Genomic DNA, 72,089 nt, shown 5'->3' with positions numbered 1-72,089 from the left:
TAAATTAACTGCTACTGATAGTCAATGTCATTAAATGGGATGCATTTGGCAATGCAAATATTCAGCACTAATATTGCTGAAGAAATGCTTAGTCAAGAATCAAATTATAATAGAATAAAACGCAAACAAATTAATATTTAAACCCATTAAGTTCAATTTTATGAATTGAAATGATTACCTTAACTTGAAATTGGAGGAAATGTAAGTATAGTTCTATTTTTAACCTAATTCTTTAAAGGGTAGTGTCTGTGCAGGTTGCTCTTCTAAAAGTGATTTTCATACTCGAAAAAACTAGTGATTTAATTTGAAATGGGACTCATTACTGCACTAAATTCATGATTTACTTGTTCTAAATAGTTTAGCTCTGATTTTACTACATTTAAAATGTATTAAAGATGTGTTTAAAAAGTGGTATGTAATTTTTTACCTTAAAAATTGTCCTTTAGTTCAAAGACATACATTGGTATACTAGAGAATATTCAAGATTTATCGCAATAACAAATAGCATAAATTTAACACATTTTAATAGCCCAAATGATATATTTAAGTTTCATATTTTACCCGTTAGACATGTCAAACTGCAATGATATTAGTTTCGGCAAATTTCTAGTTTCAACCTTAAGCGGAAATTCGATTACTCGTGGGTGTCGATCTGACTATAAAGTAAAATTATTCAAAATAAAATTTCCCTCCAAGTTTTAACATTGAATTTTATCGTCGGGATAATCTGCAATCCTCTACAGCTCATTTGCCTTCGAAATAACTTCTGCAGCTTTTGGTTTCTAGAAAGGTACGAAAAGAAAAACTACAGAAGACAACTGCGCAAATGTTAGTTATTGCAATAGTTGCATACAGAAAGGTTCGAGTAATAGTTTTGAAAAGTGCTAATATACTGTTTAAAGTAGTTTTCCCAATATGGGGCATACGCCATATCAGCAGCATTTCGACTTTTTCAGGTGGAAAATCAGTGAGACTGTATTCCGGTTTTACAGAATTTAAATTTTTATTCTCTTATTTGAAAGCTTTTTAAATCTAGTCGATGATTTTGATCTATGCCACACGAGATGTTGAAGTGGGGAGCATTTTCTATTAAAATTGTCAGTGCTTCATAAATTCTGTACTTGATCTGCTCATCATTATTTCGACCTCGAGTACATTCAACTTTCAATAAGTTTGCCTGCAGGGCAGGTCAATCATTTAGGGGGTAAATTAGTCTGCTGGTCTTTGAAAAATTTATGTTCTTACATATAAGTGGGCGTAGTTTGTGGTCCGACAAATTTGCATGCAGTATGCACCCACCTCCCCAGGAAAAAATAAAAATGAAACAGGCTAAAACCTTTGATTTAGTTCATGTTGTAGGAAGCTCCCACAGCAGTCTGCACAGTTTGGAACACAATTAGAACTTAAAGCTTACAAAATGTACAAAAAGTTTAAGTAAAGTTTCTGTCAAAGTATGACATTTTGGGCTAGGAAATTGTTTACCCTGTGGTGTATAAAAGGTTTTATTGAAATTAGTCGTTCACTATCAAGGTCAATTCCTGCATGTTTCAAGATTCAGTTTTTTAAAAGCTCACAATAGTTTTGAATCAACTGATCTTATTGAACTTATGCATGTTTTACTTCCTCTTAAAATATCTCTCTCATGCCCCTTTTAGCTTGAACTAAACCTTAAACTGAGAAATTATAATAAATCGTTATCTCTAATTTCTATCGAGAAATTAGATTCCCATAATACGAAACAGGTCTATTGCGCAATCATAACGTTAAAAACTCTCTAAAGAATAAATCTTGTCTTTTCTTACTCCTGACCAATGCAACTTATTTTTCAGATTCTATGTGCCAATGGTGTTGCTCTTCTGCTTTATCCTTCCAACAATGATCCCTGTTTGGTTTTGGGGTGAAAATTTATGGACCTCATTCTTCGTAGCTGGCATGGCGAGATACTGTATTAGCCTCAACTTCACGTGGTTGGTGAATAGTGCAGCTCACTATTTTGGTGATCAACCGTATGATAAATACATCGAAGCCAGAGAGAACGTGGCAGTGGCCTTCTTGGCCAACGGAGAGGGGTGGCACAATTACCATCACGTATTCCCTTGGGATTACGCCACCAGTGAATTGGGTTACACACTGAATCTAACCAAAATATTCATAGACTTCATGGCCATGATTGGTCAAGCTTATGACTTGAAGACAGCCCATCCTGAACTAGTGAAAAATCGCAAACTGAAAACTGGAGATGGCACTCGACTAAAAGAAGTCGAAGATTCCGATGGAGACGTGTGCAAAACGTCATAATTCTCGTTTGTTCGTGGTAGTTCACTGGTTTGGACTAAAGTTCCTAAGCATACCAGACGTGAACCGATTTGCCTTACAATGTTCTGCATCCGAACTTTCCGGTGTAGCGAACTGAAGAATCAAGAATGACCGGATCCATTTTGGTACCCTCAATGCTTGAAGAAACATTTCGGATCAAGTCTAGCTTCTACGTGAAGCTGGAACATTTAATTTTAATCGTGTATGTATTGTGTCTGTGACATGAATGTAATGTTTTGATTTTAATCTATCGTGTGATATCATTTCAATTTTTCTCAATAAAACGTTTAAATTTATAACTTTTCCAGTATTCTATTTGTACTTTATAGTAACTTATTTGTGCAAAGTCTCGCAAAGCATGCTAGTACTCTGTACTTCATTGAAAGCAAGGTGTACTTCTCTACAAGGTACATTCTACTTGTAGAGAAGTATCTTATCTAAAACAATGTTAAAAAATCTATATTTGACTCGATATGTTCTGATGTATTTTTCAAATTTAACCGTAATTAGACAGTTTTGGTATGTGATCATATAAATTTACTTAGTTCTTAGTTACAGAACGGAGGAAATTATCCAAGCTGCTGGCTGTATAAAATTTCAGTATTCGCGTTTGGCACAAACACATGAGATATAAATGTTGATAAAAGCCCGTTTAAGTATTACACTGTTTATTTTTGAGAAGTGAAAGTAGTTTAAATTTAAAGTTTCCAAATATCTAACTTTCAGATGCCAAGTGTCAAAATTAGTGCGAACTGAACTTGCATTTTAATTCTGTGTTTCAAAAGTTAAGGAACCGATTGTTAATTTTCTAGGTGTGATAAAAATAACTTCAATTTCCTTACTTCGACTTTCACGAGCCAAAGGTAATCTTCTAGCCTCGAGCTTTCAAGCAGTTAAGTGCTATGGCTTAACTGTTGCTCCGCAAATCCCCATTTCAGTTCTTGGCAATCGCGGACTTCATTGGCTGAAGCCAAAACTCTTTGAGAATATTCAATCATAGAATGTTTGCTTCGTCCTCTAAACTAATCCAGTGCGGCTGGAAATTAATTGAATATTGTGTGGAATCTCAGTTTGATTTTTGCAGTTCTCATTTTAAGTTGGGAATTAAGTTCCTAAATTTTCTTTTGAATGCTCTCGGCTTGAAGGGGGAAATTGTTCGTATGAAGTTTCAATGAATTATATTTTGGAAAGGCTCGGTACAGTTGTGAGATCAGTGGTTAGCTTTCAATTTTTTAGTAGGTGAACCACCAAGCGAAGCCAGAGCAATCGCGTAGGGCTTCTGGTAGGATTAACCTCAAACCCTGCAGGGCTCATTTGACCAAGTTTTTCAATTTGATCTTTGTTTAATAGATAAAAAAATATAATTTAACGAAGAAAAATTGTACTCTCTGTGTCACAACATTAAACAAGTCATATCAATAGATATAATTTTAATTTGTTCTAAAAGTGTCGAAATTATTTTCTGCAACTATAAGAAAAGTTGAATATATTAGAAGTTTAATGAATGTTTCAGATTCTTGGTTGATCCTGGAATGTTAAAAATGCTCCACTTATTTTAATCCTACCGTTCACTACGAAACTGCTGACTCGACACTCTTGCACAACCCTAAAGTAGCATTTTTTTTGGTACATCAAACTTGATTACTAGACTCTTCATTCCAGGGTCCCTCGCACCTACCGCTGTTCGTGGTTGAGGGTTCCATCCAACTGGTTACTCCTTTTATATTGATCAGGATCAGAGCAATCCCTGGTCCATCTCTCGCAGAGGTATAGTTTCACTAGGACTTTGTGAACACTAGTATATTTAACGTCCCCAGTCACCATTGAAGACGGTGGATCTTCGATTGGCTGGGTCGATCGAACCAGGGACTCTCCGATCACACATGCCTTACGAATCAGGCCACCACTGCCGATCACTAGACTGGCGTACAATATTGGCCGATGATTAAAAGTAGTAAAATTTACAATTTTCGTCCAAATTATTTATTTAATGTTAAGCGAACATTGGCAATTTTTCTTTCGGTAAAAGAGACTTCTTGAAGTCGGAAAGATGTCTTTAAATTTTTTGCTTTTACTGTCCAGTTTTAAAAATTGTAACACATGCTCTTCTAAGACACTTTATTTTGAAGTGTTGTCTTATAATGCGATGGTCAAATAGCTTTTATCAATTGCCGATAATACTCTAAATCAGGTGAACAGTACCTTAAATACCACACCAATCCCAAACATCCTCCAAAGACGGTACTTTGCTTGTTAAAATTTTGAAAGTATTTATCAGAAGAAATTATTACATTATGAATGCAGAGATTTTTGGATATACTACATCCAATGCAGTGACAAGGAATAGTAAATTATGTATTCAATATACATCTGGAAATAATTTTCTTCGAGAATTCATTCGTCATTAAAGCCAAATTTACGTTTTTGCTGAAATATGTCTTGGTGAATTGTGAAGGCTTTTAAAGATCCATTCGACGTGACGTGAGTAATTTTGAGCCATGATATTATGCTACTCAGAATGTTTTCCAATATTAATAAGTCCAGCGTCACTATAATTTTACTTAACAAAATTGAACAATAACTATAGCAAAGCAAACACTGTTTAGAAGAATCTTTGCGAATCATAATTCCATATAAATTCTGATTTGAACTGACAAATCTAATCCTCATATATAATAGCCAATGATCGAGTAACTCTCCTGACCTCATTAACAATGAAACGCGCGCCACGGCATGATAATTTGATATGTTTTAGTAATGTTTAAAATGCAGGGAAAAGCTTTATTGTGACAAGGCTGAAATGGATTACTAGTAAGACTGACAATTCAGGGGAATGAAGAACCGAAAAAGTGGTCAAAAATGAACGCGGAGTTTAGGGTACATCCACTGGAGTTAGAGTTGAAATTTCATTTATCAAAATATCGCCAAATATGCAATAGCTTCGTTCAAATGTTGAAGCAATTTTCACCCGTCATACACCAACGGGCGATTTTCTAGTAAAATAAGAGTCGTAAACAAGACAAGAATATATGTGAATAATTTCAATAACAAATTCATCGGTCGAGCATAGCTTAAAAACTCTTCCTTAAGAAATTAAATGTCAAGTATAAAATACTAGAATTTTAATTATTTTCACAGAAAATGAGCGGTATGAAATTTCATATATACCATAGACTTTCTGAAATATCAAACAACCGTATGCTGAGATCATCATCGCTTGCAAAGTGGATGGCGGACCCCTCAAATACCACGCAGCATCTCCCCCCCCCCCCCATGTCGACAAAAATCCTTAAACTACCATTCCCTTTAAAAAATTCTATGTACAATTTTACGTTTAAATTGGATCATAAATGAAATTCTTTTTAGGAAGTTTGATTTCTTGAATGAAGTGTTGGAAAAAGTTTTATTTCTCAGTCATCGTTTATGCAAAATCATAAAAATAGCTTTCATCCTCATAAATTGTGTTAAGATTAATCCATTCTGCAGTCAAAGTTTCCTAATAGAACAGTAAACATAACAAAATATTGATTTAGGTTTACAGCCTGAAAACTGTCCACAGATGGCGCCACTGTTTATAAGATGAGCGTAGGGCTGTCAAAGGTTGAGAGGGGGACAAGCCTTTTATGCATTGCAAAGGGCCCGTGAGAGATTGGGAAACATGCAAGGCTAAGGAAAAAAAAAAGAGAACATCAAATTTTCCCTTCAAAAATCGTCACACATATAATAGCGAATGATCGAGTAACTCTGACGTCATTAACAATGTAACTCGTGAACACGGCATGAAAATTTGATATATTTTGGTAATATTTGACATGCAGGGAAATGCTTTGGCAGTAGACAATGCAGGATGCAGGGCTGAACTGGATCCGGTAACTTAACTGTTTTACTGGTACGACTCATTTTAGGAGAATCAAGAAACGAAAAAAAGCTCAACAATCAATGATATCTACTCCAGTTTAGGGTTAATCCACCGGAGTTAGAGTTAAAATTCCAACTATTAAAATAGTATCACCAAACAGGCAATGGCTTCGTTCAAATGTAGACGCAATTTTCACTCGTCATACCGTGATGGGCGATTTTCTATTAGAAACAATAATGTTAAAATAAAAAAATTAAAGAACACTTTCTCCTATACTTCACGAGTTTTCGGTCTTGCAAATTCAACCAAAAATGAATATTATTATATATATATATATTTTTTTTTTTTGCTTGATTTATAAGGGGTAAACAAGAGTAAAAATAATTTGCTTCCCTTTGAAAGGTAAGCAAGACTTTAGTAAAACGGACAAGGGACCAAAAAAAAGAAAAAGTGCTTGTATTTTCAGGGTTCCAAACTCAAAACGTATGCAAACGGCACAGTTCGAAAAGATTTTAAAAATGCATTGATTTGAGCTTCGAACGCAGTGATACATCTGCAATTAATTCTAGTGTTGCTTCTAGGAAAGATTCGCCCAATTGGAACCATCTTGAAAGAAGCACCTATCTGCATAGTGTATATAACCCCTAATATTTCTAAAAGGAACAATGTTATGTCACTCTATTAATTAGAATGTGGCATTTTTCACTCTGATTAGCATGAAAAATGAAACTAATTAAAAGCAAATATTTGCAATAACTAGGAAACGCATCTTTTACTTTCAATTGAATACTATTAAAGGAATTACATTTAAAATGCACAAAGTATCTTTTTTTTATTTCAAGTTGATTTTTTGATTAGAAATTTAGGTCTTGCTTGTTCTTACATTTCAAAGCAAAAACAAACCATTTTGAACAGATTGTTTTGGTGCATATATTTTTTTAGCGGTGTTCCGATACGCTCCGAAAGGAAGGGGTAAATCGGAGCGAATGTTAAAATCTTTATTTCCAACTATTCGACCTCTTCAATAAAGTTAATAAAAAACAAGTACAGTAGATTCGTGCTACAACGCTATTTGTCTTGCGTGAAATAGCTATTACGCGAGTTTGTCTCGAGAAACGAATTTTATAGCTAACACGAATTCCTCACCCGCAATACGAAAATTTTGGGAAGGGAATCGCGAGGTTTTGTTATTTGCTACTAAAGACAGTTGAACTCTCTTAAAATCACGGCTAAAGCGAACATTTTCTTCGTAAAGTTTGCTTTGCTATTTAGTTGCATTAAAAATTTAACGTATAATACGTACATTAAATTTAAAGTTTCGGCTAAGACAAGCAAAAATTTGTGACCATTATTCATCATTTTATTAGGAAAAAGAAGTCCCATTGCGTATCGAGAAAAGAATGATAAGAATTTCGAACAGAAAATAAAGCGAGCAAATTTGTTTAATAGGGTCGTTTCCAAAATTTTAAAAGTATTTTTTTCTGAAAGAGCATGCTTAAAAACAAAGGATCTGACTCTTTTCAAATAATTTGTTTAAGTTTAATATTTTCAAAAAAATACTTAAATCGGCGCGCTTTCAATGTTTATGCTTCTGTCCGATGACATCACAAATGATGAAATGCCATTCTGTGTTGCCATTCCCCGCGACAAAATATTTAATTCGCATCTTTACTCACTTGTATTGGCAACGATCTGGTTGATAGCAAGCGTAGAGCGCAATTTTAATTCGCTTCTTGATTATCATAACTTGGAATCGCTGTAGAAAGATGCGGCAAAGTGCATCATTTGTGACGTCATCAAGACCACGCCTTGTTTCAAAAATCGGACATTTAAAAAATTAACTAAAATATAACTGTTGGGAAAATGAAAGTATTTTCTAGGTCCATGTTTTTTTTTTTTTTTTTTTTTTTTTTTTGCTTATTCTATCAATTTCACTGAAAAAAGTACTACTTTTGACTGAAGGAAACAACCCCATTGTTGACATTTCATTTTACTCGAAGATAAAACTGTTCATCTTCCATTGTGTGGATTACAATGTGTTCCGCGATTGTGGATTATCATCTCCCTTTTTCAATATTTTCCAAAATCATTCAATAAAATAAAAATTAACCAAAAAATAACTTTTTATACGGGCCCTAGGTTCCCTAACTTATACATAGGAGAATAATCTCCATTGAAAAAGAATTCTAACACCAAAAATTTGACATTAAAATGACCAATGTTCACCGAGATTCCGAGATATGAACCGCGGCGTTTTGTGAATAAGACCATTTTACACTCGCCGTTATTAACACCTTTTGGGGGGAAATATAGCAGTTAATAAGGGTTTAAATTTTTATGTGTGCATAGAGTGTGGTTTTTTCAAATTGTTCGAGGTTTGTCGTGCGTTTTTACGTATCATTACGTAATATTTGCATTCATTTTTGAACAGTAATGAAAAATATAAATGCTTTGTGTTTTTACTTCGACAATCTGTTATTCTTCTGTAAGAGTGATAAATTTCAATATCATCTTCTGTATGGTCCCTTACAACCTTGGATTTGAATATCTCTTTGAGTTTTGGTCGCACAACGGGGTCGTTTCCAAAATTTTAAAAGTATTTTTTTCTGAAAGAGCATGCTTAAAAGCATAGAAACTGACCATTTTTTAAATAATTTGTTTAAGTTTAATATTTTTAAAAAATTACTTAAATCGGCGCGCTTTCATTGTTTACAATGAAATCTGATGACATCACAAATGATGAAATGCCATCTTGTTTTGCCATTCAGAGAGCAAAATATTTAATTCGCATCTTTACTCACGTGTATTGGCAACGATATGGTTGATAGCAAGCGTACAGCGCAATTTTAATTCGCTTCTTGATTGTCATGACGAGGAATCGCGGTAGAAAGATGGGGCAAAGTGCATCATTTGCGACGTCATCAAAATGACGCCTTGTTTGAAAAATCGGACATTTAAAAAAGATAATTAAAAAATAACTGTTGGGAAAATGAAAGTACACTGGTGTGAAAAAATTAAGGACGAAGTCGAAAAATTAGCATATCAGCTGAACGAAGAGGCAGAGCGGACAGAAAGACCAATAAGGTGATGTACGGTAGCACATGCGCAGATATGCATTCAGACGTAATGGGGGAGTGTCTGAGTAGTATAAAGCATGTTGTCGGTGTAAGATGAGTATTTCTGGCAAAGAGACTGCACGCCGTATAGCAGTTAAAATCACACCGAGTTGCTGCCTCAGCGAGAAATGGCGAATAATCAAACTGTTAGACGACATCTGGATGCTTTTACCCGAGGTCGAATCATTGGGAAGTTGGAGGAAGGCCGCAGTGTGACAAGTGTGGCTGCAGAGTTCGGAATCGCTCACAGCATCGTTTCACGACTTTGGAGACAATTTCAAAATATAGGAACAGCTATCCGGGGGTTCAGTAGTGGTTGTCCACGAGGAACCACACCCGCAGATGACCGGTATATTGTCTTACAGGCCAGAAGAAACAGGCGGCAGACAGCGGGAGAAATTGCTAGACACACGACACAGGCGACTGGACGACCGATATCGCGTTTTACCGTGGTCAGAAGACTGCACGGTGGTGGTCTGTTTGCACGACGCCCAATACGGTGTGTACCTCTAACGCATGACCATCGGAGAAGGCGTTCTCTGTGGTGCCGGGATCACCGGAATTGGAGAGACAATGAATGGGGACGAGTACTCTTTACAGATGAGAGCAGATTCAGTCTGAGTAGCGATTCTCATCGCATACTCATCTGGAGAGAGCGGGGAAGCCGCAATCATCCCTCGAACATCATTGAAAAGGACAGGTATGGAGGTCGCGGTGTTCTCGTTTGGGGAGGCATCATGCTTGATATTCGTACAGACCTTCACATCTTCCACGCAGATTCAGTCAACGGGACCCGTTATTGTAACGAGATTCTTCTCCCATATGTGCGTCTTTTTAGAGGCGCTATGGGTCCGCAGTTCCTTTTCATGGACGACAATGCACCATGTCATCGCACAGTAGCTGCCGAACAGCTCTTAGAGAGTGAGGATATTGAACGTATGGATTGGCCGGCACGCTCTCCGGATCTCAATCCCATCGAGCATGTATGGGATTTTCTAGGCAGATGCTTGGCAGCTCGTACCTTACCACCAGTAACGATTGGGGAGCTTCGATTGGCGCTGCAAGACGAATAGGCAGCAATGCCTCAACAACTCATTGACACCCTCATTCTCAGCATGGGCGGACGCTGTGAAACCTGCCTAGCAGTCGGGGGAGATCATATCCCCAACTAAAGACCGGATGTTTCTTGCTGGACACCCATCAGAGGGATGTTTCGGCCTTCAGTCGCATTGCGCTCCATGCTACTTTTTCAATAAAGCTTCTTTTTATCCCTCTGATTTCTCTTTTAGTAAGTGTTGCTTACATTACACGTCCTTACGTATTGGGGATCTTACGGTATTAAATGTGTTGATTTGCAAAGCTTTTGTACAAAGTTATATTGAAAAAACCGTCTCGTCCTTAATTTTTGCACACCAGTGTATTTTCTGGGTCCATGTTTTTTCTTTACTTATTCTATCAATTTCAGTGACAAAAAGTACTACTTTTGACTGAAGGAAACAATCCCTTTGTCAAATTTTTTGCATCAGTAATATTTTTCAATGGAGATTATTTCCCTAAATATAAGTTAGGGAACCTAGGGCCGGTATAAAAAGTTAAATTTTATATTTTTGACTCATTTTTATTTTTACTTCAAATTTTCAATATCATAACTCTGCATCTGATTTTGAACACTTTTGTTCTTTTATACGAGTGAATGCAAAAATTCGAGAAAAACTTCCATAAAGATTAAAATTTATCGTTAGAAAAATGTGTTTGAATTACGAAATACAAAGATTTAATACAAGTACAATTCTTTATGTCGTTTATAAAAGTTTATCTCGCATTATATGTCCACTTCTGAGTCAAAATATATACAGTCAACTCTCAATAGCTTGAAGACCCAAGAGACCGGCTGAAACAATCGAGTTATTGGGAGTTTGAGTTATAGGAAGTTTCAACAACAGCTTCAAGAGTTTAGGACCCTATAAAACTCCGAGATAAAGGATTATTCGAGATGTAAGCTTCGAATTATTGAGATCTGATTGTATTCCAAACATTGTTTCTGGAAATTTTCAAAATTTAATTGCCTTACATAGCAGTAGAGTCCATGTTCTTCTTAAAATTCCTGCAACGAAACAAACATCTAATATACAGTCAATTAGCGATAACTCGAATCTAAAGGGACCGACGAAAAACTTCGACTTATCGGAAGTTTGACTTACCATTTTTTTTAATATCATTGACAGAGTACTTGCTTAGACATCTTAAATAGTAAAGAAAACTCAATCTGTCTCTCAGGAACTTATCAGGAAATGATCGAACTGAAGGGGAACGCATCTTAACTTAGGCCAGCCTTTGAATAAAGGTACAATCAGTTTACTTGACTTGACAGCTTCAAAGCAAATTCGCAGTCCAGGAACATATCAACGTGTAAACAGTACAGTAAAACAAAAGAAAACAAGCTAACTCATTTCCGCACATGTAACTCCTTTATGGTAGATTGGCTCAACGGTGCTCTTCTTGCTTTAGAGGTCTATTGTTCAGGAATTGCAAGTGAAGGAGAATTAATTTTTCTCTCATAGTCACTTGTTTCTTCCTTTTTTTTTCGTTCTTCAAAATAAACTGCGAGTCATCATCTTTAAAAAAACTTCGAGTTAAAGGAAGTTAACTTCGAGACATTGAATATAATTAGCATGGGATTAAAGACAAAGGGGTCGAGACTTGATAAAAACTTCGAGTTATAGTAATATTTGAGTTGTCTGACTTCTAGTTATCGCAAATTGGCTGTATTTCGCGTCTTTATAAGATGTTTGGTGCAACAATTGATGCGTTTTTGCGTTTATTCAAATTAAATTGTCCAAAAGAGATATTTTTTTAAACGAATTCTTACAAAACTTTACCAGGTATGAAATAACCGTTACAAGATTTTTAAAATGATTTACTCAGGTGCTAACGTCCCATATATAAGGCAAAAAGATAATTTCTCTGTTTTAATAAATTGATAGTACAAATTTAATTCAAAAAACGAAAAGAAAAAAAAACATTTCAGTGCAAGTTTTTATGTACAGTATTCTCTCTTTTCAAAATAAAAATTCAAAACAAATTTCCAATTTGTTCATTTTGAAAACGCAAATTATCTTTTAACTATTTCATCTACTGTCCCACATTTCCTTTGATTTGTAACAGAAAATGTGTTTGCGATGTTATAATTGGGGCCATCAACAAATGATGTCATGGTTTGAATCGGGGACCCGGAGGGGAGGGACAGTGGGGAACAAGAAGTGTGACAGCACACATTTTTTATTAACTCTATGCTTGAAAAAACAAATGACATTTGACAAGAGCAGGAGAGGAGAAAGGTGAGGTGTGGCATTTCGTGACAAAAGGCAGTGGTGCGCCCGTGCCCCCCCCCCCCCTATGTGCAAGGGCGCACCCCCCCCCTAAATATCGCAAAGACCCCCCAAAAGCAAGAGACCCCTTCCCCCCAAAAAAATGAGAAAAATACCATTCAAAACCACCCCTTCTCCTAAAAATTTCAACGGCTCAGTCTGCGCCATGACCCCTCCTTTTAGGTGGGTACCCTGCAAAACGGGGAGAGGTCAATTTTGATGAAAAATAAGTGTGACAATATTTATTGACAGCCCCTCAGTATTATAGCGGCTCTACTCAGCATCTCTTTATTCGTCATATTTTTGCTTTGCTTCAAAAGTTTCCTGTGTCTAAGGAAGTTTACTTTTGCTCCATTTTCTTCATCAAAATAGCGTTAATTTTCTTAATATGTCTCAAATGCTTTAGAAACTTGGAAGTCTCCGCTAAGGGCGTACCTTGTGTTTTCGTTTAGAAATCACGAGATTCCATTTCCTTCCTTATTTTGGTTATCACATGCAAGAGCATTTGAAAAAGGAAACGCCATTCCAAAAGCGTTACGTACTGAATATGATCATAAGAATATTAAAAACAGTAGGCGCCACTTAATGTGATCACGGTTAATGTTATCTTTCGCTTAATGTTATCAGAATCACGAAGTCCCAGAACACTTGTATGTTAGCACACGTTGAAAAAGTCGGATATTGTAAATAGCGTCTTCGTTTATTGTGTGTGTGTGTGTGTTATCACTCTTTCAGTAACTTTCAATTTTTTCCCGGTTTGTGCTCCTCAATTAACAGAGATACATAGGCAAACCCTGACGAGACTAACTTTCTGAGTAGCATTTTGTGGTTTTCAAAAGTAGTTCAAAATTTTTCTAGGAATGAAACTGCAGAAAGTTCGCCCTCCAGTGACAACAGACTCCCCCTAAGAAAAATTTCTTTTGCACCTAAAAAAAATTCAGTCGCTAGACATGTTGCAGACATTGATGTAGGACCTCCATTGTTGCCATTACTTTGTAATGCAAAGCGAAGTTAAGTTAAAATTTAAACAACAAGCAAAACTATGCTGGAAAAGATAGAAAAGCTGAATGTGCTTTGAAACTGGTTAACGAATGTCAGATAAAACGGTCATATTTTACTTCACCTATTACTATGTGATTAAAAATTGCATAATTTAGCTTTAACTTTTTATAATTCAGATATTTCCATTCTGTTAATTTAATAATTTATGATTTAAAACAGCGTTCAGTTGAGTCATTGTGATTTTAATTTGAGGTTGCCAAAATAAATGCACCTTGGAAAAAAAATCTTTATTTTGTGTCTCTGGATTCTTTTCGGTTATTGTTATCAGTCGGTTATTGTTATCAAAGTATATTTGTTCCAAAGTGATCACATTAAGCGGTGCTTACTGTAATAGCAAACATAAGCCAATTAGCACGTTGTGGATAACCAGGGCAGACGAGAGGCCATGTCAGCCGAATCAGAAAAACTAGGGGCCCCTTGCGAGGGCACGTCACGGGAGCAGAGTACAGTAAACGCCTGACTATACGCGAGCGGATTAAACGCGGGGCGGATTATCCTCGAGTCAATTAACAGTCAGGAACATGTATTTTCGCAGCAAGAAGCAAAAACCAACGCTTGTTTTTTTTCTCTCGAAAAATCGTAAAGTCAAACTTAGAGTTGTTTTTGTGTGTTTTATTTACTTATTTATCTTATATAATTAAAAACTGAGCGTATGTACCTAATGTATCTATGTGTGTACCTATGTATTTGTGTATGTCCAAGCTTCTCCCGAACGACAATGAACTGATCATCGAATCAAGTGTCGATGGATTCGTAATCTTCCTGTCTTCATGTTTGGATATTTAACATAATCCTCCGATAATAATTAGCGGAGATATCAATTAAAAACTATATTCGCTATTCCAGAGCTCGAATACGCTACCTTGCGGTGATTAATAATACTAAAGAAAAAGGTAAAACATTCCATTCCACGTGTTTTCTTTGGGGTAAATTACAGGGTTCAAACAGTTTATGGTGTAATGTAATTTCAGACGAATAGAAAAGAAAGCTTCCCTTAAACATGATGAAAAATTACTGTCATTCACTAAGCGTCAAAGCAAGTTATAAGTTACGGCGTATGTTTTTTTTTTTTTTTTTTTGCCTTTTTCATCCGCCATTAAACAGTGGCTGCAGTGCCCCCTATAGTTTATTGGAGTTGCGAATTCATTATGACACTTAGATTTCGACACAAAATCCCTATTTTTCGAAGGCTTTCCTCCATTCAAATTATTATTCAGTGCTTCATCTCAACTTTCCGCAACAATGCTTTCATTAAAATGTATAGCGGTGAAGAAAATCATTGAGATGAAAGATGTTGCCATTTTTTTTTTTTTTTTTTTTTTCGAACATGAACAGGTAAAATTCTTGTATTTGTTTTGAGGCTTTTCCTGTAATCAGGGGATTTAAAATTTTTACTTTTTGGGGGGGTTTCCGCAATCTGCCGCAAAATCTCACTGACTTTTTTTTGTTTTGTTTTGGTTTAAGCCTGAGTGTTGAACTCGCGTCACTTGACATAACTTTTATTTTCGAGGTGGACCGTGCAAAGCCGGGCGACACAGCTAGTTTTATTTATTTTTTGCTCTTTCTTCATTGTACATGCACTTGTTCTTAATTGATGTTAAGTTCTGTTGTACAAAAAATACAAAACATTTTTATTGTACTGCATATATTTTCACTGCACAAAGTACTACTTCCATGTTTTTGAGAAGGAATACTTTTTACCTTTGCTGTTTCTCATTTTCATTTTAGACTTTTTATGGTTTATCCGCGATTTTTATTATCCGCGGCCCATGTGCCACCCTATTCCGCGGATAATCAGGAGTTTACAGTAGCGTAAATTTTATAAGTTGTATTGAGGGGGTCCGTCTTGGCTCTTGGACGCCTTGTGAGCAACACGAAAATCTTTCATCGGATACCTCTGATCTTATTATAATCTCACCAAGATTACTAATCGCTAAAGTAGCATCAAAACAAAATATTGAAAATCCTTCTTATCGCATTGATTGTGTATCGAAATCAATCACAAATATTTTATTTGTTGAAACGATAGAAATGAGCTGATGTGTGCATCACATGACTTCCTTTTACTCCAATTTAATGTCATTTCCCCATTACTGGCAATTTTAATGTGATTCAATAGTTTACTCTCTAAATATCACCAACAGTGGCCAAAATGAAATCAGATTCAAAAAAAAAAAAAAAAAAAAAAAGAAAGAAAAATTAATTTGAATTTTGACATCTTGAATTCAAATTATGTTTTTCGCAACGAGTGTGTGTATGTAGGCGTGTGTGTTTGTGTGTGGGGGTATGTGTTTGTGTGTACGGGTTATGTGTATGTGGGCATGTGCGTTTGTGTCTGTGTGCTGGCATAAGTGTGTGGGTAGTTGTGTGTATGAATGTGTGTGTGTGTGGGGGGGGGTAAGTGTATGTGTGTGTAGGCATATGTGTTTGTGTCTGTGTGCAGGCATGAATGTGTCGGTAGTTGTGTGTATGTGTGCGTGTATGTTTTTGTGTGTGTATGTGTGGGTGTCTGTATGTATGCGTGTGTGTATGTGTTTGTGTGTGTGTTTGTGTGGGTGTAGGTGTATGTGTGTATGTGTGCGTGTGTAGTTGTGTATGTGTGCGCGTGTGTGTAGGACATGGATGAAAACTCCTTTCGCTATAGGAGCAGCATCGTGAGGAGCCCGTCGACGGTGATGGTGCGGAGGGTGGCGGTGGGAAAAATCAAAAGACGCCAAAAACAGTCAAATAAGAACAATAAGCAAATCGTGATTGCTCAAAAAAAGCGCCAAATTTGTCGCCAAAGTTGGCGACAAAACTTGGTGACCAAAAAACTGGCGATACATCGCCAAGTGACCGCCAAATTATAACACCACTTGAGTTTACATCGAAATTAACAATGATTTCCCCCGAAAAAGGGACAAAAGACCCCTTTAGAAACACCGGAATGCAACCAAAAGGAGAGGTGCACAACTAGACCCCACTAGGAGTCTACGTACTAAATTTCAACTTTCTAGGACATTCCGTTCTTGAGTTATGCGACATACATACGCACATACGCAAATCCGCACATACATACATACAGACGTCGCGAGAAAATTCGTTGTAATTAACTCGGGAATCATCATTATGGATATTTTGCGTGTCTATACGTTCTTAGGCACTTATCCACGTGTGGTCGAGTCGAAACAAAAACTCAGTATTCATTCGGAGGTGAATAAAATGGAAATTAAGGTCGGTTTTTGAGTGATTTTTTTTTTTCGCGAATACAATATTTCCTTTTTTTGTAAAAGGAAGTAAAAATGGGAGTTGTTAAAAATTTGAATCCTTGAGCTTTTTCTGATCTTCTGCAACTAGATTGCAATACCGGTATACCGGTATGCCGAATGCCGGTATTTCGAGCAATTTTGAAATTTCGTAATGCTGGTATTTACAGAGGTAAAATACCAGTATTTTCGGTATTAGCTGAAAATAGTAAATAGTTTCAATTAAAGAATTTTCATCTTAACTTTTTAAATATTTACTTATATTTTAAATGTTTTTTTTTCTTTTTCCATGATACAGAGCCAAAATCAATCTATTGATATAAAAAATTGTCCCTAAAAGCATGAATAGAATATCATTAAACAAAAGTCGTGGGGAGATTGCAAAATGATATTTTCATTACTAGATGCTGAAAAGAATCGCATTTTTGTGAACCATGTTTTTGTTTTTTCTATTTCCCTGATCTCACACTTTCCCTCTTGTGAGGGTTAATTTCGACTGTAATTTCGAATGTACTGTCGACTCGCGCTACAACGCGATTCGACTTACGCGAAATGGCTATAACGAGAGTTTTTCACCTATATCGAATTTTAGACCTAACGCGAATTCCTCGCACGCAACACAAGAATGTTTGGAAGGGAATCACTGTTTGTAAGTTTCGGTTTTGTTATTGGCTACTAAAAATATTTTCTTACGTGAATAGAGTGAATAGACCTTCATTCCTTTAGCATCACTGACAGCGAATGTTCCCACATCGTACTGGGCGGTCATTCCAAGCTCGCCAGCTTTCGAGATCGAGATTCTCGCTCACGTGATCGGTTGTGATGTAGAAATGTCACGAAGTAGTATTCTAATCCACTCGAACTTAGCTTTCGGCTAGGTTCGAGTAGATTAGAATACTATTTTGCGACATTTCTACGTCACAACCGATCACGTGAGCGAAAATCTCGATCTCGCAAGCTGGCGAGCTTGGAATGACCACCCTTGTCTGAAAATAGCTTTATTAATGTAAACAAATAGCTACTCCTCCTTTTTCTTTTCTCATTCGAAATGCAAAAACATTCATGAAATATAAGGACACCTAAGAATGCTTTTTCATCTACAGTTTGTGAAGATAGAAAGAAAAAGAGAAAGTTTCTGACAATTAAAGAAAATATTCTCGATTAGCTTGAACAAGTAAAAAATGCGTCGAAGGTAGCACGACAATTAGGTATAAGTAAATCTCTCAAATATACAATTAAAAGTCAAGAAAAAGTAATCCTTAAAAGTTCGCAGAGTAAGCAAAATACAAAAGATATGAAAATGGAAACTACTCAGCATTTTTTCAAGTTTTAAATATTATTATTGGACCTACTGTACATTATTGTTATAGTGCATTATTTAATTATTACTACATAAGGTACGTACCGAACTGGTTTATTTTATGTCCCTTTTTCCCATTGATCATTCGTGAAGCGTAACAGTATTTTGTATTCACTAAAACAGCTTTTAAAAAAAGTTTAAACTCATTGCTTTATGTAAGAAGTGTATAGTTAAGGAATGGTTTAAAACAGTTTGAGGTGGTCTTTACAAGGACTAAAATAATTGGGCATATTTATAAAAAAAATTGCACACATATACCTTTTTTTACAACGCGAAATTCCGACTTACGCGAGGGATCTTGGAACGTATCCCTCCCGTAAGTCGGGACTCGACTGTACCTATTTGTTCCATGAATAATTTATTCCAACCATCAATTGTAGTAATACTTTATGATATTTTCTTTAAATATTTTTTCTCAACTGTACTGAATTTTGGCAAAAAACTTTTTGTTGTTTGTAAAACAAATGACAATTTGTTGTCACCGGTATTGGTTTGTTGTTATGTCTCGCTTTATACTTGGCAAGATAATATTTAGAAACTGTATGGTTCCTTGAAAATTTGTATAATGGTTAAACATAATCATTTGAAATATATTTTTAGGTTTTAAAGAATTTTGAAAAGAACACGGAAATGAATAAGAGAAACTAACAAGATCAAATTTGGTCAAGTTTATCGTAAATTTCAAACCAAATGGCTAATAACAAATATCAAACACAAACCTCTCCTGCTCAAGAGAAAATGATGTTAATATTGGAAAAGTATCGTCTCTCGGAAAGAAATTACAACTAGCTATTAATCTTAATAATAATAATAATAATAATAATAATACACAGAATAAAAAAAGAAAAACACACACAGAAGGATTTTTCCAAAAAATAACACGCAATAGATCGAACTATTTGAAGATGAAGGACTTCTAGACAGTTAGAGGAGATGTATTGTGCATTGTTAACAGTACCACTGACCTGCGTGAATTCAGAAAGAGCATTTTCAACTGTTGGAAAGTTGAACACTACATGAATTCCATGCTTAGAGACAATTCAATAGATGCATAATGTTTCTCACGATTATTGAATTTTTATTATGACATTTGTTACTTCATTTTATATGTGTCAATAATTACACAAAAATATGAAATTTGGCAACAAAACAATATGTTTGCAAGCATTTTTTGAGAAACTTCAAATACCGGTATTAATAATGGTATCACTGTATCACATTTTAAAAATATCGAATACCGGTATTGAGTTTTTGGTCCGGTATTGCAATCCCTATCTGCAACAAAGAACCAATCACAGGAAAAGTTTAGTATTTTATTTTTTTTTTTTTTTTTCAATTTTCTAAAAAGAGCTATAACTTTAGTTCAATATAACTTGGAAGCTCCAAACGAATTTCATCAAGCATAGAAATGTTTGTTCTTTCTAATGGTACTAATATTTTTAATGTGCGGGTATGTTTTCACTAATGAAATTGCAGACAAATGCTAATTTGGTTTTATTGAATATTTCCGTTAGTTGAAATTCTACAAAAAAGAGACTGGACTGAATGGGATCATTGGAAAATTTCGATTTTTTGATACCTCGTTCGGCTTCTAACTCATGGTCGTACTTGAAACGATTGTACGTGAAAATATTTTAGTTTAATTTATTTTCATTATAGTTGTTTGATTAATCTGATTACTACGCACCCATACGATGAAAAAAATCAACCCACTTGGAGCGATTGGCACCAGAAACGAATCGGTACCTGCTCCAAGGAAGCTCACTAGCATTAAAAAAAAAAAAAATCTAAACCTTTACGTAACTTTTTTCAGATATAGCAAGTAGCCTCCGGCCAACCCCTGGAACTGCTTACGCAATTTCTATTGATCGTTTCTCTTCTGCGCTCGAAAGGTAAAGTATTTTAGTTAAGCTTTATCACTGTCACAGACAGAATCGGTACTCTTTCAAAAAAAAAGAAAAAAAGATTATACATATCGAAATAGAGCATACAACAATTTGGAATTTAAAAATACGTTGTAATCCCAACACAGCTAACATCAACACAACGAAATATTCGTTTCAACGAAAGATATTTTCAGCCCGGATTTAGTTTCCATTTTGCCATTCGTTGGTTCAGGTTCAGACTAATTTGACGTTAATATGAAGATATTTTGTTTTTCCTAGCCTAGTCTATCTACGGGAAGATTTCAATAGCTGGGATTCTTGGTAAGTTTCCCAATTGTCGCCCATTGTTTTTCACGCCAAAGATTTATAGCTAACGTATTTCGGCCAAGCTGATATATTGACGGAATGAATTTTTTTTTTTAAATGTAACGATCGCGCCTAAATCCCTAAAAATGAAGTATCTCCGTATCCGTTTCATTTCTGGAATCTTTAAATTGAATTCTCCCCCACTACTTGTCCTAGAATTCTTAAAAATTTTTGCTTGCGACCTCATATCTGACGTCAATTCAACATTCTAACAACCAGGTTTTTTTTTTATCACCTAGTAAATAGTTCATTCCAGTTTTAAGCAAATATTTTACATTAATCCTCTGATATCTAATGTGTGAGTGAAAAAATACTATTCACATTATGATATTAATGTTACGCATCAAGGGAAAGCTCTGATTTTTCTGTAGAAGAAAAAATTTGCTTGAAATTTCCAAGGTAATTAGAACGTGAATTAGAATTGTTTTAAACTTATTTAAAGTTGAAATGTAGATAAAACTTCAATTAGAAACAACGTGTCATTGTTGAACACGGTCATTCTAAAACCTATTTGTTCTACGTCTTAACGTTTCATCGATTTGATCGATATCATCATTACATTTTATAATTCCGTAAGATATATTCTCTTCCAAAAGTTAAGCACGGATCGCTGTAGATACATACATAGGTCACATTCTTCCTCTGCAGCAAATTGAAGCTTCTCCATCAGTGACTGATTTACATAGTTTGGGGCCCGTCGGAATACATTTTTGAGGTCCCTTGCCCTCCCCCCCCCACATGGGGAAAGGTTAGGGGGTACAGCTGGCCTCAACGTAACGCCAGCCGCAAATGCAGTCAAAATGTACCTCATGAACATTGGAAATATATGCAAAAAAACTAAGATTTTTGGGATTTGACCTTCAAAATCCCCTTGCGGCCCACGCGGAGGTTTTCTTTCATAGACGCTATTTTTAGTTTTCTATGTTAGCGACATCTACATGCCTTTAGCTAATATTATACTTGCATGGGGGGGGGGGGGTTGACTTGATGAAATAAGAATTTTTAAAAATATAAAAATCTTAAATGATTGCTTTTTATGAGTTATTCTTTTTTAGTGCAAGACTTTACAGGCACCCTGTATATGTATATAATTTTTCTTCTTCCCCTTGCAAAAGTTACGAGAATCCTGCCCTCTCGTTCGCTTCCAAATGCAATTTAAAAAGCTTTTATAACTCAAGTGGAGTGAAAAACTTAGTTCACAAAAAAGAAAACCCCTATTTTGAGTATGCAAAGAAACGCCTGGTAGAAAACGCCAAATGTCAAGCGATCAATAAATCAATGTCCTAATCAAGAGTCATTTGCGCCTGGCAACACCGGGGGTAGTAAAAGGCACATCTCAAAGAGGAAACACCGAGGCAATAAACACCAGACTGTGAACTTTCAGCTTCGCTTGTATTTACATTTTAATGCCAAAAAAGTCGTGAAGAAGATAAAATTTTGAAATATATTTGAGATAAGGACACAGCAACAATGGTGTCTGTCTTAGTACTTCCCGAGAAAAAATATTCATGTTGAAACTCCTCTGTTGGCGAAAGATATTGAATCGTGCAATAGCGCACTTGTTAATTTCTTAGAGATGCGCGATTGTTTGACGATATTATAGACTTGCATTAGATTTAATTTTAATATGACATTGATTTTTGAATGAATTTTCACTACCAAAGCCCAGAATATTAATGCTAAGTAATGAAAACTAGACAGTATTTCTAAAAAATATGTAGAAAATACACGTATACTATATTATGGGATAGAATGCGTAAGTACAAGGGTGTGCACAGGGGAGAGAAGGGACACCCTGTTGGCCCGGGCCTGAGCCGGAAGAGGTCCCGAGATTTTCAAAATTATGGGTGAAATATGTGTAGGAATGTAGGGTAAACAATATGGAGGGGGTCCCTTAAAACTCATTTGTGACGGCCCAAAATTTCTATTCACGCCGCTGCGTAAATATACATTAGAAAATAAAATTAAAATGAAACATATCAAGGTTTTTTTTTTTTTTCTTGGATGGAGGGGAGAGAGTCTGCAATGTCTGCATGTTTTTCAGGTGGGGATCCATGATATCCTAAACTTTTAGAACCTCTGATCTTAGTAACAGAATTAAGAAAAATATAGAAGTGTTTCGATATAATAACGCACTCACATTTCTATCTCTCAGATCTTGGTTACTTATGCTTAGGTTAGCTAGATTTCTGAAATGTTTAAACTGGGACACCGGAATGGACCCCCCTCTGCATCGCTAGTATTCAAAGTGTTACACTACCCCTGACTGATTTTTGGAGCGTTGTATAGGGCAGTATATTATCAATGCTATGAATAAATGGTTACTAATTATGAACCTAAAACAGCGGTAATAAAAAATGACATAAGCAGATAAAATTTGAACATTTCCCTTCCGAGATGTAAATATTTACAATTTATTTCAATTAGAAAAAACACTTTGAATGAGGAATAAAAAATTGAACAATATTTAGATATACTTTTCATTTTAAAAGTCTTTTAGAGACCTTTTTGGTCATTTGTAATCAAATTAATTTTTTTCCGGGATTGAAGTAAACCGACTGGGACACCGGGATTTTGTTTGAAATCCGGGACTGTCCCAGTCAAACCGGGACGTCTGGCAAACCTAGTTATGCTGGACAAGTCGAAAATAAAGAAATTAGAAAAAAAGAAGGTAAATTTTAAATGGCAAAAATGCAGTAAAATTAAATTAAAACTAATATTTTGTGAAAGAGAAAGTTATTGCCAAAGAAAAACTGTACCGAGACGGTGCAACCTATGTTTCGGCATTAGTGTACTTCTATTTTTTTTTATTTTATTTTATCTGCTTTTTTTTTTTAAATACTCGACGAATTTATTCTTGTGTTTCGAATATCTGGTGTCAAAGGGTGAACAACGAAGTGATGGTTTTAAACTGATGTCGACAAAAACTGCGTTGCAAATTACACAAAGCAGTTTAGGTTCTTAAAAATAAAAACTCATAGGCAAGTAACTATACTGTCATATGCAGTGCAGGGGCGGACGGACTCGCTCCGCGGGTTTGGTGAGCCCTATCACCTGTGCAACTTTGCTTTTTTTTTCCTGCGTCCTCGAACCTGTGTGCCTTTTTTTTTTCCGCTCTCGAACCTGTGCCCCTGGGGGCCTTTGTTTTTTATTTTTACTACGCCCTCAAACTTGTGTGCCTTCAGTTTTTTTATGCCCTCAAACCAGTGTGCCTTCGAAGTTTTTTTTTCCCCCGTGCCCTCAAAATAGTGCACCTTCGGAGTTTTTTGCACCCTCAAATCTGTGCGCCCTTTGGGAGTCAAGGTTAGTGCCCTCTTACGTTACAAATTGAATTTCTAAGCAATGAAAAGAAATAGTATTTCAAATATTTACTTTTAAAAATAATTAATAAATTGAAAATATTACTGCAATCGTTTACATTTTATTCATAAAATGTTTGAACCCAATGTGGATGTTTAATATTGTCGACGGTTTAGGGGGGGGGGTCATAACCCCCGAGACCCTTGCCTACTATCCGTCCATGCTTCAGACGCATAGTAAGCTGGTAAGTTTCTGCAGAAATACTTGCTAGAAATACCCTCACAGAGCAACTTTTCATAATAATAAAAATCCGTACCTAATGTTAAAATGCAAACACTTCTGTTGAAGTTAAAATGTACTCAATGTTCTTCTTTTCTTTTTTTCACATACAATTTTTATACACTACACTCATTTTCTTGAAACTATGTTAGAAATTTGCTTTGTTGGTTATATATTTTTGACGAGTTAATTGACGAACCAGCTTCAACATATATTTAAAAAAAGTAGCGGAAGATGTACTAAACAATTTTTCTTTTAACTTTTCATGCTATTAAAAATCTTTCATTGCAATAAATGTAGAAATTGATTGAAAGTTTGTTTATTTATTTACTTTTCATTGTTTTGCTCAAACAGCGAGTGAACTTCGGAATAACATCCCAAGTGAGTTTTGAACCCCTTGTCGGTTTCGCGTTGTGCAAGTGTACAATGAGTAATTTTAATGTCCAATGTGAAAGCATAGGTTTCAAGTGCAAACTTGTCCTTGAAACTCACAAAATTCTTCCCGCATCTTTCTACAAGCAATTATCCAACTCAACACGTGGTTTCCCCCGGAAAAGAGAATAATAACAACAGTAGCATCACGTCATCCTGTTCCTAACAGAAGATCGCACTATGCACATTCGTACCATCAGTCGTATTCCGAAGTCCAGTCCACCTACTAAAAATATCGAATGGAACCTTGAACTTGTACGCCACTCGGTAAAAAGGGTGATTTTCGTACTCACAAATGATTTGCTGAATGAGTTTCTTATTATTTTTTTTCTCTCAGCTGAGATTGTGCTCGTATCCGGGAGCTATTTCCGAAATTTGACACGAGCAATCGATAAGCATTGGAATGTTGCATTCGTTTTATTTTCGCGCTGCAGATAAGAAATCAAGTGTAAAACGGATTTTAATTACCGTTTAATAAAAATGGAAAGAACATTTTTTAAAAACATAATTTCACATAAAATTGCAAAAACAAAGGTACAGCGAAATAAATATTTGCTGAAATAAAAATTTAAAAGTAAAAATTAGGAAGTGTGGGACTTCGGTAAGGAGAGGCGAGTCGGTCAAATTTTCTACTCTCTCCCTTCAAACAGAGGCACGGCTTCTGGGGTAGGCGACCTAGGCGGCCGCCTAGGGTGGCAGATTGAGCGACAAATTTCAAAGTTGAAACATTTTTTTATTTTTTTAAAAGTATGAATATCTGTTTCATCCATAAGATTCACTACTTTGATGTGAAAATTTTTTATTTTAAATGTGTAACAGTGCTTGAATATGCAAAACCCAGTTTGGAATTTAACTAGAAGCTCACTTTAATTTTAAGCACTTTACTATTATTTCTATTTTATTAATATATGATTTTATATTAATATTATAATAATTACTATTAATATTATTCAATGGGGGGGGGGGTAATTGTCACTATTGCCTAGTGCAGCAGTACTGCTAGAACCGGTCCTGCCTTCAAATAAATGCATGAGAAAATATGAATTTCATTTTCTTTTTTTGCATTCTGTGCATTTTTATTTGTTTACTTTATTAAGGAGAAATCTTGCACAGGCATTGTTCTCCCCACATTTTATTTTTTTGTTTGAAACTTATGACAGTAGTCGTTAAATTTCTAGTCGTAGACTTTAATCGTATAAAAATAATACCAATACAATAATAATTTTTCATAATAATATTAAACCAATAAAAAATCTGTAACATACATTAGTTCAGTTTTAAAAGTGCAGAATTCCCCCCCCCCCCATATATTTGTGGAAACTATGCTGACTTTTGAACAAACGAATTTGTTTGAATCTAAAAATATTTGTGCCGGATCTAGGAAGGAGGCTCGCGCAAGGGGGGGGGGGGGGGCTTGGCTCTAGCAGCAAATTTTCTTTATTTCTGTGCGTTTTTCGTTAAGACTGGATATAAAAAGTTGAGGGAGGATGGGCTAGCAGTTTCAAATTTTTCCTTCGGCTCGGAAAAATCGAAGAACCAGTACTGAAAAATATGAATACTTATTTAAAATTTACCACTTCCCTAAACTTCTCGCTGCAAGCAATTAAACCACACAAGCACGGAGGTCTATGCAGGACGCGGATACAGGGCGGTCATGGGGTCATGATTTGCCCTAAACCGTCAACGCTATTATACATCCACATTGTGTTCAAACAATTTATGAATAAACGATTGCAGTCATTTTTATTTCATTAAATTTCTTTTTAAGTGAACAATTGAAATGCTATTTCTTTTCATTGCTTATGATTTTTTTTTTTAAATTTCTAATGACAATATCTTAAGACAACTGCAGATACGAAAGAACAACTGGATTAAGGACATAACAAGTAGACAAAAATGCAAATAAATAAATAAATAAATAAACAAATAAAATAAAATTAAATTAAAATAATAATAATAATAATAACAATAATAAAAATAATAAAAAGGCAACAGTAGCAAAAGTCTACGAATCCAATTACTTATGAAATTAATTAGAAATATTTTTTCCCTATTAGGTGCATTATTACTGGCCGATTTGGCGTTTTATTGACCTCAAGCAGTCTCAAAAGTTTTTCGTCCTGTAAACGTGTTGGTTTATTCATAGGGGAAGGGGGGGGGAGATCATTCCACAACATGACCCCCCCTCCCTCTAAAATGGTAGCATGTATCCGCTCCTACCTATGCCTGTGTAAATTCCCGCTCTGCGACAAAGCTCAAGGATTTATCTTCATAATAGCACTTTTTCTCACAACCAAAGAGTAGGAAAAAAAAAGAAAAAGTTCCAATCGTTCTACCTTTAACCTGAATACACGAACTGCCATTATTACGTCAGAGTCCAGGTCAGAAGGTAAACGAGAAAGCGGGATTTTGCTTATGTTTCTCACGTATTTCAATTATGCATTTATGCTTACGTTCACTTTCTGTTTATAAAATAAAAAGGTTGAAATACGTAATCTAGAAACATAAATAAAAGAGCGATATGGTTATCGAATTAAGATGTAACGAACGTTTTCTTGTATTTCCTTGAAATTAAATGTTTTTTTTTTTTTTTTTTTTTTAATCAAAACTGAGTCGTGTAGTAGAGGAAAAAGTAAGGAGGATTATCAAACCGTTAACTCGCAATTGATTTTCAATCTGAGTGTTTTTAAATATTTTATCTACTTTAATATTTCATGTTAATTAATTTCGTTGAAAATCGTTTCATGTTCTCGTCATGACTTTTCCCCCTCAATATTTTCGCACTAAGTTCTTGAAAATTAGCATTTATTGCAATCGATCCAATTGCTTTTTACATCTTAATGTGTTTCACATATTTCTGAAGGAATGAATTTAAGGTAGAAGTGTTTAATAACCAGGGGTGCCCACCTGAGGGGGGGGGAGAGTCGTATTGCGCCTTTGGAATTTTTAAGGGGGTGTTTTAAGGGGTATTTTTCACTTTTTTGAGGGGGGGGGATCTTCGCGATATTTAGTGGGTGCGCCTTTGCTCTTAGGGGGCTTTATCCCTTTCACCCTTTCTGTTTCTCTAGATAAGTATTTTCAAAAAGAAAAAGAAAGTTAGGAATATTAGAGGTAAACGTTTAGAGATACAACTGATCCGAATGTTTTTTTTTTTTTTTAAATCTAAAAGTATTTCACACGATTTTGAAGCATCTACATTTTACGTTTGAATATTACAATTAAAACACTTTTTTTATTAGTTCAGTAAGAAAATATATTGATTGGTATTCACTAATTTAAATCCTGACGTATTCCCACTTATCAAATGTAACAAATATAAGGTGAACTAGAAATTAACTCATTGTTTACTACAGTGCTGGCAATTACACGGAACTTTTGTTACACTTAGCACACGCAAAAATAAATAAATAAATAAAAATAAAATATAATTGGGAGAATTTGTTTTTTAATACGGGAGCTATTTTCACGGCTCTGTTTTGTTTTTAATTTTATGATTTCTAAAATTAAAAACAAACTGCAGAAAAGGATTCGGTATTTTTTTCATACACTGTAATTGACATTGTGCATTCGCCTCTTAAAGTGCAAAAAATGCCTGGCCTGACCTCAAATTAAAATTCTTGAATGCGTCCCTCCAAAGGAAAAAATTGTTGAACTAAAAAAAAAATAATAAATAAATAAATAAATAATAAATATTTTTAAACTGTTGCAAACAATGTTATTCTTTTTGTGTTTTGATTACATGTTTTTGATCTACTCAATTTCTAGAATATCCTAGAAAATGAAAGTGAGAAATACCGTTAATATGGGCCAAATAGACTGTAACTGTAATTGAACTTAAATTACTCAATCGCTCAGCTCAATTGCAAATATGGCGCGTGAAAGTGTGTGTGTGTAGTCGGGATTATTAGATCAAGCGAACTACCCCCCCCCCCCCCGTTAGTTTATGAATAAATTGCTTTCAATTTTGTAAAATATGTTTCGTTTTTTTCCATAGGGGTCAATTTTCACCCTGAAAATTTTCCGATAAGGGCGGATGGCTTAAATGAACCTTTTCGTCAACTTGAATATGCTTGCTTAACTAACGACTGCAAAAAAAAAGTAAAGTTAAATTTGCAGAAAATATACTATTAAAAGAAAATTTTCTTGTTAACTTAGCTGCTAGAAAATAATTTCCACAAAACTTAAATTCAAATGCAAATTGAAAAATATGAGAAAGAAGATATTCTTAATCCCGTTATAAATGCCAAATCAAAGAAACATTAAATTTTATTCCCCGGGATCATTTCTCCTCTTTTCTGTTCATAAAAATCATTTTCATTGTATGTCATTTCGCATTTTCACGCTCTTTCATCAGACAAAATCTCTGTCAGCTGCAGTGAAGGCGAATGAAGTCACGTGAGCACCACGTAGTCATCACGTTCAAAAAAGAAAAACTGAATATTACACCAGCGCAAAGCTTCCGACATTTTTACCCATGATTCACTCAACCGTTCGAATATCAAAGATCTCTCGATCACATGCACTTTATTATTAATACAAAGGGCTCAAATTTAACAGTTATAGACAGTTTTCTAGTAAAAATAATATTGTTTGTACTTGATTTCCATAGTTTTCGTCATCCTTTTTTTTTGGTAATTTGGCTGGCCATCCACAGCATCACGCCATAGCAGAAGATATACGCGTGGCTGCCCGTGGATCACGCCATGTGGTTCTATGGCAATCGTTACAGCCAATCCGGAGTCGCCGTATCCCTGTGACGTCACGACCTAGCTTCTCTCACTGGAGATGAAAGAGAAAAGGGTGAAAAGCGCGGCACGTGGGAATGATATTCTTATTTTAGAAACGCCGGTAATCAGAAAAGGACGAGAATTCACACTTCAGTTTCGTATCTCTATCAAATTCCCAATCTTCGGCTATATCTCGACTTCCAATTTTTCACTTCTGTTTCTAAATTTAACTGTAACCTTTGATCTTGTCAGAAGACGTTTTATAATGATCGAATAGTGGACTTTTGGTGTTGTTTATTTTCATTCTCAATACCGGATTTTCAATATTTTCGTTGCATTGGACTCAGAAATTACGAACTTTGATCAGTTTAGACTTTATATATAAAGATTAACGAAGTAAAAAGACTAGTCAAATTGAAATATTTTGCCTGTTGTGACATTCTTTCGAATACTTGACGTACTGAGAAATGAGCTGACAATTCAATATTTCTGTACGCATACTCCAATTTAGGTAAGTACTATTTTGCCATAGAAAACTGTTCTTTAAATTTGCAAGTTAGAAACGATTTTGCATCGGTTGATATTTTAATTAAACCATTAAATATTCATGTGGTATTGACTTCATGGAGCAATTTTAAACTTAATATGTATATTTTAATGTATATGTTGTTTCGGTTTGTATTTAATGGTCCAGTAAATATAGACATGCTTTGTAGTGTTTTTCTATCTAGTATGTGTGCTCTGTTTTTAATTTTCAATAAGTAGTGTACATGTATTACGAAAAGCACAATTAGTGTAAGTGATGAATAATAAAATGTTTGTATATCTAATTTTTAAAAAGTTGGACAACATGAATTTTAAGGAAAAATGGGCAAGAATTTGAATAATATTCTGGTGTGTGTGTTTGGGGGGGGGGGGTGATCTTACGTTATTCTCCTAAACATAATGTCAAAATTTGTCAAACAAATGTTTCATGTTACGGACTAAAGCATGACACAGAAAAAATTGTTCTATTCGGTGGAGGGGGATGTGAGCAAGTTTTTTTTTTTTTTTTTTAAATCGCTTATTACGTCTGATGTTTTATCGCTTGTAGCAAACATTGTCCAAAAAAATTTTATGATGATGCCTTTGCTCTATTTGTTCTAGTGTCTGTCTACATAAGTTATTTTAAAATTTATTATAATATATTCTTAAATTTGAATAATTGCATTAAATGGGAGCATGAATAATTAGAATTCAAATGGAAGCAAAAGCAGCCGAATAAATGAGTTTACTTTTATAACTATTTTGGTTCTGTGCTTAAACGACGCAAATAGTAACACTAGTTACCTCGCAGATTAGTTTTTCATTTGTACGCCCTATCTCCCCTACAGGTATCCGATTAATTAAATATGTATTGTTTACATTATGTTTTTTTTTAATCCGACCAAACAGCTAATTTTAATGATCGAACAGTGATGTGAGTGTTTCAAAATTCAAAAAAACGTTTTTTATTTTTACGAATTTTGTTGAATGAGATGAAAATTAATATTATATTAGCGGATTACTTTAGCTTTTATTTGAAATTTTCAATGTGTTTTAATGGCGTGTTTTAATTTTCGGAGGATTGTTTTAAATTTGAATGGACTTGTAATAGAAATGTTGGGAATTGCTCTGGCGCCAAATTTTTTAAAAATTCGCCACGACCCCGTTCCGTAACTTGGACTAACCAACAAACTTTCAGTTTAAATATGCAGTGATATATTTATGCTTTTTTGATCTTGAACTCAGGTTTCGTATGTTTCTTTCCATTTTTTAAGAAGCTATGTTTAGTAAAACTGTTGCTAAAATATTGATAAAATATGTGTCAGATATTTTACTGAAGTCAAGAAAAGCAGATAGGAAAAAGTATGGCATGTTTGTTGACGAATGCAATGTATGTTTTGCTCTTACCTCTTATGCAAAAATAAAATTAAAAAAATGCGCTTTTTAACTATTTTTAACAAATATTGCTCATTATTATATTTACTCCGAAGACTTACCAGTTTCAGTTATTAGTGGCGCCGTCTATTATCTTTATTTGTCTTTAGAGTGTAACTGTGGCAGCGAAATCTACTTTTATGATAATAATCAAGGAGTAAAAGTAGCATGGAATGCGACCGCGAATGCTTTGATAAAAAATACCGACATTGTATAAACGCTTTAATGATATTTTTTAATTGAACCTTTAAAAAATCTTAATGATTTTGATAAAAATACACTTAGCATCCTTCCACAAACTATATGGTTTTGGGGGAGGGAGTAAAATTGCGACAAGGGAAGGAACGACTGATCGATAAACAATAGTATTGATCGATTCACGTGTCTAAAGAAAGAATTGACTTTAAAATGCATGGGTTTTCTCCACGTTATTATTTCGTAACAATTAAAATGGAACTTTGGATTTTTGAGAGGCCATGTCCCATTTTTTTCAAAAGAAGGTCATGTAATCAACAATGCCATTTTTACACAATAATATTAGCCCAAATTTCGGAAAATAAATAAATAAAAAAAATCAGCTCTTCGGACACCACACACCTTACATTTCTCCCATCCCGCGCATCTCCTTCCTCTATATTTGGTGCACCTGTCGCTTATGCTTAATCAATCTGTTTTTATAACGTCGCCAAAACGAAGGCACTAAAATCTGAAATTTAATACTGAATTTTTGAACAGAAAAAAAAGCCAAAAAAATTATTTCATTGAGAAAAACTAATGAAACTATGCCTTTAAAGTATAAAATAATCCGTCAAATAAAAGCAAGCAATCCCTTAACCAAGATTTGGAAAGTTAAAATTTGATAATTTATTTCATTGCGACGTAATACTCACACCATTTCTCAAAATGCACGAAGGAAATAGCAGCATGAAAATGAAATTTTCGGAGAAATTATTCAAAAGAAATAAGTTGGAAACGAAAGAAGCAGGCTTGAGAAAACCAAAATTTTTGTTTTGTCATTGTCAAAATAATCCAAACCAGCAAAAGTCAAATTGTGTTGACTCATAGATCAAAATGTCACCACACTAAAGAGTTTTTTTTTTTTTTTACTTCCTCAGAGTTGATTACTTTACAGAATATTATTTTAAGCGAAATGCCAATTCTTTCTGTGATCGCAATCAAGTTAGATTAAATATTTTAGTGTCTGATCATCGAGCGAAGCGAGCTCCTATCATAAAGCGATCCCAGGTTTAGTTTGCATAGGAGCTCACGGGACCTGAGCTCCAGCAGTTCTTTTCAATTTTATGCAAATTTTACCATTTTGGCGAAATTCAGGCTCTTTATACGTAAAAAGTTGTGGGGACTGGTGAACGCTGAATGGTAGTGAGTAGGACGCGCTCCCCCCCCCCTCATCAGTCCGCAAATGTTTTTCAAAAGGTCGTAGGTCCGAGTGTCAAAACAGGTTAAAAAATGCCGGTGTAATCTATTTTTTCCCCACGCTTTTTTAAATTTAATTCCTATGTATAATTAATAAATTTCTGGTTTACGTCTGGAAATCGCCTGAATGTGTGATAAACTGCTGCTTTGTTTGAAAGATGTGGAGAATGTTTTATGTCGGAACTTTCATGCATCAAATGCATGTTCATTGTTTAGCACCCCCCCCCCCCCCCCATTTTAATCAAGCTTAAGGGCTGCAAAATAGTGATGCCTCAGTCTGTGTTCACTTTTTTTAAAGTAGCACTTTTTTTTAAGCCAACAAAGAGTTGTCTTATGCGAAAAATATTGGGTGAGATTGATGAAAAAGAGAACTCTGAAATTTTCAACAAAAGGAATGCAACTTCCAACAAAAAAGAAACGGCTGCAATGGATATTTTGCTCGCATAATCCAGAATGAATTTCTTTCTTTTGTTTTCTCCTATAAATTCTCATAAATTATACCTCGTGTCCTTAGGTCCACTTTATAGCTCCTACTTTATTGCACGATGCCTGACTTTTTTCGTTCAAAACAAAACCTTACGAATTCGAGCAAAACAGCAGAATTTTCTTCCTGCTTCTTTGTAATAAAGAAGGCAACTAAATGCTGCCACTGGAAATTTACAAGTGTGTCCACTGTGCGAAGACAAAAGAATGGTTCTCTACGACTACAGTTATATGTCAGAATGCAAATATCACTCCGAATTAGGATATTTAGTTGAGAAATAGCTGCAGCTTTTTGTTCATTGGTGTTAATTTGTTGTTTTGATATCTCTATTTTACCGCATAACTCTAATTTAAAAAAAAAAAAACTTTGATTCTCAAAAAGAAAAAAAAAAACCTTTAATCACGTAATGTTTTTGTGTATAAGTACAACGGTAAAAAAAAAAAAAAATGTTTCGAGGGGAAAGAACAAGGAAATAAAAAGTCCCTTAAAATATAATCATCGTCTTCCCGCCACAATTGTGTTTTGTCCTTTAGCGCGACAATATTTTCTTTTTTACGTATGTAAACTTCTTTGGAAGCGATTTCACAACGAAAACAAGTAAAAACAGGGAAAAGAAAAAAAAAAGGTGAGCGAAAATTGCTGCAAATTTTGCTACTTATTATATAATTGAAATCAAAGTAATTTTTCCAAATCATAAGAGATAGTTAGATAAGAATTTGATGTGCTAAAAAAATTCGGTAGCAAATAGTTCTATTTAGCCTATTATTTCATGTACCTTCTAAAAAAATTCTGAAATAGCTTCCAAACATGAACATAGGAAACGTAATACTATACGCAAGAATTTATTTCTATCGCTGCCTGAAATCACCAACACAATTGAAAATAAAACAAATGAGTATCAAATAAGTAATACTTTGAACGTTATTTAATGGTTCTAGCTTTAACACCCATTTTGATTATAAATTAGTATTGAGGAGGAAAATAAACGAGTTTTATCTTTCAAAATAAAGAGCTTGTCATAGCTGTAGCAGATGTGTGAAATAGATTAGGGAAAAGAAAAAAATGATTTACCATAGCTAGATGTGTTAAATTTCAAGAAGAACAATGGAAGAATTGATTTAGTTTCAATGTTTTTTTATATTTAACTGAAGTGAAGGTTAATTGTGTATTGCAGCTAACCTTGAATATATTCAGCCCGTTAAAAGGAAAAGGAAGTTCGCTTTGAAAAGGTAGTCCTACCGTGCGGGGGGGGGGGGGGGGGGTCGGACACGGTTGGCCCGGGGAGCCTGAAGGGGGCTCAATGTTTTAAAAACTGGGCGTGAAATATAGGGGAAACAATATGGATGGGGCGCCCGGAAAAGTCATTTGTGACGGACCCTAAAATTTCTGTGCACGCCCCTGTTACCGTGTTTCCCCGAAACTAAGACCCGGTCGCATATAAGCTACCTTTACTCCTGTTCGGACCAAGGAACATTTCCAGCCCTCTGATTGGTTGTTCTGTACGTCAATCAAAGTTAGACGCCGTTGTACTTTTATCAGTCTTAAACAATATATTTCTAGCTTAAACCTTCTGCCGAATATGAATTCGCATCAAAGGATAAGACCTGTAACTGAATATTCAATGCAGCTACAGCTAACGAAAATATCTGTTAATCCCAAGAAATTCAATTTTTAGCCTACTTTCCAGTAAGTCAGAAAAAGAAGAAAAAAGCATGAAAGAAGGCTTAATGCATCTTAAAAATATCGCAAAAAAAAAAAAAAAAAAAAAAAAAAAAAAACAAATAAATAAAATAATTAAATAAATATTGAAAAATCAAAAATTGGAAAGTAGGGTATTGAGATGGGAAAAAATGTCTGTCGGTCTGTCTGCCTCCCCCCCCCCTAATAACTTTTGAATGAATAGTCCGATTCGAACAAACTATTTTTTGTTCGAAAGATCTCGGCGAGGACACCTCATTCCCATATTTCACTTTTTGATTTGAACTATTTTTTGTTTAATTTTCAACAGTTCAAAAAAACTTAACATTAGCGCCTACGGGGAAATTCAAGGCAATTCCGAACTGTGAGGCGAATTTGCTTCAAACAAACTTTGTAGGAAAAAGCTTTTGATGAAAAACTTGTATATAAAATATCTTTTTAATTTGAACAATTTTCCGTTCAATTTTGAACAGTTCAAATCCCTTAACATTAGCGCCTACGGGGAAACTGAAAGTCAATGTAGATTCCGTACTTGAAGGCGGATTTTTTCAAACAAATTTTGTTGGAAATATCTCTTGACGCCAAACTCCAGACTTCGACTCCGAGAATTTAGGGACACTTGACTCCAACTCCGACTCCTATGCCCGATAATTAATCGGACTCCGACTTCGACTCTGACTTCGTAGCTTTGGCAAAAATTTATACACGGAGGACAAATGACTGACTCCGATTCTTAGATATTCGACTCCGACTCCTTTACCCCAAAATGAGATTGACTTTGACTCCGCAGCTATGGTTTTGACTGTGAAATAATTATTGTTGATTTGACTTGTTTTTATTTTTACGCTAAAGTTTTAATTTAAGTAATCAGTTTTCGCGAATAAACTCGAAGTCATTTATGTTTCTACATAAAGATATGCGCAGAGGATTTTTTTTTTTTTTTTTGACAATGAAAATTATTTCTTTAAGTTGACATTTTATTGTTTTTATTTATTTTGGTAAGTGCATTAATTCATTTAAAAATTTTTTTTTGGCAACAGGGGAAAAAGAAACTTTTTTTTTTTTTTTTGATATGATGTATTTATTTTAATGAGCTTATTAATTTTAATTATTTTTTCGTTTTGAAAGCTGTTAAAGATTTTTTTAATGAAAAAGTATGTTAGCTGCTTTGTTTAAAAGTTGCTGCTATTTTTTTTTTTTTTTTTTTTTTACGCATTTAATTTTTTTAGATGAGTGAGGAATATTTTATTCCTAGAAATCAGCTTAAAGTATTTTAAAAATACGTTTGAAAAAATTTGCGATTTTAGCTTTTTTTGAGAATATTGATCAGGTACTAGAAAGTAGTATGGGTATACGGGAAAGTAGGCTCGTCTAGTTCTAGACAGAACTTCTTGTTTATGAAACAAAGTATAACACACAATTTAACAACGATTTTAAAAGCAAAATAACTGGTGGTGCCATCTCTTATAAAATGCAAAAAACTGCACATTTAATGGAATATTAGAATTTGAATTAGAATATATTCGAATACGTGTCAGTGAAAATTACTTTGTAACTTATTTTGTAAACGATACATTTTTTTTTTTTTCACATTCTTCGTAATATTCAATTTTTTGTACTTAAAAATAAGTAATTTTAAGGTATTTCTTTGAAATGTAATAATTGACGTATCCAATATGTTATAGTTATGTTATATATATGTTAAACAGCCAATATTTTATAACTATTAACTTAAGCCCTTACTTGATGATTGTTTACGTAATGTAAAATTCATTCACATATCCATGCAGAAAACTATTTAATGAAGATAATACTTTAATCGCTTAAAAAAAATTCATTTTAATTTTTTCTTAAACTGAGAACAAACGAATCTTAGTAAAAATTTGGCGTCAATGTATGTAATAATTACATACATAAGTAACATTTTACATAAAGTAAAAATTTGGCGTCAATGTATATGTCATTATAAACGAAAATGGAAGCTTTTCATTTTAAAAGACAGGCATGTTAACTGTTTTTGCATCAGTTGTTGAATCCATGTTTAGTACGCGTGACAATTTAAAATATTTCGAAGTTTACGCAGTGAATTTTTCAATTTCCTTTTGTGATCTTTGTAGTGAAACAGTTGATATTTAAATTACGATCCTGTTATTCTAACTGAAAATATTTTATGACTACTATTTTTAATCTTTCGCTTTCTTGGTAATTACCAAAATAGTATGAACATATTAGTTCAAATTGTTCTCATTTTAATTCATACACAAATCCACAATATTGATACACATTAGTTTCAAATTACTACGTATGTGATAATCTGAAAGGAATCTTATTGGTTAAAGAAAGATTTTAAACTTTAAAAAGTGAGTCAGCACATTTTTTAACTTCTGTACTTATTTATTTCATTAACGTAGTTTGGTTCCTTAATGCATATTTTATAAAATCAAAATTTTGTAAATTTCCTGACATTTGCAAATTTTATCGAGTTTATTTTAGACGAAAATATCTTTTCTGCTTCTATAATGAATTTCATTCTTTCCAAGACCAAATTAATAATTGTCATAGCGTTTTTTGCGAAAAATAATAGATGGTGGCCTCTTTCCTAAGCAATGCAAAAACAGTTAACATGTTTGCCTTTAAAAATGAAGGCTTTCATTTCTATTTATCAACGAAGATATAAATCATGAAATACTATTACACAGAGATGATCGTAATGTCGAAGATTCTAGGCAATGGGTTTTGGAATTTTAAGAGGGTGATGTAACACGAAAAGGAACTCTTACTCGCCAAATTTTTACTGAGAAAGATTTGTTTGTTCTTAATTTTTTAGAAAAATTAAAAAAAAACTATTTAAAGCGATTAAGCTTATTAACTACACAATTTTTTACATGGATATGTGAAAAAAAAATCCACTTCGTTTTTACCCGACTGCCCGTGCGCGACGCAAAGGAGGGTATTGTGTTTGAGTCTATGTGTTCCTATGTGGCGCTGTAGGCGCTAAACGCCTTGGCCAATTTTGGTAATTCTTACGTCAATCGATTTGTCTTAACCTTGGGAGTGTCACTAAACACAAGACAGTAATCAAAATTCACCATATCAACAACCAGTTGCCATTTTGTCAGTTCGGCATTCTGTGTCGCAGGCTACCTGCGTGCGACACAACGTGCCACAAATGCAGGTAGCTTTCGCTGCCTGAATTTTTTTGTTTACTAAGTCTACTAATTGGGGCCTCAGTGGCCGAGTGGTCTAAGCAATTGCTTCTCACACTTGAGGCGGTGGGTTCGACTCCCATCCTCGCTCTGGATGTACTTTCCCCTCTTTCTGATGTAAATTCTTCTATGTGTTTATATGTATTCTTTACTGCAATAAAAAAATATATCATACGTAAGGGAAGCAAGACATTGAGATCGTAGTCAGTAGGGAGGAAAGGAGAGTTCTGCCCCAAGAGGCGGCTCTGCGGCTATGAGCCGCCTCCCAATCCCTCCGCTTCCCTGATGCCGCCTCCACCGCCTCCTCCACTTCCTCCCCACCCCCTCCCGACCTTGGGGTTGACCCTCCCCACGACCGGGGCCGCCGCGAGAACCCGTAGAAGGTGACGAGGGTTTTTCCCGCGTTTTAGATATTTTTCCCGCGTTTTCGGACTTAGAATATTTTGAACTTGTTGTCATGGTATCCACAAAGTTTTTACTTTTTGGATGGCAACACTTGTTTGAGTTTCGGTTTTGGAATGGCAACACTTGTTGTCATGACAACCAGAGTTTTTAGTTTTCGGTTGGCAACACTTGTTGCTATGTTTTAACTTATGCTATGTTTAACGTCGGTGGCGCCATCTATTGAGAGGTTGATTTTTTATTTCTACGAATTTAATTATTTTTATTTTTACAGAGTGTTGAAGTTGGGAATCGAACACCCAAACTTTGAGTTAGCAAAAACGTATGCTAACCACTATGCTATATTTTTCATTACTCTTTCAGTCTTAATGTGAATCTGTACCATGACAACGAATATTACAATTAAATTAATTTTAAAACCATCAGTTAATTCACTCTTTAGTACTAATCATGGCATATCATTAACTGTATTTCAGCTCATAATTGAAACTATCATCATTATTATTATTTTTCATAATAACAAAGTTTTCACTTAAGTAAAGATTTATTTAAATACAACCCATTCGAGATTTTAGATTTGGTTCAATGCTTTGTGGACTTGAAATATATTTTAAACTTTGATTTTCTTTTTCATGCATTTCAAACTTTATCATTTTTATTTTTTTCTAACTTGTTAAATTTTCTTAACTAATTTCATTTTTCTTTGTCAAATTTACAAATATTTTTTCTAACTTGTAAAAATTTCGAAGAAATAATTTTCTTAACTAATTTTTTTTTGACTTTCATACAACAAAATATTTTTTCTTACTTGTTAAATTTTCAAAGAAATAATTAACTTAAATATTCTTTCACACATTTTGAACTTTAACGTTTTTTCCTGTCATTTAGCACTTTGATTTTTTTTTTTTTTTTCACTATTTTAGCGTTTTTCAATTATTTTCAGTCTTTAACTATTTTCTTAACTTTTTAGTCTTTAACTAATTTCAAGCATTTCAGACTTAGATTATTTTTTCGTGATTTCGATTTTTTTTAGTATATTTTAGAGTTTGATCATTTTCTCGCTTGTTTTTACTTTATCGTTTTTTTTTTCCGATATTTTTAAACTTAGAAATTTTTCACAAGTAGTGACAGGAATCGAACCTTCAAATTTTTCAAAACGTTATCATGTCTTCAATTTTTGCAATCATGTCAAACTTGCAATCAATTTACTCTTAGTAGTAATTAACACTTATCATTAACAAATTTTTACGGATTTTAAAAAATCAACTTAATTAATTTTTTCCAGTAAGCAAATTTCGCACTCAAGTTACATTTCATCACTGCATATACGTTTCAAGAGTTTCATTGAATTTATCACATTCCATTTAATTAACTCTAATAATTACTTTTTCATTAATACTTAACTTAATCATTTTATCATACATTTATTCCAGTTACAAAATTATGCTTAAAAGTTATTTATTTTTCTTAGCACAAGAGATTTTAACATGTTCCTACTAAAATGCTTTTCACTCTAGTTTGAGTTTACTAAAATAGCAACTCATTTACGATTTAGATTCATTTAATCGTCTTTGATTCTTTTTTCATTGTTAATATTTTAAATTATCACATACGTTATTATTTTTATACATTTATCCATTTAATTTTCGAAAATCTACAATCAATTTACTTTTCGTATTAATTAACACTTATCACTATCAAATATTTTCATGAATTTTAAAAAATTATCTTCTTAAATAATTTTTTACTGTAACCAAATTTCCCACTCAAGTTATATTTTATCACTACATATGCTTTTCATGAGTTTCACTTAATTTATCGCATTTCATTTAATTAACTCTAATAATTATTTTTTATCATCGATATTTAAGTTAATCATATTTTCCTTTCTTTATTTTTTTTTTTTTTCATGCAAACACTCTTGATGGAATAAAACAAAATTTTCAACTTTCATGAATTAAATCCCCTCTGAATATTTTATTTTTACTTTACCATACTTTACTATTTTACTTACTGCGTTTTACTATTTATCATTCATTACAGCTTTTCCAAAATATTACTTTACAACCAACCAATTTCATTAACAGAATTTTCATTACAATTTATAAATTTCACTTTTATTTAATTATTTTTACCTACGGTAAAATAAAACACATAACACAAAAATGTTAAACATCAATGAAGTACCCAAGAAATGTTAAAATTATAAGTCGAGTATCAAAACTTCATGTCAGCAAATTTTAAAAATAGACTTACCGAAAAATAACTTTTACTGAAATTCATTTCAAAACTTGGAATCAATTTACTCTTAGCATTAATAAACACTTATCATTAAGAAATTTTCATGGATTTTAAAAATCAACTTATTTAATTTTTTTCCAGTAAGCAAATTTCGCACTCAAGTTACATTTCATCACTTTATATGCTTTTCAAGAGTTTCATTTAATTTATCATTTTATTTAATCAACTCTATTAATTATTTTTTTTGATTAGTATTTAACTTAGTCATTTTATCGCATAGTGTTTTACTTTATTATTTTTTTTTTCATACAAGCACTCTTGTTAGAATAAAACAAAATTTTCAACCTTCATGAATTAGAATCACTTTGGCTATTTCATTTTCCCAATAATATTTTACTTTAACAACTAATTTCTTTAACAAAATCGATATCATTTATTTTAGTCTTTATCCTTTTCGAACGATACATTCAAATGGACAGCTATACGTTAAATTAAGAAACTTAATCTAAATTTTGACAAATTAAGTTATAGCTAAATACTGACTAAAATTAAGTACAAAAGACTAACCTTTTTGGGGTGAAATCCCTCAAGTACCAGCTATCGCGAAGTTATTTAAAAACAGTGAATGAAATTGTAATAAGTGGATTGTTAATTATAACTCAATCTCACAAAATTACAATTACACGCATGTTTTATTTGAAATCGCTGCATACGGCTGGCTGCCCATCGTCGATTTGCAGTATGCATGCCGTGATATCGCAAATCAACTCGGCTGTTGAAAAAAACTACCGTATTCCCACAGCACTTCGGATCGTCCACACACACACATCGAGGCGATTTGAGAAAATGACTTTATCAATATTGCTATCTACCCCTTTACCGATAACAGATAGCAAACCCCACGTGCTAGTATTATTCACCACCTGGCCTACGTCTTTCAAGTGATGTCACTGTTTCTGACCAATAATATTTTTCTACTTAGAAAATGAAATCAAAAATTTTTGTTTTCTTTAATCATATAAAATGTTTTTAAGAAATAATTTCTCAAACTTGTAATATTTTTCCACTAATTAAAAAAAATCAATTTTTTTTTTTTCAATCATATAAAAATAAATTTTTAATCTTACAACAGTAAATTTTTCCGCAAAAATATTTTTTTCAAATCAAAATAATAATAATATTTTTGTAACATATTGTTTTTTTTTTTCCTTTCAATCTTTTTTTTTTCAAAAATTTTCAAACTTACAAAATAAAATTTTTTCAACTGAATCTTCAAACGAAATGCTTTAATTAAATTTAAAACTCAATATCACTTTACTCTTAGTATTAATAACCAATAGCACTTAACCATTTACTCTTTGCACTCTAAGTATTAATTAACACACACGCATTAGAAATAATAATAATAATGTTTAAGATACTTACAAATCATCCACTCAAGCTTTCAAATATCCATCTAGCATGTTATTGTTCATTCGTGTGAGGGAACTTGTAATAAAACTTTACTTATCAACCGAAATTATAAGCGAAAATATCGCATTTTTTAGCACTTAATATAATCCTACAATTAACAAATTGGTTTTAACTTTGAATTTAAGAAAAATAAAAACTATTACACACTTAGTAACATATCTATCGATGTATATTATTTCATGACAAATCACAAATAGGTGAGGATCTTTTATCGATCATGTGACCAACTAAGTTAAGAAAGAGCGTTCTTATCTCATATGAGAATTTATAAGTCTTTAATATTTCTCTTTAATGTAAGTGTATTGATACGTACGAGTTTGTGTATGTGAATATAACTGTGTATTGTTTTCAAACCATTGTCATGTTTAAGCTTTACGGTTCTAATTTTGACTTTCCACTTAGCATTATTTGAAGTCCTTCGCATGCATTAAACTATAGAAATATTACAAAAATTATATTTTCATTCAGTCTTAATTACAAAACCATACAATAAGATGAAGACAACACCGATAGTATAAAGATTACTTACAATAAAGTGCATATAAAAAATATATGTAAGAGTGATTTCAAAGTATAATCCATCAACCATATTCAACAACTCAATCAAAACACAAGTCTCTTTTAAAATGATAAACACAATTTATTCACACACACAGTAAAAGACAATTAAAAAAACTTTCATCTTTAAGTAAAACTCTTCAAAACTTTCAAGCGTATTTTTAACATCGATTGCATCAAATAAATCAGACACATGACATTTTAAACATGGACTATCAACATTCAAAGTAACGAAGTCACGAGTCAAGTTTTCCCAATTAACATTAAAAAGAGCCCGTTCGAAAAAAGTGTCGAACTTTCGACCCCTTGTTAATGATTCACATTCATGCACTCTCATGTAAAAAATGAATCCATTTTTACAATCCACACATTCTTTTTTAGAAAGGTAGTTTATGTTGCATATGAGCTCATCAAATAGTCACTTACGTAGAGAATCAGCCAGTTTACGAACTTCTTGTGATGTATATGTGCTGATTTTATCACATCGACAATCACAGGGATATTTTTTCTCAATTTCCGAAAGGATGTACTCTTTTAGAGTATAAGTCATAAGTTTGTCTTTGACACTACGTGAGATACAAGGGGACGCGTAGCACAATTTGTCAATCTGGCTTTCCAAAAGTAGAACTCTATCAGGCATCAACTGGAACACTTCTCGTTTCAGTTTGAACAATCTTTGCACACTAACACAGATGTTACCATTCGCACTCGACTCTCCTTTTTTATAACAAAAGCGAAATCACGGTCTTCGATTAATTTTTGATTTATATTTTTACGTAGGCTTGAAATAAGTGATCTCCACACATCTGGTTCTAAGGAAATACCATCCATAGTTGGTCGAAAAATACCATCTTTCCCACACGTATATCTTCTAATATGCACGCGTGTACGTTTCCGAAAAGCATTCACATAAAGTGAAAATACAATCACCCAAGTGTATCATATCATCAGGCTGTGGAGAAGCCTCAATGTTCATTTTCATGTTCGTTGCATCCCATCTGTTCATCTTCAGGCTTCAAAGTTTCAGAATGATTTTCACCAGCGTTAGTCATTCTTAACTCTCATAGGATTAGGAGTCACAATACTAAAACAACTTCCTGTGAACTTAAAAAATAAATCAAACTAGGTTTTAACACTAGCTGGTGAAGAAAAATCCTAAGTACATAGAATAAAATTTCACGATCTCTTTCAAAGCTCAGAATCACCCTGAAAATGATTCTCCAAACATCCACTATAAACCAATGAATATTCACTTTAACCAATGAGAAGTGTACATAAATCTCTTGCTACTGACGTCATAGAATATCACATGAACTTTTGAGCAGAATTGTGTTGTTTTACACAGTATTCAGATTTTTAGAAAATGTCAACACTTTGACTTCCAAATTCATCCTGACCTACTACGAGTAATTTTAAGATGGTAGCAGGTTTTCAAATCACATCGAATGCCGATGACGGTTTCGCATCTCACGCATGACATGATCAATCACGTGTAATTGATCATGTCAATTTGCATGAGATGCGAAACCGTCATCGACATTCGGTGTGATGTGAAAACCTGCTACCATCTTAAAATTACTCGTAGTAGGTCAGGATGAATTTGGAAGTCAAAGTGTTGACATTTTCTAAAAATCTGAATACTGTGTAAAACAACACAATTCTGCTCAAAAGTTCATGTGATATTCTATGACGTCAGTAGCAAGAGATTTATGTACACTTCTCATTGGTTAAAGTGAATATTCATTGGTTTATAGTGGATGTTTGGAGAATCATTTTCAGGGTGATTCTGAGCTTTGAAAGAGATCGTGAAATTTTATTCTATGTACTTAGGATTTTTCTTCACCAGCTAGTGTTAAAACCTAGTTTGATTTATTTTTTAAGTTCACAGGAAGTTGTTTTAGTATTGTGACTCCTAATCCTATGAGAGTTAAGAATGACTAACGCTGGTGAAAATCATTCTGAAACTTTGAAGCCTGAAGATGAACAGATGGGATGCAACGAACATGAAAATGAACATTGAGGCTTCTCCACAGCCTGATGATATGATACACTTGGGTGATTGTATTTTCACTTTATGTGAATGCTTTTCGGAAACGTACACGCGTGCATATTAGAAGATATACGTGTGGGAAAGATGGTATTTTTCGACCAACTATGGATGGTATTTCCTTAGAACCAGATGTGTGGAGATCACTTATTTCAAGCCTACGTAAAAATATAAATCAAAAATTAATCGAAGACCGTGATTTCGCTTTTGTTATAAAAAAGGAGAGTCGAGTGCGAATGGTAACATCTGTGTTAGTGTGCCAAGATTGTTCAAACTGAAACGAGAAGTGTTCCAGTTGATGCCTGATAGAGTTCTACTTTTGGAAAGCCAGATTGACAAATTGTGCTACGCGTCCCCTTGTATCTCACGTAGTGTCAAAGACAAACTTATGACTTATACTCTAAAAGAGTACATCCTTTCGGAAATTGAGAAAAAATATCCCTGTGATTGTCGATGTGATAAAATCAGCACATATACATCACAAGAAGTTCGTAAACTGGCTGATTCTCTACGTAAGTGACTATTTGATGAGCTCATATGCAACATAAACTACCTTTCTAAAAAAGAATGTGTGGATTGTAAAAATGGATTCATTTTTTACATGAGAGTGCATGAATGTGAATCATTAACAAGGGGTCGAAAGTTCGACACTTTTTTCGAACGGGCTCTTTTTAATGTTAATTGGGAAAACTTGACTCGTGACTTCGTTACTTTGAATGTTGATAGTCCATGTTTAAAATGTCATGTGTCTGATTTATTTGATGCAATCGATGTTAAAAATACGCTTGAAAGTTTTGAAGAGTTTTACTTAAAGATGAAAGTTTTTTTAATTGTCTTTTACTGTGTGTGTGAATAAATTGTGTTTATCATTTTAAAAGAGACTTGTGTTTTGATTGAGTTGTTGAATATGGTTGATGGATTATACTTTGAAATCACTCTTACATATATTTTTTATATGCACTTTATTGTAAGTAATCTTTATACTATCGGTGTTGTCTTCATCTTATTGTATGGTTTTGTAATTAAGACTGAATGAAAATATAATTTTTGTAATATTTCTATAGTTTAATGCATGCGAAGGACTTCAAATAATGCTAAGTGGAAAGTCAAAATTAGAACCGTAAAGCTTAAACATGACAATGGTTTGAAAACAATACACAGTTATATTCACATACACAAACTCGTACGTATCAATACACTTACATTAAAGAGAAATATTAAAGACTTATAAATTCTCATATGAGATAAGAACGCTCTTTCTTAACTTAGTTGGTCACATGATCGATAAAAGATCCTCACCTATTTGTGATTTGTCATGAAATAATATACATCGATAGATATGTTACTAAGTGTGTAATAGTTTTTATTTTTCTTAAATTCAAAGTTAAAACCAATTTGTTAATTGTAGGATTATATTAAGTGCTAAAAAATGCGATATTTTCGCTTATAATTTCGGTTGATAAGTAAAGTTTTATTACAAGTTCCCTCACACGAATGAACAATAACATGCTAGATGGATATTTGAAAGCTTGAGTGGATGATTTGTAAGTATCTTAAACATTATTATTATTATTTCTAATGCGTGTGTGTTAATTAATACTTAGAGTGCAAAGAGTAAATGGTTAAGTGCTATTGGTTATTAATACTAAGAGTAAAGTGATATTGAGTTTTAAATTTAATTAAAGCATTTCGTTTGAAGATTCAGTTGAAAAAATTTTATTTTGTAAGTTTGAAAATTTTTGAAAAAAAAAAGATTGAAAGGAAAAAAAAAAACAATATGTTACAAAAATATTATTATTATTTTGATTTGAAAAAAATATTTTTGCGGAAAAATTTACTGTTGTAAGATTAAAAATTTATTTTTATATGATTGAAAAAAAAAAAATTGATTTTTTTTAATTAGTGGAAAAATATTACAAGTTTGAGAAATTATTTCTTAAAAACATTTTATATGATTAAAGAAAACAAAAATTTTTGATTTCATTTTCTAAGTAGAAAAATATTATTGGTCAGAAACAGTGACATCACTTGAAAGACGTAGGCCAGGTGGTGAATAATACTAGCACGTGGGGTTTGCTATCTGTTATCGGTAAAGGGGTAGATAGCAATATTGATAAAGTCATTTTCTCAAATCGCCTCGATGTGTGTGTGTGGACGATCCGAAGTGCTGTGGGAATACGGTAGTTTTTTTCAACAGCCGAGTTGATTTGCGATATCACGGCATGCATACTGCAAATCGACGATGGGCAGCCAGCCGTATGCAGCGATTTCAAATAAAACATGCGTGTAATTGTAATTTTGTGAGATTGAGTTATAATTAACAATCCACTTATTACAATTTCATTCACTGTTTTTAAATAACTTCGCGATAGCTGGTACTTGAGGGATTTCACCCCAAAAAGGTTAGTCTTTTGTACTTAATTTTAGTCAGTATTTAGCTATAACTTAATTTGTCAAAATTTAGATTAAGTTTCTTAATTTAACGTATAGCTGTCCATTTGAATGTATCGTTCGAAAAGGATAAAGACTAAAATAAATGATATCGATTTTGTTAAAGAAATTAGTTGTTAAAGTAAAATATTATTGGGAAAATGAAATAGCCAAAGTGATTCTAATTCATGAAGGTTGAAAATTTTGTTTTATTCTAACAAGAGTGCTTGTATGAAAAAAAAAATAATAAAGTAAAACACTATGCGATAAAATGACTAAGTTAAATACTAATCAAAAAAAATAATTAATAGAGTTGATTAAATAAAATGATAAATTAAATGAAACTCTTGAAAAGCATATAAAGTGATGAAATGTAACTTGAGTGCGAAATTTGCTTACTGGAAAAAAATTAAATAAGTTGATTTTTAAAATCCATGAAAATTTCTTAATGATAAGTGTTTATTAATGCTAAGAGTAAATTGATTCCAAGTTTTGAAATGAATTTCAGTAAAAGTTATTTTTCGGTAAGTCTATTTTTAAAATTTGCTGACATGAAGTTTTGATACTCGACTTATAATTTTAACATTTCTTGGGTACTTCATTGATGTTTAACATTTTTGTGTTATGTGTTTTATTTTACCGTAGGTAAAAATAATTAAATAAAAGTGAAATTTATAAATTGTAATGAAAATTCTGTTAATGAAATTGGTTGGTTGTAAAGTAATATTTTGGAAAAGCTGTAATGAATGATAAATAGTAAAACGCAGTAAGTAAAATAGTAAAGTATGGTAAAGTAAAAATAAAATATTCAGAGGGGATTTAATTCATGAAAGTTGAAAATTTTGTTTTATTCCATCAAGAGTGTTTGCATGAAAAAAAAAAAAAAATAAAGAAAGGAAAATATGATTAACTTAAATATCGATGATAAAAAATAATTATTAGAGTTAATTAAATGAAATGCGATAAATTAAGTGAAACTCATGAAAAGCATATGTAGTGATAAAATATAACTTGAGTGGGAAATTTGGTTACAGTAAAAAATTATTTAAGAAGATAATTTTTTAAAATTCATGAAAATATTTGATAGTGATAAGTGTTAATTAATACGAAAAGTAAATTGATTGTAGATTTTCGAAAATTAAATGGATAAATGTATAAAAATAATAACGTATGTGATAATTTAAAATATTAACAATGAAAAAAGAATCAAAGACGATTAAATGAATCTAAATCGTAAATGAGTTGCTATTTTAGTAAACTCAAACTAGAGTGAAAAGCATTTTAGTAGGAACATGTTAAAATCTCTTGTGCTAAGAAAAATAAATAACTTTTAAGCATAATTTTGTAACTGGAATAAATGTATGATAAAATGATTAAGTTAAGTATTAATGAAAAAGTAATTATTAGAGTTAATTAAATGGAATGTGATAAATTCAATGAAACTCTTGAAACGTATATGCAGTGATGAAATGTAACTTGAGTGCGAAATTTGCTTACTGGAAAAAATTAATTAAGTTGATTTTTTAAAATCCGTAAAAATTTGTTAATGATAAGTGTTAATTACTACTAAGAGTAAATTGATTGCAAGTTTGACATGATTGCAAAAATTGAAGACATGATAACGTTTTGAAAAATTTGAAGGTTCGATTCCTGTCACTACTTGTGAAAAATTTCTAAGTTTAAAAATATCGGAAAAAAAAAACGATAAAGTAAAAACAAGCGAGAAAATGATCAAACTCTAAAATATACTAAAAAAAATCGAAATCACGAAAAAATAATCTAAGTCTGAAATGCTTGAAATTAGTTAAAGACTAAAAAGTTAAGAAAATAGTTAAAGACTGAAAATAATTGAAAAACGCTAAAATAGTGAAAAAAAAAAAAAAAATCAAAGTGCTAAATGACAGGAAAAAACGTTAAAGTTCAAAATGTGTGAAAGAATATTTAAGTTAATTATTTCTTTGAAAATTTAACAAGTAAGAAAAAATATTTTGTTGTATGAAAGTCAAAAAAAAATTAGTTAAGAAAATTATTTCTTCGAAATTTTTACAAGTTAGAAAAAATATTTGTAAATTTGACAAAGAAAAATGAAATTAGTTAAGAAAATTTAACAAGTTAGAAAAAAATAAAAATGATAAAGTTTGAAATGCATGAAAAAGAAAATCAAAGTTTAAAATATATTTCAAGTCCACAAAGCATTGAACCAAATCTAAAATCTCGAATGGGTTGTATTTAAATAAATCTTTACTTAAGTGAAAACTTTGTTATTATGAAAAATAATAATAATGATGATAGTTTCAATTATGAGCTGAAATACAGTTAATGATATGCCATGATTAGTACTAAAGAGTGAATTAACTGATGGTTTTAAAATTAATTTAATTGTAATATTCGTTGTCATGGTACAGATTCACATTAAGACTGAAAGAGTAATGAAAAATATAGCATAGTGGTTAGCATACGTTTTTGCTAACTCAAAGTTTGGGTGTTCGATTCCCAACTTCAACACTCTGTAAAAATAAAAATAATTAAATTCGTAGAAATAAAAAATCAACCTCTCAATAGATGGCGCCACCGACGTTAAACATAGCATAAGTTAAAACATAGCAACAAGTGTTGCCAACCGAAAACTAAAAACTCTGGTTGTCATGACAACAAGTGTTGCCATTCCAAAACCGAAACTCAAACAAGTGTTGCCATCCAAAAAGTAAAAACTTTGTGGATACCATGACAACAAGTTCAAAATATTCTAAGTCCGAAAACGCGGGAAAAATATCTAAAACGCGGGAAAAACCCTCGTCACCTTCTACGGGTTCTCGCGGCGGCCCCGGTCGTGGGGAGGGTCAACCCCAAGGTCGGGAGGGGGTGGGGAGGAAGTGGAGGAGGCGGTGGAGGCGGCATCAGGGAAGCGGAGGGATTGGGAGGCGGCTCATAGCCGCAGAGCCGCCTCTTGGGGCAGAACTCTCCTTTCCTCCCTACTGTAGTCCTCATCAAAATAAACCTGTGCAATAAGCACCAAAAGAAAGAAAGTCTACTAACTCGATTTTCATCTCTAATATGTTGTTTTTGTCGTAATTCAGGGAACTGAGTTTCGCGACTTGTACTTTCTTGGCAGGCTTTTTTAGGTTTGCGAGAAAGATATGACTGACGACGTTTCCTAGCTCGCGTCATCATGAGTTATACAGGCTGTTTATATAGCTGTGCTGTGATTGACTTAAGTTCGTGCAATTTTGCCGAAGGTCAAGCACATGTAGCTTTAAGACGAAGCCGAGTTAGGTCCCTAGAGGGACTAATTATCAGTAGTTTAAACCACCGAAAGTTATTTAATAAACCTCACGATACAAACTCTCTCATGGAATGACAAAATTGCGAAATGTACCGTCATATAATCATAATAACTAAGTCATTATGATTATATGACGGTACATTTCGCTAGGGTTTGTTTTTCAATTCGGTCCTATTTTCGGGGAGAACATGATTTAAACGTATAATATAACGTCTGATAATAATGTAATCAGAACTTTAAAGGCGTTGTCAACTTCTTTAAAGATATAATTGTTGAAGGTTGAAAAACATTTGTCGACGTTAAAAGATATTCTTGAAAGTTTAAAAGCTTTGACATTTGAAATATTATTTTTAAAGCTCGTTTGCAATAACAAAGATAAATTATAATCTTTTGACTAGACAAGCTTAGAACATTAATAGCTGACTCTACGTTAATTATCATTTTTTATGTTATGTATTTTGAAGTCTAAACGTTTTCCATTACTTCCCTTTTTACCAAAATCTTGTTTTACTTGGAAAATTCGATTCTGTCCCATTATATATTTCTAGAAGCCATTCAGAGGTCTCAATCGATAAAGTGTGACGTCATCAGGGCGGATGCAAATAATTACGTTTAATCCGCCGGAGAATATTCTGAGCATACGGGAAGTCCATCTGGTTGTTATTGGATATTAAACTGTCAATCGTTTAAAAAAACATGATTCTTTTATAAGCAACAAACGTTCATTTATGGTTTGTTATCTTTGTGATTTGATCTTTCCTTAATATTGTATTTTAAGTGTGATAGGAATTTATAAAGGGGGAAAATGTTGAAATAATTAAAAATCAAGTAGTGCTGTCAAAAACCTTTCCTTGTTTTTTCTTTAATACTTTTTATTCTTCTTCAATACTTGGCAGTTTAGGGAAAATGATATTTGACTTTATTTTTTACATGTAATTATCCAATCTTTTTAATCTGCGGCCTCGTTTAAGGGGTAAAAGGCTAAAATATTAGTTGGAAACTAAGTAGTGTCACAAAAATATTTTTTTTTTTTTTTTTTTTCAAAACTTGTGTTTTTTCTTCAATGGTGAGGATTTTAAATATGATCATTCACATTTTGCATGCAATGCTTTAATTCTTTTAATTTGCGGTCCAATATCAAAATTCCATTTCAATGATTGAAAAAAAAACCCCCTACAATTACATTACTTGCTTTCGTAGTACACATACATGATGGCTGAATGACTTCGGAGCGTTTCGGTTTTAATTTACAAGATAGCAGAAAAGCGTAAAGAACTAATTACTTTGTTTTTGTGAGAGTATAGATACGTGATTCCAAACTTCTTCAAACAAAGTAATTAGTAAATAACTGTTCAATTCATGTTCACAAAAGCAGACAGGAATCCCATTACAAGGAAGATCATTTACACGACATAAGGAAAGTTCAGCGAAATGTCTTTATAAAAGTAATCACCTTTTTCAGGAAACTGTTTTGTTCATGACATGAAAAGAAATCATTAAGGTTTTTTTCTGCCATTCTTTTGAGCTTTTTAAAAAAATCTTTTTCTAAAAGGCATTTATGAATCATAAACAAATAATGTGTTTTACCTCTCTCGATTTGCGTCATTTACCGATGAGCTATACAGATTTGATTTCCTTGGCATAAATTAAAGGATATTATTAAGCATACAATTTTGGCGGTTGTCAGTTGTGCGGATATCGGCAATTTGGTGTGCGATAAGTCTCGGTAAGAAAATTCATTTTTCATGACATTTTTGCAATTCTTATACTGGTGTTGGTAAATACGTAACTGGTACAAGAATATTTAGACTATAATTTTGCTTTTGAGTTTTAGTTCTAATATTTTTAAATGTGTAATATTTCCTAATGGATTCTGAAACAGATTTTAATCAATTGAAAATGTCTGTTTCGCGTTGGATTTTAACTAATCTTTTTATTTATTTTTTCAAAAAATCATGTGATTAGAATAATTGATTTTTGTCAATTGGTTACACATATGCACCATGTTTATAGTTAGAGACGTACCGAGTAGCACTTTGGCCGAGTTACCGAGTACTCGGCCTTTCACTACTCGGCCGAGTTACCAAGTACCAATTATGTTTTAAGAAGAACCACCGACACACATGTGATGAATTTTGAACTTATTGGAATAGTAGCATAGACCTCCTTGTCCATAAAATAGTTTTTAAAACTAAATTCCGGCTGAAATTTAATTACGCATTATATTTAAACAATTTTGTTTGTGTCAAAAATTTTACAAAAAAATTATTTTTTAAATTAAAAATAAATAAATAAAAGGTATGATTAATCAAGTTGGAACTAAAACAAATTACATTGAAATCCCTCTAATGCGGACAATTTTTTTGTCCGCAATAGAGAGGGGTTTAATAATGTTATTTGCATAGGAACTGGGGAATTAAAAATTGTCCGCATAAGAGGGGTGTCCGTTAGGAGGGGTTTTACTGTATACCAATCAATTATAGTTCTAGTCCGCCAAACATAAATAATTTTTAAAAGCAGATAAAACAAATGTACAGGAACACTGCAGACACGTGTTTCGCCCCCCCCCCCCCCCCGTTACAAGGAACGTCTTTTTCAGTGCATAACATGTGAGCTAAAGAATGTAAAGACATACAACAAAAAAATCCGACTTTTGTCGGATGCCTTTAAATCCACGAGCTCCCATTTTGTGCATTAAAAAAGAAATTCCTTGTAACGCCAAAACACGTGTCTGCAGTGTTCCTGCATCGTGCTTTTAACATTGTTTTATTTAATTTTATTTTTTAAGCAAAGGTATTTTTATATTTTTTATAACTAATTTTTGTTTGTAGCAAAAATCCATTTTTAACATAAAAATTCCATATTTTCTATACTTACCTTTTTTGCATAATTTTTAATAAAAAAGTTTTATTAATTTTGGGGACATAAAAATAAAAATTTATTCCATTGAAGCATTACAAACTTCATTTTTCTCAAAATTTAAATTTGACTTATAAATTTTAATTGTAAATAATTGCAGAATATAATGCTTGCTCTTTTTTTTTTTTTATAAATTTTAGTATCTGTCTTGGACAATATTCAATTTTTTGCAACTACACGGTATTGGCCGAGTATCTGATCAGAATTTGGCCGAGTACCGAGTACTCGGCAAATTGGCCGAGTACCGAGTAGTTACCGAGTACTCGGTACGTCTCTATTTATAGTCATTAAATAACTGAAACGGATGTATAAAAGCTAAAGACATATTTTCCGCACTTACATAATGCACGCATATTAGCACATTCATATTTCTTTTGGCTGATGCTGCAAATATTAATTACAAGCAGTTTCGAATTTAATGAATTAAATTACAGTATTCTGAATTCCTACTCTTGAGTTTAACCCTCGTGGTAACAAATGAAGTATCCCTCAGTATGCTATACATTTGCATTTATGTTAAGTTTTATGACCACTAACTTCCGATTCTGAGGCAAGACCCAAGGCATGAGACTCAACAACGAAGAATGGTTGACTCGAAACCAGAGAAAAAACCTTAGATTTGAAAGCAAAGCATTGGAAAAAAAATCTCGTGACTTCATGTCTTTGATTCACGAAATGAAAGTCTTCACTCTCTCCATTTTTTCTCTTCTCAATGGTTCAGTCACACCCGCGACACGTACAAATGATATTTTTTTAGTACAAAAATGGTTTTAGAAAGTTAAAACGTTTTATATTATGAAACATAATGGTTCCCTACATCCAATAATATAAGAACTGAAGGCAAAACTTCCAAGATTCCGGGAATAAAGTGCAAATACAGTCGGAACCCGATTTAACGAACCTCTATTTAGCGAATTTTGCGATTGAACGTATTTTTCTTTTTTCCCAGACTAAAATGAATGCAAAACTTCTATTTACCGAATAACAAACCCCGAATTAACGAATTATTTTAGCAGCCGAAAAAAAAGTCTTCTGTTAATTTGAGTTAGGGAATATTAGATTGTTTTCCAAATGTTTTATCCATATTGTCCGAAATAAGAAAAGGAATTTTCCTGGAACCAGCAATTTTTGACGGGCGAGGGGGCAACCAACGAATATTGATTCTGATGCAGAAAAGCGATAAATTCCCATTAAAACTTACTTTTTCAAATGCTTTACATGGCCTGGAAACTGAAAACATATCTCATGCGGCAGGTTGCACATATGATATAGTATTTTCTTCTCTCCATAAAGTCGAAAGAGAACTATTTCGAGTCAAGTATCAAAGAAATTGTCAAACATCTATTAGTCACACGGAGTTTTATTCGAAATATGTTACTTAATTTTGAGCTACATCATCAGCTTCTGCGATAGAAGTACCATCCGCTTTGAATTCTTTAACTAAGTTTTATAGCATATTTACTTTGCTCGTGACTAGTGACCTTCTCTAGACTCGTGACAACTTAAGCTCTACCGCAAAGTTGAAAGTTCTGATTTCGGACTATTGTAGACCATTGTAAACTGAGCAAGGTCACGGAAACCAATTAAATTGAACGATGTGTCGGATTGTTTAGTTGTGTGTATTCTGTCAAACTTCAGTTTCATTTACACAACCTTGATTTCCAAGAAGACATTGTTGAATTCTACCATTACATAAGAATAATTAAGACTTTGGTAGACTGATAAGAATTTGCGTTCGGATTGTGTTACTCGCTTGACTTTTATTTCTAAATCTAGTTTAACAAGTGTTTCACATATGCCACTGCTAACTCGTTCTCTGTAAAAACTTGATTACACTTCTGACAGTCCTCAGATACAGGATATATATATACAGGATCTTTGTTGCCGTTACTGATGTTATGAATTCTGTGTAGTAAGTTCTTACTTTTTGCTATTTTTAGCCTGTTATAGCCAGGGGTGGATACATAAAAATCTTTTGGAGGGGGCCCGGGAAATTTAAATAGCACCCCCTAAAAATATCTTTATTATTATCTTATTTAAAATCTTTTTTTTTTTTAGGATCCCTTCAGGCTAGTGATCTACTTCTAAGAACATAAATATTATGCGCTAATATACTTTGAATGTTGACGTAAAACCATCTTCAACGTCCAGTTAAATACTAAACCCAATATAATGTCACCGAGATGCTATACAGTGAGCGGTTTTAATTACGGAACATTGTCATAATGATTACATTTCGAAGGCAAGGTTATTCAATAAACCCATATACCCGTATCCCATTTGAGTTTTTATAAATTTTATATTTTAATTATAAAATATTATTTAAGAAAATCATAGCTATTAAACGTATAAGTTTTCTTTCGAGAATTCAGGACTATTTCTGTGTGAAATTCAAAGCAGTTGCTGATTTGTTCTTGAAGCCATGGTACAGTGAAGATAACATAGTCATCACATGCCGTTTCCATTAATATCATGGTTTTCCCCAGGAAACTACTATATGATTTCTTTTATTTTGCAGTTTTATAAGCTGAAAAACAAATCTATCATTTCGCAGATAACTTCGTGGATCAAAATGACTCTTTTAGGTGCGTCAACACATTTTTTGAAGAATGTTAATTATTGATTCCATCAAAGAATAATTAATGAACGAATCGCGATATTGCGTTCTCTTGAATTCGAAACCAGCCAGTTAAATGTATTCTGCCACTCTGGGTCTCTGACTCAAGTATCACTACTTTAGCAAATAAAAATGCTTTTATTTAAAATATGTTCTGTGTTCTTTTTAATTAACTATATTTTAAAAAATGCTTTTGAAGTCGATTAAAAAATAATGAATAAAATAGTTAAATAAATTTATCCTTTTGGGGAAGATTTAGTTATTAAATTAACACATTTAAAAACAAATTAAGCTATAACCAGTAGCGGATTTTAGAGGGGGGCACGTGCCCCCTGAGCGCCCCCCCAAAATCCGCTACTGGTTATAGCTTAAATTTTTTTAAATGTGTTAATTCAATAGCTAAATTGATAGTCAAGAGTTCATATCTTTCTTGAGATTTAAAGGAAGTAGTGGAACACTTGATTCATAAGTTCAAGTGAGCTAGTGAGTTTTTTGCTTCTGATCAGACGTATATAATTTGTGATCTTGTTTCGACTGTTTAACTGATTTGGTTCAGCGCTTTTTTTTAATTGTAAGGTTGTTTTGTTTCCTTTGATTAATTTTACAAAATGTAATTTGGTAATTTGTAAAAAAAAGTTTGAAGAGCTGTTTATTTGAGTAAAAACGACAACAACGTACATAAAGTACAAATAAAGTTACTTTATTTGTACTTTATGCACGTTGTTGTCGTTTTTACTCATTCCATAGTACAAAGTTTTCGACTGCTTTTTTACAAGCTGTTTATTTCTTTTCCTTGGTATTTTTAGCTTGACTTTCCCGAAGGAAAAACGAGAGAAAGAGATAACGCTTAATATATTGTGAAACTGTTGCTGAGAAATCAAAATGAGTTAGATAATATAATTAAATATTTAAAAACAAGCTTAAAAGTAGGGAGATGGGGAGAGAGGAGGGGGGGGCTTAAAACCTCATCCCCATGCTTTAGTTTCCCAGAAGAACTTGTCATTGGCTTGTTATTATTATTATACATGGTCATTTTGAAATTGTGTTCTTTTAATGTAGTAACTAGCTTTTTTTACCCTCGGGCCACACCTCTTGTTAAGATGATTCTCGCGTGCGAGAACAAATATATAAGTTAATTATATTGTTTATTTATTCTTCTAGATAGCATGGGAAAACAGGGAAAATTAAAGATCATTATAATCATCATTACTATACTGATACTAAATTTGCATCTGCTTTTTAGAAACTAATTTATGATTACATAGTTTCAAATTTGCAACAATCGTTCCCTTCCGAAAAAAGATGATCAATAGTGAAGGAAGGATTTAGAATATACTTTTCGTTTCGTAATATTTAACACGACGAGTAGGCCGCATGGATCAGCTTGTGGTCCACATATGGGCGTAGATTGGGCAACATTGTGTATTGCTTTGAAAAAGAACAGTCTCATCTGTTTCTTGGGCCTCAACAAGCAACCACAAACCATTACTCATCTAGGCATTTCAATTTTATTGAGGTACACTGATATGTCAACGTGTATAAGTTACTGTGAAAGTCCGAATTCTGGTACGTGTCGACATTAGCCTGAGAATATCAACATTCACATTCCAAAGACAGCAACGAAAGACCGAATATTTCTGGTGAATCACATCTGAAAGTCGACATTCTCCGATTTTGGTCTTTCTCGGTAACATACAAAAACTCAAATATATCTGATTTATTTTTCTTCCCGCAGGACTTTTTGTAAAAACAAGGGAAAATGCCGCCTCTTTCCTGCACAAGTGTTGCTGCCAAGCAGGCGGACCCCCAGTCTGCAATAGCTGAGGAAGTTAAGACTGCTTCAGAACTGTCTGCTGGTGAAGACAGAAAGGTTGAAGATGAAGCACAAATGCCAGAAAAGACAATAAACGAGAACATTGACCAAATCATTTCCAAAGATAACGCTTCATCCCATCAGGAGCCGACAGTTCCTCTGAAAATAGTCTGGCGCAATGTCATCTTGTTTGCTTATTTGCACCTACTAGCCCTTTGGGGATTCTGCCGAATGTTCACATCAGCAAAATGGCAGACGAATATATTTGGTAAGAAGCTTATTTTTTAATTTTGTGTGTTCGCGTGTGTGTTAATCCAGAAATGTCAACCAGAAATAAGCTTCCTATAAGTTGAAAATGAATTTTAAAGACACTTTTAAACGCTTAGAAAATTTGATTTATAACTGTAGGTAGATAATATTTTGATACAATTACATAAATTTGTAAATAGTTTGAAACTTAAAATTTTAGCTTGATGCTCATGCAAGGTATAAGAAAATGGCTGTGTGGCAGGCTTGCTCCTGACGTTCTTAAATTTATTCTTTTAACTACTCGGGACTCTATTATGTTCGTAAAATTCGAAAAATATAGAATGGTTCTCTCAAAAACACCTAAATTAGGCAATAATTTAACTTAACAATTTCTAGCTCGGATTCAACCTGCACGTTTAAGTTTCCTGTAAATAAACGACAACCATTAATAATCCGGAAAAGTACTCAATTCATTTTGCAGCTAATTTTCCTGTTATCGTTTTTTATTCCCTTAGATGTCTCAAACTACTTTTCCGTACAGTAGTTAAATCATTTTTTAAAATATTTAAATTAGTGTTGTTGCGGTTCATTGTGCAAATGTCGACGAACGTTTTGTTGATTTGTCTTCTGTTTTTGTTTTCAGCATTTATTTTGTACATATTTTCCGGCATGGGAGTCACTGCCGGCGCACACAGACTATGGGCACATCGTTCCTACAAAGCCAGACTGCCGCTTAGGATATTCTTGGCTTTTATATACACTGTTGCATTTGAGGTAAGTTAATTTAGTTGATTGGTATGATAAATACAACTGTAGGGGGGTTGATGTGAAACGAATATTGCGGCATATGTTAGCAATGAAGTTTCATTAAATGCAGAGTCGGGTATACAGGGCGGGGGGGGGGGGTCTTAGGTATCAACCTCCCCCCTTGAAAAGTTCTTTTTGACATTTAAATGGTCGTTTTTTTTTTTATTTGCAAAGAATATTGTTCCAAAACTCAAATGTCTTTCATATGTATATTAATTGCATAAAACGCTTTCTTAATAGATAACCCGACGACTTGAACATTAGCACAAATAGCGCAAAGTTCCGCATAAGTTTTTAAAACCTTCCCGAAATTATTTTCTGGATACGGCCCTGATTAAATGCAAACAAATAATTATTCATCATATTTATGTTTATTCAATTGTATGGCGTAGTTATAAGGCTCTAAATTTCTTAGCAGTATATATTTTTTTCTTTTAACTGCTGAATTTCATTGTCTTGGCCTGAACAAACACCTCTTTCCCATGTTACATGTTTTTGATTTAAAAACATCAATGTCGAACGACTCAAAAATACCATACAGTTAAAAATTTGAGTCCTAATCAAAATGATGTATGTGCGTCGAACAAACTTTATTGGAAATAGCTAATGACATTAGCTTTGAAAATGCAATAACACTTATTTTTTATTTAAAATTTTTGATTTGAGAATTTTGGCAATGGGGTCGTTTCCTTCAGTCATAAGTACCACTTTTAGTCACTGAAATCGATAGAATAAGCAACAAAATAACATGGCCCCAGAAAATACTTTCCTTTTCCCAACAGTTATTTTTTAATTAATTTCTTTTTAATGTCCTAGTTTTCAAACAACGCGTCATCTTGTTGACGTCATAAATGATGCTCTTTGGCGGATCTTTCTACCGCATTTCCACGCTATGATAATCAAGAAGCGAACTAAAATTGCGCTCTACGCTTGCTATCCACCAAATCGTTGCCAATACACATGAGTCAAGATGCGAATTGAATATTTTGCTCTGTAAATGGAAACACAGTATGGCATTCCATCATTTGTGATATCATCGGACAGAAGCATAAACATTAAAAACGCGCCGAGTTAAGTAATTTTTTAAAAATGTTAAACAAATTATTTAAAAATTGGTCAGATCTAATGTTTTTAAGCATGCTCTTTCAGAAAAAAAATACTTTTAAAATTTTGGAAACGACCCCATTGTTCAAAAGAGCAATTGAAAAAACTTCAGTTTTACCTCACACGTGAGGAATTAGATCCTTTTTTTTTATCTATAATAAATTCACTAAAACAAGAACAGCTCGCTTTTTTTTTTTTTTTTTTTTTTGGAAACAAATAACGTGGAAACAAAAAAAATTCTTATGTTAAAAATCTTTATTTTATGTCAAAGGTTCGGTTTGTGTATTGATGTTTATAGATTAGATACTTAAGCTTCAGAAGTAAATATTTGATCATAAATACTTTTTCTTAATAAAGTTCCCTTTTTAACCTTTTTTGACTTTAAAAACATCTTTCAACGAAAACGTGTACTGTTAATTGGAATGGGGTTTCTCATGTAAAATGAAATGAAGTAAGCGAACTTATAAAAAAAAATATTGTACTATATCTATTTTCGATGACTTGATCTAAATAGCAAAATACGTATTTGCAAGGTTTCCCCAATTACTTGAAAACTTATATCTTAAATCCAAAGTAATCATAAGAATTTTCGATGTAATATATTATTTCTTCCCTTTGAAAAACTAATATTTGTAATCGCGGAAACGGTGTCTAGACGTTATATAAGGGTTGCCCAAATGAAAAGTGGATGCGTGCGATTACGTCAGTATGAATGATTCGATTACAGCACCACTGCACAAATATATAAAGAGTGGTATGAGGTATGCATCTCAGATGCCGTTCAGCGGTGAAACCTGTTTGCAGTAGAGGAAATGGTACTAAAGAAAAGTCGTGCTATCCATGGATGCGTCCAGATCGACATGGGATCTGCGGAGGCCAAGCAAACATCGCAATAACCAGTGATTCCATTGCCTTCGATAACGAAATAATCCCAGCTAATCGAAGGATTAAGACCCGTAAAATCAGTGACGAACTCAACCTGAGTAAGCGAACGGTAACCACAAACAACCCACCCACATGTCTTTCAGGAAACCCAAACGACAAAAACAAATTCGGTTGGGGAGTATTGGAGCCCCCCCCCCCCCCCCCCCCCGTATAGCCCGGACTTGTCTCCCTGTGACTTCCACATCTTTGGGCCACTTAAGAGAGCATTACTGGGGAAATTTTTCCATTCGGACGATTTAATGAAGGAAGCCATGCAGGACTTCCTCAGGAATCAGCCCCGATCTTTCTACAGCAAAGTCATCGCTGATGCCGCAACGCTGGGACCTGTTTCAACGCCCATGGCGATTTCTTTTGATTTACATTAAAAGTATTAGTTTTATTCAACTTGTTCACTTTTCATTTGGGCAACCCTTTTTTCTTAGCCTAGGAGTTCTGAAAATTGTTATCTGTTGTAAACTCGTTCGGAATTCTGAAAATCGTTATCCGTTGTAAACGCGTTTGTATTTGGTTTTGCTTTAATATTCATTTTTGCCACTTATTCGACTTCGTTTTGATGAATGCAACCAATTTTTATAAGAAGATGATATTGCTGTTTTTCCCCCCTAATACGGCATACAGTAATTAAAATTTTGAACGTTAAAATTAATTCGTCATACCACCTTCCCTGCATTACTTACACATAACATTATTAACTAGACTTGTTATTATTTAAACTAGAAATTCGCCCGTCAAGACATGACGGGTGAAAATTGCTTCTACATTTTAACGAAGCAATAGCCTGTTTGATCATATTTTGATAGTTGAAATTTTAACCCTAACTCCAGTGGATTAACCCTAAACTCCAGTAGATCAAGTTCATTGTTTTGATCACTTTTTCGTTTCTTCATTCTCCTGAAATGACTGTCTTACCAGTAAAACAGTTAAGCTATCGGATCCAGTTAAGCCTTGTAAAATAAAGCATTTCAATGCACATCATATCATGCTGTGGTGCGAATTTCATTGTTGATGACTTCAAGAGCGTTACTTAATCATTCGTTATTATATATATATGAGGATTTCATAGAAACTGAACAAATGCGTGTTAAATATACATTCAATATACCAGACAGCCCGGTTATCACAGTTAGAGACTGCAGTTTCGTTCTTATTAAAACTCTACAGTCTAGCATAGTGAATAGCCGAGCCCGAGGCAGATGTCTTTCAAAGATGAGTGATTACTTTACAAAATATAACCATACATTTACAAAAATGTAAATCTTGTAACAAGAAGGACATGGGAAATAAGTCTTTTTTTTTTTTTCTTGCAGAATGACATCTTCGAATGGGCCCGAGACCACAGAGTGCATCACAAATATTCCGAAACTGACGCCGATCCTCATAATGCCAAGAGAGGTTTCTTCTTCGCCCATATTGGCTGGCTTCTTTGTCGCAAGCATCCTGAAGTTATCAAAAAGGGAAAAGCTATCGATTTGAAGGACTTGCTGGAGGACCCAGTTGTCAGATTTCACCGAAGGTAAAAGTCGTTGCACTGTATTATTAATCATTAAATCGCACTGCGTCGCGTTTAGAACTTAATGAAGTTAATTATTGTTCGTTTTGTAATGATTTATTACTTTAGAATTTTCCATAGTTTAGGAAAGTGGTTTGTTGTGATTCTACATTTACTAAAACAATCAAATTTTGTTTCATTCTAAGGGAGAGATTTTTTTCTAAATTTTCATCTTCAGCTTAAACCTGTGAGCCGTTGCACCAAGAGTGGCTATCTGTAACTGGTCCTCAATGTGTGGCGCGCACTCCTAATTTCAAGGGAGGCGTGAATTAGTGTTACTTTTATCAACATTATCGCCGTTTTTTTAAGGTTTTAGTGCAGTTTCTATCTACATATATCTGTAATCTTTATTTGTAGCATTAGCAGGTATAAAGTCAAAATATATAGCAAAGATGAACATTAAAAGCGACCTGAGATGCGCTTCTTTACAAATTACAATTTCACCTACAAAAAGTTAATAGCGAACAGTGGTAATCCTCCTATTACTATTATAACGTGACATCCTTACCTTAATCCCAGATTACTTCAAAGTTATTTGTCGTTATTTTCATCTGTTCTAATAAGAATAAGTTCGAAATTAAACTATGTGTAGTAATATAAAATTTTGTTTACGAAATTATCGATAATTTTTTGAGCTATCCCAACATCTTCAGTTTCAAATTTTGATTTCACCCATTTAATACGGTGGTCTGGGGGGGGGGGGGACATATCTCAGAACGGTGTTCAAATGGGGACGCAGACCCTGAAAGGATGGAAACCTCTGATCTGAAGGAATACAACTGCAGAAATTTTACCAATTGCTAAAGAGGATTCTTGATCTCGTTGACTTAACTCGTTGACTAATTTTTTACATATGTGCTGATCTGTACACCAAGCATTATGAAGCAGATTGCAATAAGTACAATTACAGACGGGGATCTTTTTTCTGCGCATGTCGCACGAAACTCAACTGTGGCGTTAGATGAACATCGCTTGTCCATTTAGTAGCATTTTCCACAGAGCAATGCGGGGATATGGTTTAGTATTCAAACTATTGATGAAGCAAAATCTGTAATCAAATTTTAAGATTCCTCTAAATTATTAAAGGAACAAAATCTTAACATTAAAAATGCAGGGCTTGATTGCCCAAAAAGCTCGGGAAGCTTGAGCTTCTCTTCGGAATTTTCGGGGGCCAGAAAATGACTGAAAATCTGTGCTTAAGAATTGCAGTTTCAGTTTATTAAATGCAGTTCTTCAGAGATTGCTAACATTATTTCTTGTTCAATAAAATTTGGCCCATTTATATTACAATGCACGTTTATAGCGTTTGAATTTTTGACGTGATAAATCTATTTCAACAACTATCTACCCCTCTTCGCTAATAATTACAGTTTAAGCACATGTAATGTCCGGAAATTCTTTATGTGGGGTAGGAAGGAGGGGGAGGGGAAGAGAAAGAAATTATTCTGAATTTTGCAGGGTCACTTTTGAAAATAACCTTTATAGTAGAGTGAGTTTTGTTTGAATGTGCGTTGAATTTTTAGAGAACGTTTTCTAAAACAAATTTGCAGGGTTATGAAATGAGATGTAGTTTCCCTCAACTTCAGAAGTTTATAGGGTCCTGAATTAATGCTTGCTATTGGCAATAACATAATACGAGAGCTTAATTTTCTGACTAACACCTTTATATCTAATATTTTTACATTTGGGTTATTCAGCGCATATTTTTTATTTAAATTCATCAGCATTTATGTTCTCTAATACATTTAATGACTCTTGGTGAACGATATATTCGTGAGGAAAGCGTATGTGGACGTACTTGCACATAAGCAGTACACAAAAATAGTGTAGCAGCTTTTGAAGCATCTTTTTTACAAATTGAGTCAAAGGCTATAACCAAATTGAAAGCCAAGTAACGAAGTAATGTCGTTATAATGACTTTTTTTTTTTCGTGAGAGGCTTAATTCCGCAATTGCTTTGAAAATTACCTATATTTTTCAGGAAAAAAACAGACATCTTGCGGAACAGTTTAAAAATCAGTCAGAAATTGTCCTGTCATCCACAATGTTGAATATTATTTACTGTTTCAATCCTAGTTTATAATCTGTTATAAATACTTTTCTGCAAAATGTTTACTTTCAGTTTGTTTCATTTGCGTGGAAATGTGAAATGAAGTCCAAAATTATTTCTCCTTGCAGGTTCTATCTTCCATTGGTTCTTCTATGTTGTTTCGTATTCCCTACATTTGTTCCTGTCTACTTTTGGAAAGAAAGCTGGCTTAACGCCTTTTTGATTCCTACGTTATTCCGCTATTGCTTCACTCTCAACCAAACATGGCTTGTGAACAGCGCCGCTCACATGTGGGGATCCAGGCCCTACGATGTCCACATCAACCCTCGCGAAAATGCTCTTGTGGTCTTGGGGGCTGTCGGGGAAGGTTTCCACAATTACCACCACACATTTCCTTACGACTATGCCACGAGTGAATACGGTGTCAAGTACAATATCACAACAGCATTTATCGATTGTATGGCCTGGTTGGGTCTAGCATATGATCGCAAGACAGTGCCCAAAGCTACCATTAAGGCTCGAAAACTAAGAACCGGTCCCGACAGTCTTCATGAGGGAAGTGGTCATCAAGAAGTTGATCATTCCAAAGAAAATTAGGAATTCGAAAGAGGAAAAAAGGAAACTTGTTTGCCAGTTAGAATTTATATGTGTTGTTATACTGCAATCAGAAACCAATGAAACTTCGGCTCGAAGGGACTACTTTTGCTTCGCACAAGGTTGTAGTTGTGATCGGACCTCAAACTGTTTAGAGATCTTTCATGTTTAAATTTGATGTTATCTGGATTTTCAGTTCAGGAACTGATTTATGAACGAAAATATTATTTTTTTTTTGTCCGGTGGTATTTATCTGTGGAAAATTTCATCAAATGATGTTTATGCAGGTGAAAACAGATACGTTTGAAAGTTTAATAAAATTTATTGTTAAGTTGCATTTGTTTCTACTTTATTACTTCTCATTGAGCCAAAAAAAGAAAAAAAATCTGATAAAAATAGTCAAATACAAAAAGCAAATCTGAAGTAACTTTCGTGTAAAACTGATAAACGTTTTTTAATTGATACCAGTAAAACCTGTGAAGTTGACCACCTGTCTAAGTTGACCGCTTTTTTCAGGCACGGTATTAGCCCTATATCATATAAATGAACCTTTGTAAGTTGACCACCTGTTTAAGTTGACCATTAAGATAGTGCACTGCAAGTGGTCAACTTAAACAGGTTTCACTGTAGTAAGTTTAATTCATAACATATATCGGATAATATTATATAAGTTAGGTTTTTTATGGGTGCAATCCTCGACAAGTTAACTATGAACTCGTTGCTTATAAATTTATTTATAAGCTCATGCTAATTTTCCTATTTTTACGAAAGTAAATTGAAACCTCATGGAATGGACACGTGCGAGTTTCTGCTTCCAGGATGACGTCAGAGACTTGTTTCCCCCCCCCCGTTTCAGCGGAGAGGCTGCGAAACTATAAGTTCAAAGAGATGAACCCGATCCCTTACTACTTCCTACAGGGTTCGTACGCGTCATGGAAATCCTGGAAAGTCATGGGAAAAAAATAAACAAGTTTCAGACCTGGAAAAGTCATGGAAAATTAATATTTTCATTACAAGTCATGGAAAAATGTCTTGGGCAGAAAGAAAGTAACAATAGCAAAAAAACGCAAGAAATATTGAAGGATTTAGTAATATTGCATATAAATTGAACGATCTCAAAAACAAATCCGCGTTTTAGAATCCAATTTCATCCGCTTCTGTAACAGCCGCTCGCCTTTTTTTGTGATGTGATTTTACTACTGGGGCATCACTAATTTTGAACTCACCATTATTTTCAGCACTTCTTATGTTTTATATTCTGTAGTAGTGGACTTGCACGTTCTTGATTTTGCCACGCCCCCTCAAAGTGTAATTCAATTGCATCCAAGTTCGTTTCAACTACTTGTAAAAATTTCATTATTGAATTTATCCGAGTTTATCTTGATATGTTGAAGGCTTTAAAATGAAGACTTTAGTCAGGCAATAGAACATAGAAATAGGGGAATTCTAATACTCTAAAACAGTGGCGCCCAACATATAGCTCTCAAAATTGATCCTTTTGACCAACTGAAATATCTGGTTTGGAAAAAATTTACTGAAAAAAGTGGCCTTATTTTAATGAACGAATATGCTGTCTAGTTTTCTGGGTTATTAGATGCACTATTGACACGACATTTTTATGAAGTAAATTTATTGTTTTTAACTTAGTAATGACTCATTCAATTTTTGTCCCATTCATTACTGTTCTGCCCTAATTATTAAGTATTTATTAGGCATTTAAACATCAGTGTATTGCATTCACTATATTTTTATTTTACTTGAATTTATGTGATGAAGGCAAATAAGAATTTATTACTTTCAGCAGTATGCACTGATATTTTTCCAGTCACAAGTAAGTGCTCCAATGAGGTAGTGGCACTCCCCTAAAAGTTTTTCTAATGCTCATTTCCGAAAATTGGCAAGTGTTACATTAAATAGTACTATTCTGTTTGTGTAACAAGTTCATAAAATTTTTATGAAGTCATGAAAAAGTCTTGGAAAAGTCATGGAATTTTTTTTATCCAAATTGAATATGAACCCTGTTCCTAAGACCCTGGAAGGACACTTACCTGTAGCCCGGTAAATTTAGGATTTTTTGAACTACAAATTTCTAACGAAAAAATATTTTAAAAATTAGTTTCTCGTAGCATGCCGTGTAAATCCTTAAAAGTCCCCTAAGCTTGTATAAGATGCTTCCATCCAAAATGGCGGATCAAAGATGGCCGCCTAGTACCTTCCTCATAACTCGGTCAAAAATGATTTTTTTAGTTCAAAAAAAAAAAAAAAAAAAAAAAACCTGTATGCTCTAACAGTAATACTGTTTCGATGCATACCTTAAAATAACCAATAAAAAAGTTAAAACAATTGTTTTGACACCAAAAGCTAAAATTTCTATTTTCCACGTAATATGCAGCAGAGCATAGAAGCTACTAAAATAAAATATTTTTTACGGTATTCTTTATAAAATATTAACTACAAAATGATATATTCCATTTAAACCAAGTAGCTTTTATTGCATCTGCATATAATAGTAGCCGATGATAAAGTAACCCGCGTGTTTCAACAATAAAACTCGCGCCACGGCATGATATTTTGATACAGGGTGGCGACAGATCAGGGAAAAGTCAGGGAACTTTATCACTCAGGGAAATATCAGGGAATTTTGAAAAAGTAACAAAAAATTCAGGGAAAATTGATCAAATGAAGAAAAAAAAATTCCCCTTGCAAAATGAAGTACTTTGATTCCCTGCAACTTTTTCCGCCAATTATTTGTTTTAAAAAAGTAAAATTAATGAGGTGCGATTATACAATGCCGCATATTTGTGCATCCCTTTTCCTCACGGTCAAAGTATTCAATCTTAGGATGTGCTTCCTAAGATTGCTTCTGTGTCTGTAAAGTTTATTTTACCTAGCTTGAATTTTCTTTCTATGCATTCCATGCTACGTAAAATAAACAAGCCTACATGCAAAGAGGAAGCCGTCGTTAATGACTTTGCTCCCTTGCCTTTACTCATTGTCTTGAAGTCATTAGCATATACTGTTATTATAATTTCAAGAAAAAATCTTAAAAGGTATGACTTTGGCGTTTTCCATTTAATTGCTTTCATTAAATTTTGACTAAAAAAAATCAATTTTTTTTTTTTTTTTTGCCATGGTATTACTTGCTGTCATTTCAGATTACACAAAGGGTTTTTTTTTCTTTTTTTTCAGACTTTAAAACTCTTTTATTAAAACCATATACACCTACATTTTGAAATTAATAATTGTTTTTGCATTTCAATGTTGTTTGTTACTAAGGTAATCTAAGGTTTTTTTAGACAATTAACGAAATCATTTGCAATTGAGTTGTGTACATAAGTAAATATTTTTATTATTTTTTAATAGTTAAAATGCTGCATTCATCCATTATAACCTAAGTTCTTGGTTAGAGAATAAATAGCTCAATGAGACTGGTTGTCGAAAGATTTTAGTTTTTTTTACATAAATATGTCAATTCTGCCTCGTGCAGGTAAAGGGAAGTAACTGCACATTTTTCATTTTTTTGCATTTTTGTCATGTTGTACTTTATTTTTATTGTACATACTCGCTTATTTGGTTTCCGCTGAAAAAGAGGCGCGAAAAAACGTCTAATTCCAACATTTTCCTATTGTTAGTACTGAATTTACCACACATTTCTTCAAATGTTTCGAAAACTAATTTCTTCAGATACTGCCGTTTACCTGCACACAGCAGTATTGTTTACGTAAGTAAAACTACATTACTTCTATACTTTAACTATCACTTGTTCTTGCAGCTACAATTGTGCTGCTTGAAAATTCAGTTCAAGATATTATTTCCATTTAAATTTTTCAGTTTTATCATGATTAGATATGTCTTTAAGAGTGGTTTTAATAATTTCTTAGGATTCTTATGTTAACTGGTTCCTAGAAGTAAAGTATTTGTTTTAGCTTTCCTACAATATTTCTCTGTCGATTATTTAATATATTTTTTTTTTACCAAAAAAAAAGGAGCATCTTTTCAAAATATATTTTTAATTAACAGCTTAAACCGTTTTAAACACTGCATTTTATTTAATATGCAATGCTTATTGGGTAGGGCAAAGAAAGGAAACCATTATCATTAGAAACGTAAATCAGGGAAATTTGGCGAACTTAATCAGGGAAAAGTCAGGGAACTTTTTTTTTCCAGTTTCTGTCGCCACCCTGTGATAATATGATTTGGCAGAGTTTAACATGCAGGGAAATTCTTTATTGTGACAAGGCTGAACTCGATCCAGTGACTTAACTGTTTTACTGGTAAGACTCATTTTAGGAGAATAAAGAAACATAAAATGGTCAACAATGAAATCCTTAATACTGGGATTAATCATAGAGTAAGAACTTTACATAGAGAGGCCCCGTTTATGGTAAAAAGGAGATGAAATTGAAGCCGGAATTAAGGGATACAGCGGTGCAATAATAGGCGGGGTTATGAAAACATGATCGCTTCGCGAGAATAGTTTTCACCAATCTCTCCTTTATGTAAGGCCCCTATATATACGATAGCCTTTTTGGATCGGAGCGCGTGTTTTAGTGGTTGTCTTTTCTGGCAAGTTATCGCGTTTGGTGATTTTTCACTGTGAACTATTATTAGCGGCAAGTGAATTGTTTATTAAATAAAATTTTATTTCTGACAAATTTGGCGAAATCCAAAACTTTGCTGTGGTAACCCTAGCAGTGCAACAATGAGAAATCCGATCCAAAATGGCTTAACTTAAGCTGATGCGTCGGCCTGTCTATATAGCGGCTCTAATTTTATGCAATATGAAAAACGTGCATCATAAACTTACTCGACGTTAAATCCCGGTTATCACAAATTTGCCATTTCAACTGCGCTTGCGCGCGGACTTCGCTGATTTCAAAACTCTTGCTAAATTAATTACAAACATTTTAAATTTGGTAATAAATATGAGATGGCAAGAGATAAAAATTAGAAATCACAAAGTTTTTTCTGATTTAGTTTTTAGGCCTCGGTAAAGATTGAACTTTGCGTCTTAATTATTAATGGATTTGGTGTTTGAATCGTCTGTCCTTTTTCAGGACCAAATTTTTAACCTCAGAAGAGCGTACTAGAATTTCAGCATCACTTCTAATACAAAGCCGAACCCTCAACCTAAATAAAAATGTATAATACTAAGCTGTTTACGCCTAACGTAAAATATCCGCAAAAGACGGATTTCTGTACTAATATTCCAATCATTTTTGAAGTACACAACGTGTTTTACACTTATGTTAAATAAATATTTCCAAACTAATAAATATTGAAGTGTCATTTTTCTCTTAAGATTATCAATTATTCATATCCGTAGTTTCATATAATATTTCACGAAGTCGCTGTGAAAATATTCTAATCGCATTCATTAATTTGGTGGTACTCTCGCTCAGCTTAAATATAAACAAGCAACACGAAATCTTAAAACAGAAAGCCCAAAAAGCAAAGTCCGGGCGCAAGCGCAGTTGAAATGGCAAATTTGTGATAACCGGGATTTAACGTTAAGTCATAAACTTGCAACAATATCTAAATTTAAATTAACAACAAATTGAGATTTAGTAATGGAATGTTTTGAATCAAAATGCATCTTAAGATATTTAGCAAGAAGCTAAGGATCTTCGGATACAGTAGTGCAATTTCCGACTTCAATTTCTTAGTATAATTGGGCCTCTCTATGTAATTTCTTTACTCTATGGGATTAATCAACTGGAGCTAGGGTTAAAACTTAAACTACCAAAATATCACGAATCAGGCAATTAATGCTTTCAAATGTAGAAGCAAGTTTTCACCCGTCATACCATGACGGGCGACTTTCTAGTTTCTAAGAGAAGTCTTACTATTTCTAGCTTTGGAATGAGAATATGATAAGGTACAAAAAGTAACTTCATAAAGAATTTTCAAAAAAACTGCAGACTATCATTCATTTAGCACTATAAAAACTGATATATAATTTCGTATTGAAAAGCATGTAAAATATATAAAAAGAAAATAGTAATGTCAGTAAAAATCTAGAAAAAGAAAAGCATTATCATTCAATATCATCTTCATCTTCGACACTGTGCACAGAAACTGATTTTACATGTTTCACCTAAACAATGCATGCAAAACTCGGAACATTAAAAGTCTGAGTTTTCATTTGCATCTGAGATCTAAGTCTCACATAATGTCTGTTAATTTGTAGTTACAAAACATTAAATGCGGAACTCCTTCGGAAGCTTAGGGAAGTGACAGAAGCGTTGTGAACAGTTCACCTTCTTTCATTACACATCCCCATTTAATTGAATTCATGTTTTTTTCCAGCCACTGTTGTACTTTTGGATAAACACATTAATGCTGCGAAGCTACTGCACTTGTGGGTGGAAGAGTTGCCAGGTTTTAAATTTTGAAGAAGGTGATTTGGTTACTTAATTATTACAGCGGTTGTATCGTTAGGTGTTTAGAAAATTAAGTGTTACTCCCACCAAAACATGTTTCAGCATTACTTCTGCAATCAGGGTGACCTTTTCTGGTTGAATCAAGCTGAAAACTACTGAGCTGTGAGATCAGAGAAAGCAGTTTGAGATTGTCCTGTAGCAACTTGAAAGCTCAAGATTTACCATTTCTGAATACAGGTGACGTGGGGTCACATAAATTGTGGCTGCATCGAGAAAAGGAATAGGATCCTTCAAGAGACTCAAAACTGCTTGTACTTTCAATATATTGAAATATTTTTCTTTGTATTAAATTGGTTTGAGGGTATAAAGTACAGTGATATCCCAGACATTTCTCTTTCAATTAGAATCGAGAGCAGATCTGTATAAGTACCTGTTACGGCGACTGGTCTGGAGTTGTTCTGGCACGTTTTGATTGCAATTGAGCTAATTAATACATGGACGTCCCTATCCAGTTGTACAACAGTGATTC

At 33.4% G+C, this 72,089-nt stretch overlaps 2 protein-coding genes across 3 annotated transcripts in view; both read left to right on the top strand.

The window, feature by feature from the left end:
• LOC129217021 (acyl-CoA Delta-9 desaturase-like) overlaps nucleotides 1-2,596 on the top strand; it is a 20,891-nt gene extending 18,295 nt beyond the window's left edge. Inside the window, exon 5 of the mRNA XM_054851253.1 lies at nucleotides 1,830-2,596. Within this exon, the coding sequence (XP_054707228.1) occupies nucleotides 1,830-2,298 (469 nt within the window). The 3' untranslated portion in view covers nucleotides 2,299-2,596. The remainder of the gene's footprint in view (nucleotides 1-1,829) is intronic.
• A 26,804-nt stretch (nucleotides 2,597-29,400) lies between these two features.
• LOC129235117 (acyl-CoA desaturase-like) lies at nucleotides 29,401-65,514 on the top strand. 2 transcript variants are annotated; one of them, XM_054868806.1, is made up of 5 exons: nucleotides 29,401-29,827; nucleotides 57,803-58,148; nucleotides 58,773-58,903; nucleotides 62,293-62,498; nucleotides 64,712-65,514. In XM_054868806.1, the coding sequence occupies exons 2-5, from the start codon at nucleotides 57,827-57,829 to the stop codon at nucleotides 65,178-65,180; spliced, it is 1,128 nt and encodes a 375-aa protein (XP_054724781.1). In that variant the 5' UTR covers nucleotides 29,401-29,827; nucleotides 57,803-57,826; the 3' UTR covers nucleotides 65,181-65,514. The 2 variants fall into 2 exon arrangements, with proteins under 2 accessions (XP_054724781.1, XP_054724780.1); XM_054868805.1 differs by lacking the exon at nucleotides 29,401-29,827 and adding an exon at nucleotides 52,123-52,257.
• The last annotated feature ends 6,575 nt before the right edge of the window (nucleotides 65,515-72,089 follow it).

Source organism: Uloborus diversus, chromosome 2 (genome assembly GCF_026930045.1).
Source record: "Uloborus diversus isolate 005 chromosome 2, Udiv.v.3.1, whole genome shotgun sequence".
Classification (NCBI taxonomy): domain Eukaryota; kingdom Metazoa; phylum Arthropoda; class Arachnida; order Araneae; family Uloboridae; genus Uloborus; species Uloborus diversus.
This window is presented reverse-complemented; position numbering and strand designations above follow the sequence as displayed.

Coding starts and splice junctions, on each gene's coding strand:
- LOC129235117 (XM_054868806.1), top strand. CDS start 57,827: ATGCCGCCTCTTTCCTGCACAAGTGTTGCTGCCAAGCAGGCGGACCCC. Junction 58,904..62,292: donor TATACACTGTTGCATTTGAG/GTAAGTTAATTT, acceptor TTTTTCTTGCAG/AATGACATCTTCGAATGGGC. Junction 62,499..64,711: donor GTTGTCAGATTTCACCGAAG/GTAAAAGTCGTT, acceptor TTCTCCTTGCAG/GTTCTATCTTCCATTGGTTC.